The sequence below is a fragment of the Lathyrus oleraceus genome, chromosome 6, assembly GCF_024323335.1.
Source record: "Lathyrus oleraceus cultivar Zhongwan6 chromosome 6, CAAS_Psat_ZW6_1.0, whole genome shotgun sequence".
NCBI lineage: Eukaryota > Viridiplantae > Streptophyta > Magnoliopsida > Fabales > Fabaceae > Lathyrus > Lathyrus oleraceus.
In genome coordinates, this window is record NC_066584.1 from 239,212,698 (window position 1) to 239,284,786 (window position 72,089).

Here is a 72,089-nt window from a genome sequence, read left to right on the forward strand (position 1 = left end):
TACCATGGCCTTAATCATCATTTCCGTATAAGTCCTTAGTAGTTTATCTCAGCAATCAACTCCGGCCTACGCATCCTCTACGTAGGGGACCGATGCAAATAAGTGAATGATCCAGAAAAAATAAATTTAAAAAAATTACATGAAAGCAAAAAGGCAACTCCGGTATAGGTGACCCTCACAAAGTCATTTAAACCAAAGAATTGTAAAAAATTGCTACAAAAAGAAAAAGAAAAAGAAAAAGAAAAGCAATACCCACTGCTAGTTGGTTCAGATGTATCTGGCACTGAACTCGGTAGGGCGAATTACAATCCGATCCCCCACAACTACAGTTGGGTCCAATAAAAGGGTTTACACATGTTTATGTGCCAGAAACCCCAAGCTATGATCATAATCACTAACAGGCCACTCTACTATGAAGCATGTACGGATAACGGGCTTAATGTGATTGCGCCTGAATGAAAAGAACACAAAAGAGATGAAGAGGCAGGCCTAGGTATTGTGGGATAATATGGGTTGGTTAATATAGGAATGAAGTTTATGTCCGTATTCGTGGATTAGTGTCATCATGATACCCTTAGTTCACTCAGTTAGTACCTATCACTGCATCCCGACTTGAACTTAGAATTTTTACCTAAAGCACTCGTTTACATCAGTTTTTCTTTTATGAGCTTTTTAATGTTTTACTTGAGGATAAGCAAAGGTTTAAGTGTGGGAGAGTTTGATCACACTAAAATTTACGTATTTTCGACTCCGATTTCACATGCATTCTAGCTGTTTTATTATCATTTTGTTGTGTTGTTGGTATGTTTTCCTTTGTTTTCAGGTTTTCACTTTAATCGGAGCCCCGATCGAGAAAATGAGCGAAAAAGAGCAAAAAAACCCTAAAATTCAGCATTTTGCTCTTATGGCCTACCCAATGGCGGGCGCCACAGACCAAGCCATGACGTGTCAAATTCAACTTCCATCAACTCCCACGTTTTCCCACTACTTCCACTAAGGCGCCCCATATTGTGATTGTGGCGGGCGCCATGGCCTTGTGGCGGACGCCACAAGAGGAAAAACGGTTCCCTCCTATTTTCAAGTTGAAAGGCATCCAAGTCATTTCCATCTTTTTACTTGCCTATAAATAGAAACGCGAATTCACTTTTACAATCATCCAAACTTAGAGCAGAGGCAAACTCATAAGCAACTTTGTTTCACTTAGGCATATATTCAGTATTTTATAGTGGTAATCTCTTCGCATTGGAGTGTTACCACAATCGTGTAATCAAGTCTGTGATAGAGTCTGTAATCGAGTTTGGAGCACTTTGGAAGGAAGTTAATCCTGTCGCCATTTTCTTTTCCGCATTGCAATTTACTCAGCCCTCCGATTGGAGCAGGTTTTTATTACTCGCCTTTACTTTATTTATTTCCCGCACTCGCTTTTATTTTATTTATTTCCCGCACTCGCTTTTACTTTATTTATTTCTCGCACTCACTTTTACTTTATTTATTTCTCGCACTCGCTTTACTTAATTTATTTCCTCGCACTCGCTTTACTTTTATTTATTTCCTCGCACTCGCTTTAAATTATTTACTTTCCGCACTCGCACTACTTTTATTTACTTTCCGCACTCGCACTACTTTTATTTATTTTAATGCACTTTTACTTTACCATGTCTAGCTAAATTTATAAGGTTAGAATGTAAGGATCATAATTGAACCGATAATCCGTACAATTGTTCGTAGAAACACTTAAGGGCTATTTTAACTTTCAAATTAAGTTTTCCCGCACTTCAATTCCGTTGGGTAAGATCGAAAGCCGTCCAACGTCTTTTTAAACTTAATTGTTTTTAACTATTTCAAAAACAGCGAAAGCGCTTTGTTTAGTTCATTAGGAGATTTTAACATTAGGAAGAAAAGAGATTTTAAAACTATTTTCGGACGCGTTTATAAGTTTAGAGTCTGGTTCGTAAGAACCTCTTTTGGTTAAGAAATCCAGGTTATAATACTTTTCAACTTAGTCAAGATACTATATTTCTTAAAAATAGGTTTACTACTCTAACGCAATGCGCGCCTTTTTATAAGTGACAATAAGAGAGTTTGATTAGGGAGTACAAATCGATTCTGAATACGCGAAAGCGACAGTTCCTGTTAAATTAGTTCTTTTCAAAGTAGGAAACACTGCTCATAAGTAGCTCTACTAGCAAGTACTTGGATTATCAATTAATTACGCGAATTACATTCGACCCTGTCTTTATTAATTAATCTTTATTCAACACTTTACTTTTCATTGCACACTACAAAAACACCTATTTTTGATTGTCTTTGATAAACACCATAACAATAGATAACGATAGATTGACACTTGGTCTCTGTCGATTCGACAATCTTTTATATTACTCTGACGCGTTCGTACCCTTGCGAAAAGCACGCATCAGCCATCATCATTAATGCAATTCCAAAAGTCTTGGAACCTGGATGTATATGTTAGATTAATTGAACATAGGAATGGAAGTAATCATGGAAAATGGGTTAGGTTAAAATTAAAATTTTGAGCTTTATATCCTTTTTTTTAAATCATGAACCAGATCATGTTACAACCTTCAAAAGACCTAACTGAAGCTAGGTTTATTTTGAAAGCATACTATAGGAAGATTGCATTAACGAACTTCAATTATATTCGCTAATAATTTGTTTTGGTATCATACATTCACATTATCTTTCACTCTGAGTGTCTAAACCAATATTGCATTTTGAATAGTGATACATTTGCTGTATATCAATAATATTATTCCAATAATGATTCTGATTTCAAATATTGCATGAGTGTCACATTAAAATTACCACTCTTAAATGAACAATTTTATTTGCAAGTAAGCACTCATTATCAAGGAAGTTCAAATAGTTGAGGAACTTGATCAGTGATCCTATCAGGTGCATATCACAGTCAGAATCCTGTTGTTTAGAGAAAATCAGTTCAAAATTCATCGATTAGGGCAATCCATACCAGGAATTGGTTAACCAAGAGAAAATCTCTTCAAAACTCATACTGGGGCAAGTATTTCAAGTGCATGGTAAATCAGACATTTCAAGAGTCAATCAATTTAGAGAAGGCTACTTCAAGAAATCCCGAAGCAGAGCTTATTAGTCTTTCTCAAAGGGATCATCAGCCTGATACAACTGAAAAGTATGATAAAAGTGTGTCAAAAAATCTTTCGAAGGCGGAGTTGGCATAATTCCCCATGTTGTGGAATCAGAGTTCCAACCTTACCTCACAAAAGGTTTAACCCAATTTATCATAAGCATTTGCATTGCATGCACTAGCATATATCATGCCAGTTTTAATATCATGCATAAGCTCGAAGAGTATTTCGTGCTCATTTTCATTTTCCGAGGTCGTGTTGTCATCAACATCTTACCATGTGGTTAAAGTCCAACCTCATTAGCACCTACAAAAATCATATATTTATTCGTTCAACTTCAATTTGTCTTTGATTATTCCATGTTCTTCCAGATGTGTTTATTGTTCTGTTGTATTTCCATAACTTATCTGATGTTCTTCCAAATATATTTTTTATTTTGATGTTTTTACATAACCTTTTCGAACTTATCTAATATTCTTTCAGATATGTTTGTTGTTTTGATGTTTTCTCGGAACCCTTTTTTATGCTTATCTAGTGTTTTTTTGGATATATTGGTTGTTCTGATGTTTTTCCAGAACCTGTTCCCGTACATTTAATGCTTTTATGTGTGTTTCAGATGTATCTTCATAATCATTTCTTTCCATCCAACTCTTTTTTATATGTCCTCAATATATCATCAAGTTTGGTTAACATCTTTATCATATGCTTTTTTGGATGCCTTCGAGTTTGTTTTCCTTTCATCCAATGCTTTTCTAGATGTCTTTAACGTATTTATGGAATTTAGGCATCCTTTTGAATTCAATGTTTTTTATGAATATCTCTGACATCTTGTCAGAATGGGTTTCCTTTCCAATAAACACTTTTCTGAATGTTTTTGATCTTTCCTTAGAGTTTAGACTCATTTTCCATCAAATTCTTTTTTGGATATTTCTAATGCATTTTCTAGAGTTTATTACATTCAATGCTTTTCTGAAGTCTCTGATGTATCTTCAGTCTGGGTTCCTTTTCCATTCAATGTTTTTCTAGATGTTTCTTATGTATTCTCCAGAGTTGCTACATTCAATGCTTTCTTGAAGGTCTCTGATATATCTTCAAATTATTTCCTTTTCCCCGGTGAAGTCTTTGTTTCTTTTTTGGATATTTTTGATGTATTTTCTAGAGTTGTTACATTCAATTATTTTTTGAATGTCCCTGATGTATCTTCAATTTGGTTTCTTTTCCATCCAATGCTTTCCTAGATTCTTCTGATGTATTGTCTAGAGTATGGTTCCCTTTTGCGTCCAATGCTTTTCTGGATGTCCCTAATATCTTTTCGGGGTTTGTCCCTTGTTATTACAAGGATATTCCTTGATTGTTATGACTAGTCTCCATAATATATCTTATTTTTCCCCAACAAGTCTTTTCATCTTACTTCATTTGATCCTAAGTAAAATTTTCACTATAAGTAGTTTCCATAATTCCCACAGAGTTTATTTCTCATATCATATTCTCAATAAATAAATCAAAGTCCTTAATGCATTCATAACATCTCTTATCATTTCATTTCATCAATGGACAAAATTTGGGTTCTTTGGTATTTAACTATCTCCCACTACGATCCTGTGAAGAATGATTTTCTTCATATTATCTAGTCGAAGATACTTAAATAGGGGCACCTCTCATACCCCAATTTTGTCAAATTTTTTAATTCATCTGATACATATCAATTTGTCAAGTTTTGAATTTTTTTTATCCATATGCATTTCCATCATCAAATAATGTCAACCAAAATTAACATTTCATGTATTGTGAAATTTGACTAAAAATTCATGCATCATAATAAAAGTCAAATGAGAGTCAACATTTCACATATTCTATAATTTGACTAAATTTGTATTTTTATTATGCACTTAAAAAAATCATTATCATTTGATTTATCACCATAATATCCATTTGAATTTTATTAATTATTTTCATGCATCATAAAACAAAAATCAATGTTTCTAAAAGACCCAAAATATCTCTCATATATTACATCATTATTCCATGCAAATATTACATCATAATTCACTATTTAATTAATTAAGTTTTTAGAAGGAAATGACATCATTCTCATCCATTTTTTATAATTTCTAAACTACCTTTTTGAGAGTTAATAAATAAAATCATTCTTATTCGCAAATCTCACAAATAATCACTCACAAGAATAAACCAAAACTTTGCACAAATTTCTCTCTAATTTTTAAGTTATTTTTTTATTTAGGTAGGCTTTTAATGTTTAGTATTTATTAAATTTTCTTTGCATTATTATTCTTACTACACTTAATTAGTATCTTAATCATCACCATTTTGTATGGAAACTCCATTGATTCAGAAGTAAGAGTTTAAAGTGTTCTTGAACCTACATGAGCAAAAATGATTTAATTTTTCATTTTCTTTGTGACTTATTTTTTATTATGAGCTTCCCATGATGTTTGTGATATTGAGTAGATGAATTTTCATTATTCATTTACTTAATTTCATGAAAAATTGAGAAGTTAAGGCCAAAATAAGGATGAATGTTGTTGTTGTTCTTTAAAACAAACTCAGATTAAATCCTGACCATCTGTTTCATTATGCTCCTTCTTTGTTTTTTCCTAGTTTTTTTTGTTTGTTGGTTGGTGGGCTCGGCATCCACTTGGGCTTATATCACCATTTTCTTGTGTTCTTTGCATCATGTTTTACCCATCACCCATTTTTCATTTTATTTATTTTTTGTTTTTGTTTTTCTCTAATGCCTTGTTATTTTATTTTTTGATCTCGTTTTTATTTGTTTGTCATGTAATTGTTAATTTTAATTTCTCATATATTAAAAGACCCAAAATATATTTTTATTTTATTCAATTAAGTAATTAATTACATATCTTTCCTTTTTATTATTTCTTTTATACTTTATTTGTTTTATTTTACTCTTGTATTGATAATGCATCTCCCTCTATTTTTTCTGCCATTTATTCTTACTCGTGTGTTGATAGTTCATCCTCATCCCTTTTATTTTATTTTTTATGTTTTATTTGTTTTATTTTTCGTATTTTCTTTTATTTCATTTAATTGCTCACACATTATATATTGATAGTGTATCTCTCTCCCTTTTATTATTTCCTTTATTGGTTATATTTTCTTTAACTTTGATCAACTCCTGTATTGATAGTGTGTCTCTTTCTCCTTTATTTTTATTGCTTTAGTTTATTTTATTATTTCTTTAGCTAATATATGATTGTTAATACAAGAAAATAAGCGGCGATTAAAAAATCAATTTCTTCAAAACAAAACACTTGATCAATATCAAGTAATTTTCAAAGCATTTTGTGACTCCCTCATCAATTTCAAACAATTTCAAAACAATTTTCATAATTTATTCCGCAACGATAATCAAAATCTTGGTCCAACACCAACTGACCTCTTTCAAAACTCGATTAATACATATCTATGAACATTCAAATCTTTCCTAATTAAGCGTAACGATAATTTTTTTAACAAACATGAAAGAAGAGGAACCCTGGAGTCTCGCATTCCTTGAATCCTCAAATGACCGGTCTCGAGACACAAGTTTTGGGCTCCCGCTTATTCTTTCTTTTGTTTCTAAAACACTTAATATAAACTTGGACAAAAAGGGCCGTTGGAGTATAGAATTCTAGTGGAACCCTTGAAAATTGATTCTCAGGCACACGTTTCATTCTTATTGAGCGCTCGTTGTCCATCAAACACAAATTTTAAATACCTTAAATTTAAAAGGACCATTGGAGTCTAGCATTCCAGTGGAACCCTGAATAATTGGTCCCGAGGCTTAGGACTCGTTCTCACCAAGCAATCCGCATTCGCCTAAAAAATAATCAACACATCAAACCTATTATTTCTCGCCGCCGCGTGATCGAAAACCCTTTTCACAAACAAAAGATGTTTCATCTTGAGATGATGCAAAACAATACTTCGTACACATATGTGTGGGTTGAGATAAATGACATTTTCCCGTTGTTAATTCCTTAGGATTTGCATTAATTTTGTAAAACAAATAATGTAATCATCTCTGTTGTTTTAATATGTTGGGTTGAAGAAGTTCAACATCTGGACCAACATGTCATGTACGATGTCACAACATCATGCCTGTGACATCGCACATGTGTAGAAAACAGAATTAATTAATTCAGTATATATTCTGGGATTAGCAAGGATATCTGGTGAATATCCTAACTCCCATGTGGAGGTCTTAAAGACTCAATCAGAACATATATAGGCTCAAAATAAGGAGATATATATGGAGAGATTCTAGGATTGAAGACCTTGTTTGTAGCAGAAATTTTCTGCTGTATTTGTAACAGCAAAGAACAAGTTTGCTGCGATTTCTGAAGGCCCAAATCCAGTTGGGTGATTAGGTTATAAATAGCACATTGTAACCTAGTTTTTGTAAGCCTCTTAGAATGAAAATTTAGGGGTGTGTGTGAGGTAAACCTCCCAACTTGTGGGAAGGTTACCATATGTTTCTCAGTGGTAAAAGCTGAGAGTATTTGTAACTCAAAGCCTGTAGGCAAGAGTGATTTTGTTCTTGAATGAAGTTGTGAAGCAAGTTCAAGGTGTGTTAACATTACATTGTATTTGTAGTGATAGGAATGGAAACTGGAGGTTTCTATCTAGGAGTTCCTAGGTATAGATTGCATTGGGTAGGGATTAAGTGAAGAGTTGTAAACGGGGGAGTTTAACTCTGAATTAATACTGCTGATAGTGGATCTTCTTCCTGGCTTGGTAGCCCCCAGATGTAGGTCATGTTGGACTGAACTGGGTTAACAATTTCCTGTGTTTGTTTTCCTTCTGCATGTGTTTTGTTACTGTCATAACTCAGCTGGTATTCCAGGCAGCGTATCAAGATGATAACAGACCTGGTATATTGCCTTCTGTTTGAATGTCAATCAGAATGTTGTAACATTCATCAGTGACAGCGTATACTGAATAATAAGCAGGTTAGTTTCAGTTCAGTATTTATTTAAGTCTGTTCCTTGCAAGGATAACAGACCTGGCGAAGGATCATTGTGAAACTGTCAAACTGGATGTTTTGACAGTTGATACTGAAGGCTGATACTGCAGTAGAGACTAGTTGGTCTTTTACAGCACTGCAAACTTAGCATAGTCCGTTTCCAGGAACATAACAGAATCAGCCTACGTTATGGCTGTCGAACTGAATGTTGTGACATTCATTCCCAACAGCATGTGCTAAAGTGTAGGATGATTGGTTTTCTGGTTCAGTATTTTTCTCAGGCTATTCCTCAGGGATTCAACAGCTGAGAGAAAATCCAGGAAACAAACTACTAACCTACAATTAATGAACCTAACAAATAGCCTAGTTGTTAGCAATCTAATAAGTGGAAATTAGATTAACGTGTTCAACCTTAATTCAGGAAATACAAGTAAAAGACAAACACACTGGAACAATGTAACAGATGATGTCCAAAATCAACAGTAAGACATCATGCTGATAATTGTGTAAGAAAACAACAGAAGTGAGTGCTAGGATTGATCTATGTTGAGTAATTCTTCCTGATGCACAGAACCAGGTGTTCATCCATTCTAGGGTGACATAGAATAAGATGTCGTGACATCTGTGAGCGTGTACATATTAGTACAGTGGTTAATAACTGTCTTGCTGTATTAGGTACAATGTTAGATCAGATGTCATGACTTGGAGTAGAACATCTGAATTCTGACTACACCAGAATTTCAAATGGTATCAGAGCAGGCATCCTGTTCTGTTTCTGGATGAGATCCATGGCTGATACTTTCTGGTATCTTGCAAGAAGTTATGTTAGTACTGATGTTGGAACCTGTAGAAGGTTCTGTGGTTTCCCTGAATGGTCCCTTGAAGTAGGTGGATGGACTATTCATGACAGGAACAGTGTGCACCTGCCTCTGGAGATTGGCAATTGGCCTTTGTATGGGACAGCTGTGCAAGTATTGAATCATAGTCAAACTTGGTATGGTCTTGGAGGCTGATCTGATGGAGTGCGTGTTCATTGGTTGAGTTGTATTATGATTTCCGCTGCATAATACCTGGCAAAACTCAAACTCTGATGTAGTTTCCCCTCATGTGGATGAATTGTTGCCGTATTCAAGATCTCATCATAATCTACTAAAGATGTCAAAGATACTTGAGTCTCCTCAAGTCCACTCATCAGGACGTCCTCAATTCAGGATGGTAAGAATCACTTAATCACTGATTCCTTTACTCTCTTGAGTAGTGTATATGAAGACCTTGAAGACTTTCAAGGAAGGTTTATTCCAAGGAGGTGGAACTAATGTTCTATGTGATGTTAGAACATGTTGCTCAACAAGTATGCAACTACTGGTTGAAGAGCAGATGTTTCTAGGTGTCAAACAAAGGGATACTCTTGTTGGAAACCTACTCCTGACCTGGAAGAGGAGACATCTGTGTGTGCGAAGTTGACAAGGGTAGGGTCAACTGTATGTGTGCTCAAGAAGGTCACTTTTAGAAGTCTGATCTCTAGAAGTGGAGCTGGTTGAAATGTGACACTGTGCAATCCCCGTTGTGTGCCTTATCCCTGTAGATTGATCAGGGTTGGATAGTTGGTTTCTGAAGTACTATGGTGTATTGGAAGACAAGTCCCCTGGATGATAGAAGTTAATAATAGGGTAACCTGACTGCTATTCCATTTAAGAGGATTGGGACCATGAATCTTGTTATTCAAACACCACGATCAGAAGTGACAGTTCTTTCAAGGAGTGAGAATATGAAGATTCAGAGGTTGGTTGAGGTAGTATGCTCTGGCAATGCATATCTACTATGAACTAGTGTTGATGTCTTTCACTAGTATTTATGGTCAGCTGAAGTCTGATTGGTGTGATTGGAGTATGTCTAGGTATAACTCATAGAGTTAGGTGCCACTGGTAGGGATGGTGTGTGTCATGTTGAGACATGTCTGTACAATGCATGGATATTGGTGTGAAGTTTCCATGATTGTTAATTTGAGGGGGAGTTTTGGTTAACCTCCTCACATTTGGTCAGCCTAGGGTCTGGTTGGCTGTTGACCTGTGTCACATGGGTTCTGGTGGTTGTGTGATACATTTGCAAGGAAGAATTCATCTCTCTCATTCCTAAGGGTGAATTTAATCTGGGAAGACTTTCAAAATTGTCGAGGTGCTTGCAAGCAGAAGATGTTGACACATGAAGAGTACTTTCAAAGTATTCTTATGGTGGAAGTATCTGAAAGGATAATTGGGAAAGGATTTAAGATCAATGTCTACTTGTGCCAAGTACAAGTGTTTAATTGAATATCCTTGGAGCTCAAGATAACTGATGTTATTAAAGATGTTGGAACATCACTTCTTCAAGACCCTGTGCAGAATCACAGGAAGGATAGTTCATTGGCTTATGATCTATCTCTTTGGTGGCAGCAAAAGCATATGATCTCTGAAAAGGTTTCTTGGCAAGAAACATGTTCAGCCTTGGTATGTACAAGAAGAAGAAGACATCATAGTCTTGATGGTGGTTACTTGGATCAGTTTATTTCTGATCTAGGTAAGGAAGTGCATTAGCTTATGCACACTGTGGAGTCAAGAACAAGTGGCAGCAGTCTTGACATCATGGAAACAGCCTTGCTTTAGGAAGTGGAATCCTTGGTATAGCTGAAGGGTTAGTTTCTAACTGGTCCTTCTGAAGACTCATGCATCAGAGTGTCTGATGTCTTTGGAGAAGAAGCAGGGACTCATCAAGGTGTGAGCTTGGATGACTTAACTGCAAACCTGCAGGATGGAGGTTGTTTACTCAAACTTGGTTCCACAATCAAGTCTATGAGAACATTGAACTCTTGTTCTGTGAAGGGAGGAAGTTCTTTCAAGTGGCAGAAGAAGGAGCTGAATTCAACAGCTAGATGTCAAAACACAATGTTGTGACATTTGGTTCAACATCAGATTCTTAGTTGGTGAAGTGGCACATCAACTTGAGATAGAAGGGTCTACAGGGTTGTAGATTGGATACTTCAAAAAGGGCGTCCTCGTTGCAGTTCTTTGGAGTTGCTGGATAGAAAGGACGGTACATGTTCATGTCTTAGAAAATCTAAGTTTTGTTCAACATGTAGCTTGAAGTTCAAGTCTCACTTGGAAGGTCAGAATATCTTTGGGAGAGGTCTGATAGACGTGGAGAGGTCAAAGAGTGGCATTTGACTTTTTCATATGAGGATTCATGAAGGAGGTAATCAACCAGTGGCATTTGGTCTATCTCAGAAGTGAGTTCGAAGAATCAAGATAATCCACATATGGCAGCTGATTATTCTTGAGGAAAGTCTGAGACAAATTACTTTTGAGCAGAAAAGTAGTAAGTTGAAGACTAAAGGAGGTGTTTTCTATTCATCTCTTGGAGCTTGTGGTAGGAGTTCTGAGCTATCTATGGAAGATTATCTCTTGTAATGGGATGAAATGTATAGGTCCCACTTTATGTATGGGTTCTTCTTAATCAAGCTGGTGACTCAGCAATATCTGAAGACTATCAGATGGTGTTCCGTGTTATATTGTGAAGGATGTCCCAGCTGATGTTAGAACATCTTGTGAAGTGGTCTTCTGTTCTGGTTAGAAGAGAGATTGACACAGAGTGTGAATGTGTTCAGCTAAGAGGGTTGAACAGAGGGTGTGCTCTTGAAGATATGAAGATGCGTCTTATGTTTTCCATTCATCAAGTGGTCTGGATTCTCTTTGAATCAGGAAGTATGTGAAGGTCCAACTTTTGGGTGTTGGATATGCTCATGTGTGACCTCCAAGTTTCAAGAGGAGAGTAGGGTGTCCATGACAGGGGGAGTTCTGTCTTTGAAGCTGCAAGTAATCATCAAGCTTGTGGTCTATGCGTACTTAGATAACTAGGTATGGCACCTTGTCAGTTATCAGGATGTTGTGATGTATGTCAAGGCTGAGTGAGCAGAAGAATGTCTGACCGGATGTCATGACATTGGCCTGGACAATGCTGCTGAATCTTAAAGTCAGTAGGAATTATGAAGGTGATGTGTCTAGTTCTGATAAATTATAATAAGCCTGATGGCTACAGCTGTGTGGTACAGGGGGAGTAACCATCTGCTGAAGTGTGGGAATTTGGCTATAGCAGTGCCAGATGTCAAGTCTCTACTAGAGGTTTGAAAGGGGTCTTGGGAAATGTTGAATACTGGCAGAATGCAGGAACAAGCCGCGTGGAATGTTAAAGCATCGCGTGCAATGTGTCTCACTGCATATATGGAATAGTCTCCATGCACTGGAACTGCTGTTTTGGAAAAGAAACAGTCAAGAGCTATAAAAGGTATTCAAAGATAGTCTGAGATTTTGTTGGTGATTCTCTGACTGTTTCTCAGCAAAAATTAATGAGCCTTGACCAAGCATTTATTCCTACCGTTAATTCCTAAGCACGGGCTGGACTATTTAAAGGATGTAATAGCCCTCTTCTTCTCACAAGAGAAACACTCCATTCCCTCAGAATCATGGGGTATGTTAAGGTTTGGGCAAGCTGCGCCTGGATCTGGTTTTGTGAGGGGTTCCTTTACAAATGTTTAGCTAAAAAGGGGGAGAGAAATATAGTCCTGAGGTTAAGAATGTACCAGAAGCAAGCTAACTGTGGTTGTTGTAGCAAACAGAAGCTGGCGCAGGCACAAAATCCACCAACTGGGTATACCACTTGTGTCTTGTGATCTGAGTTAAGAAGACAGCTGGGTATACCACTTGTGTCTTGTGATCTGAGTTAAGAAGACAGTTGTGCCTTGTGATCTGAGTTACATTGACTATGTATTCAGCATTACATACTCTTCAGGAAGCTCTCCTGTTGAGGGGAAGGGTCCTGGTACAACTGATTCTTGTACCTCTACTTCCTCATGTACACCAACTTTGGTGTTTGTGGTGGTGGAGCCAATGACAGAGATGAAGAGCATTCCCAAATTGGGATGTTTTGTCCAGTGTATTGTTTATTTGTTTTAGCTAAAATTTGCCAAAGGGGGAGATTGTTAATTCCTTAGGATTGGCATTAATTTTGTAAAACAAATAATGTAATCATCTCTGTTGTTTTAATATGTTGGGTTGAAGAAGTTCAACATCTGGACCAACATGTCATGTACGATGTCACAACATCATGCTTGTGACATCGCACATGTGTAGAAAACTGAATTAATTAATTCAGTATATATTCTGGGATTAGCAAGGATATCTGGTGAATATCCTAACTCCCATGTGGAGGTCTTAAAGACTCAATCAGAACATATATAGGCTCAAAATAAGGAGATATATATGGAGAGATTCTAGGATTGAAGACCTTGTTTGTAGCAGAAATTTTCTGTTGTATTTGTAACAGCAAAGAACAAGTTTGCTGCGATTTCTGAAGGCCCAAATCCAGTTGGGTGATTAGGTTATAAATAGCACATTGTAACCTAGTTTTTGTAAGCCTCTTAGAATGAAAATTTAGGGGTGTGTGTGAGGTAAACCTCCCAACTTGTGGGAAGGTTACCATATGTTTCTCAGTGGTAAAAGCTGAGAGTATTTGTAACTCAAAGCCTGTAGGCAAGAGTGATTTTGTTCTTGAATGAAGCTGTGAAGCAAGTTCAAGGTGTGTTAACATTACATTGTATTTATAGTGATAGGAATGGAAACTAGAGGTTTCTATCTAGGAGTTCCTAGGTATAGATTGCATTGGGTAGGGATTAAGTGAAGAGTTGTAAACGGGGGAGTTTAACTCTGAATTAATACTGCTGATAATGGATCTTCTTCCTGGCTTGGTAGCCCCCAGATGTAGGTCATGTTGGACTGAACTGGGTTAACAATTTCCTGTGTTTGTTTTCCTTCTGCATGTGTTTTGTTACTGTCATAACTCAGCTGGTATTCCAGGCAGCGTATCAAGATGATAACAGACCTGGTATATTGCCTTCTGTTTGAATGTCAATCAGAATGTTGTAACATTCATCAGTGACAGCGTATACTGAATAATAAGCAGGTTAGTTTCAGTTCAATATTTATTTAAGTCTGTTCCTTGCAAGGATAACAGACCTGGCGAAGGATCATTGTGAAACTGTCAAACTGGATGTTTTGACAGTTGATACTGAAGGCTGATACTGCAGTAGAGACTAGTTGGTCTTTTACAGCACTGCAAACTTAGCACAGTCCGTTTCCAGGAACATAACAGAATCAGCCTACGTTCTGGCTGTCGAACTGAATGTTGTGACATTCATTCCCAACAGCATGTGCTAAAGTGTAGGATGATTGGTTTTCCTGGTTCAGTATTTTTCTCAGGCTATTCCTCAGGGATTCAACAACTGAGAGAAAATCCAGGAAACCAACTACTAACCTACAATTAATGAACCTAACAAATAGCCTAGTTGTTAGCAATCTAATAAGTGGAAATTAGATTAACGTGTTCAACCTTAATTCAGGAAATACAAGTAAAAGACAAACACACTGGAACAATGTAACAGATGATGTCCAAAATCAACAGTAAGACATCATGCTGATAATTGTGTAAGAAAACAACAAAAGTGAGTGCTAGGATTGATCTCTGTTGAGTAATTCTTCCTGATGCACAGAACCAGGTGTTCATCCATTCTAGGGTGACATAGAATAAGATGTCGTGACATCTGTGAGCGTGTACATATTAGTACAGTGGTTAATAACTGTCTTGCTGTATTAGGTACAATGTTAGATCAGATGTCATGACTTGGAGTAGAACATCTGAATTCTGACTACACCAGAATTTCACCCGTGAATGTTGATATGTAGAAATCCATTCAATGTGATGCAAACTCCCGCTCCTTAAACTGTTTTGGTAAGCAATATTTTTTCATCGATTGTGACAAAATAGATTTTGCTAATATCGACCAACAAACATATATTTTATACCAAGAACTACATAGCTTTGAATTCCTCATCGCACCTAAGGATACGTAGGAGAAAGACTCACAATCTTGTCAAGCACTCTAATAAAAACCCTTTTGTGACCCAATTGTTATTCCTTTTGCACATTTTATCACTCAAATAGAACAATTAACATAAGTTAACATTAAACCATAATTTTAACTAAAAGGTTCATGTAGAGTATAACAGACATGGGGGTGCTAATACCTTTCCCTTGCATAATCGACTCTCGAACCCGAATTTGGTTGGGACGACCATATCCTTATCATCTTTAAAGGTTTATCAATATTTCCCTTTCTTTCTTGGAATGAATAAAGTTCGGTGACAACTCTGTTATCTCTAGTGTGCTAGTACTCGTGGTCATTTTTCGCGCCTCGATAAGACCATATAGGAAAAAAAAGGTTTGAAATTGATTTTTAAAATAAATTTATTTTCGTATACTTAGATGAAAATCAACTTTCCTATGTTTATGATTATAAGTCCGTCAAGGAAATGTGGGACACTCTTGAAATGATCTATGGAGTTTCTCCAAGAATCCAACAAGAGCGAATGAACACATGAGGAAAATTAGATGAATGCTTTTTTCATAAATGCTTTTTAATCTTTTGAAATTTAGAAATAATGTTATAACCTTTGTCACTAAAAATATCTAATAATAAAGAATTGGAATCAGAAATATGATTCAATTCTTAAATAGAGAGATAAGAATGTTTACATTTTTCAGGAAAAATCCAAGAAGGAATAAATTGTCAAGAAATTGAATGAGTTGACTCAAATGTTAAAGAATAAAGGCATGGACTCAAATATAGAATATTATTTAGAAACTTCATCAAAGAACTAATGTGTAGAATGAAAAACAAGTCCAATAATCTTCTTTGAAAGAACAATCTCTGTGGTTGAATGATCTTTTGTAGATTCAACATTAAATGGAGAAACCTCGTCAAAAAGAGAATATGAAGAAGTATCATCCAGTAGAATCCTCGAAATAAGAAAGGAGGAGAAATTCCAAATAAATAGTACATTCATAGATTCAACATCAAAGAGAAATCTCGAAGAATTAACTTCTAGTAAAACCTACAAAGAATCCTCTTCCAACAAATAATATGAAATATGCATGAAAGCTTCTCACGAATTAGATCACTGTGAGGTAATAAAGTTATCATATAAGTAACTACTTAAATTAAGTGCTAAGTTAATATAATAAAATGATAAAATTAAATAGTGCAACCTAGATCTTAAATATCATATTGAATCTTTAGAAAAGGGTAATGAAGCATTAAAATATAAAATTGTTGGTGTAAGACCTAGAGGTCAATACTTTTGGTACTTGTATCGAATTATTTATTAATAATAAAAAGTTTTTTCTTTATTTTGTTTGTTTAATAAAGTCCCTAGAATAGATAGTTCGTTTAATGTATCAAGTGTGACTTAATCATGAGATCTCATTAAACATAAGGACAATATTCTTAAAATATTTGTAGTCGAGCTTTATTGTGAAGTGGGATAACATTAAAGCATTAAGACCATTATGTATATAGACTGATGATCACATCTCATGGATCGTTGATAAGGAGTTATCAAGTCTTAAACATAGGTGTGAATATTATGAGTAATATTTATACTGGATTGACCCGCTATGAGAATACCATATAGAATGTTATGCAAAGTGTCATAAGTTATTCTCATGGTGATAGTGGTGTATACCACCCTTCAACCTGAAACCACTATGGACCCTAGATGTAGAGTCAATTACTTTATTACTGATCAAACATTGTCCATAACTGGATGACCATAAAGATAGTTGATGGGTACTCCACGAAGCATGTCGAGGGACATGAGTGACCTAGATGGAATTTTCCTATCCTGCATAACAGGATAAATGTCTACGGGCCCAATATTGAACTGGACAAGGATGACACGGTATATGCCTTGTGTTCAATATATACATAGGGGAAAAATGGTAAATATACACATAAGGATTTGTCAGATAATATGACATTTTCGTGTCTTGGGTAGCAGTGATGTATTGCTAGACACTGCTCACTATTTATTATATTAAATATGTGATTTAATATAATTGTTAATGTCGTGAAACCATGCATCTGATAGATGTTTATCTTCTATATTTTCTGTATTAATATGATTAAAAGACATAATGAATCATATACTAAATGAGTAATTAAATTTGGTATCATGTGTGTATGATTTCGATGATTGATGTTGACTATGCTTTGGAATCCGACATTAGTATGGTGAAGCAGTGATGCATCGATAGTCCATAGGTTACACAATTGAGATTGATCAAGTTATATATATGATATAAGTAATTCTGATGCAAAATACAGTATATATGATATACTGTTTCTGTTTTGTTCATTCAAACACTTAATGGTTGTTTTCCTTTGAGCGATCAATGGTCATTTGCTTCTCGATCCGACATTAGTATGGTGAAGCAATGACGTATTGATCAATCATACTGAATTGACGATCGAGGTGTGTTTGATAGTATGAAATTGCTCCATTAGGGTTCATGATGGTACAAGGGTTGTGCTGTCAAAGTGTTATGCGATTAGGGTTGTAACTGCACAAGAGTTGTGCTTTAAAGTATCAAGTGTTGATGAGAAAAACGACGTCGATTTCAAATGAATTATTCATTAAAATTTTGCGTCGGGGAACTGCCTCTACAACTCCGCAAGGGGCGCTACCCCCTTGACCCCCGTCCGCTGAACGGTCGTTGACCGGGCAGCGGAACCCCCGAATAACTTTGCGTAGTGTGATCGGTCGCCGAAATTTAATTTGGTTTATTTAATTAACAGAATTTAAATTAATAATAATAATAATGTGTTTATTATTATTGTCTTGTGGTGATCGGTTATGACCTTAGTTTTCCTTTATTTTGTTTTGGGATTTTAAAATACGACATGCATGTCGTGCCTCTCTTTTAATCTCTTAATGTAACTTCTTTTCTCATCTCACTCCCTCGTATGTAAAATGAGTTTATTTTATGTAATGTAATATTATGAAGAAAGAGAAGAATATAATATCAAAGGAGGACAAACTTGAAGATCTTGCTTGAAGAAGCTTAGATCGTTATTAGGTTAGCTTAGGTTCTCTCATTGACTTGGGAGAATAATTGCATAAGGGGCCATAACTGTTTCATTTTGTATGTATGTAAATGCATGTGAATGTATGTTGATGCATGTGAGAGAAAATTTATATGATAAATAAGCCGATGAGATCAGAATAATTGCAAATTCCCTCAAATTAAATACTAAGTTTATGCTTTCCAAGTTTTAGCACTCATCAAGACTAGTATCGAATAATGTAGGTTTCGCCTACACGAAGTGCATATTCTATATTAGTAAGGTGCGATGGGATAATTGTAATATCCAATTGCTAAAACAATGGGTCAAACTTAACTAAACAAATTATAATAAGATTATATATGTTTAGAAGCAAAAGTTGGAAATGATCCATGTGATGGATTGTAATAAGGAGTTATTCACCCAACTAAAATATTCGAGAGTTGTATTAGATACAATTGGAAGCAGTTCCTACCTAAATAACCTAGTTTTGTGTAATCCGCATACGCGGACTTAAAACAAAGTGAAATGTGGATCTCGACCCACTAGAAAATCTTCCAACGGGATTTTCCGTATCAAATGGTGAGGGTCATTTGTTTTGAGTAAAATAGTGGGAGCATATTTAATTAAAGGCCTAATTAAATATTTTATTTATACTTATATTTTCATTATTTTCATGTAGATTACCATGACAGCAAACACCTCTAACAACATTTTGTGATCAATCCTTGATAAGGAAAAATTGTCTAGGACAAATTTTCTGGATTGACATCAAAATCTGAAGATTGTCCTCAAACATGATAGAAAGTTATACGTCTTGGAGAAAATTGTTCCTGAATAGGAACCTCCTAGTTCTGCACCTAAGGCAGAAAAAGATGCTTATAAGAAGCATGTTGATGATGCCAATGAAATTGCTTGCCTCATGCTAACTACCATGAACTCAGAGTTGCAAAAGCAACATGAGAATATGGCAGTGTTCGATATGATCGAACACCTGAAGATGCTCTATCAAGAGCAGGCAAGGCATGAAAGGTTTGAAGTTTCAAAAGCCCCATTTCAAGATAAGTTAGCTGAGGGAACCCTTGTAGGTCCCCATGTGCTCAAGATGATTATGTATATGGAGAACCTTGAGAGGTTGGGTTTTCCCCTCAAAAAGGAACTTGCGACTGATTTGATCTTGCAATCGTTTCCATATAGATTCAGTCAATTTGTCCTTAATTTCAATATGATTGATATGGACAAATCTCTTTCTGAACTGCTAGCCATGTTAAGAACTGTTGAGCAGAATCTGAAGTCAAAAGGGAAGTCCATTCTGATGATCGGAAATGGAAAGAGACAGAACAAAAGACCTACCAAGCATGGTGATAAAGGGAAAGGCAAGGAAGTTGCCAAAGCCAAACCCACTGTTGCTGCTTTGAAGCCTAGTGGAGGCATAGCAAAGGAAGACACCTGCTACCATTGCATTAAGACCAGACACTAGAAGAGAAACTGCCCAGAGTACCTGGAAGATAAGAAGAATGGAATAGAGACTTCAACTTTAGGTATTTTTGTTATTGAAATTGATTTATCTACTTATGCACCATGGGTATTAGATACTGGATGCGGTTCTCACATTTGTACCAATGTGTAGGGGCTAAAAAGGAGTAGAGATATGGCAAAAGATGAAGTTGACCTATAAGTTGACAATGGAGCAAAGGTTGTTGCTTTAGCCGTAGTAACTTATGTATTGACTTTACCTAGTGATTTAATAATTTAGTTAGAGAACTGTTATTATGTACATGCAATTAGCAGGAATATTATTTCCATTTCTTGTTTGGACAAGTTTGGTTTTTCATTTATAATAAAGAACAATTGTTGCTCCATTTATTTGAATGATATATTTTATGCTACTGCATAGATGAACAATGGACTATATATCCTTGATCTTGAAATGCCTATTTATAACATTAGTACTAAAAGGATGAAACCTAATGAGTTAAATCCAACTTACCTTTGGCATTGTCGATTGGGCCACATAAATGAGAAACGCATTTCCAAACTCCATAAAGATGGACTCTTGGACTCTTTTGATTATGAATCATATGATACATGCAGATCTTGTTTAATTGGAAATATGACAAAGTCCCCATTCATAGGAAAAGGTGAAAGAGCTAATGATCTTTTGGCCCTCATACATAATGGTGTATGTGGACCACTGAACATACCATCCAGAGGAGGTTTTCAGTACTGAATCACATTTACTGATGATTTCATTAGATATGGTTATGTGTATTTAATGAAACACAAATCAGAGTCCTTTGAAAAGTTCAAGGAATTCAAGAATGAAGTACAAAACCAACTAGATAAGAATATTAAAACTCTTCGATCAAATCGAGGTGGTGAGTATTTAAGCCTAGAGTTTAATGACCAACTGAAAGAGTGTAGGATCATATCCCAACTTACTCCTCCTGGAACACCCAAATGGAACGGTGTATCTGAGAGAAGAAATAAAACCGTGTTAGACATGGTCCGATCCGTGATGAGTCACGCCGATCTTCCAAACTCCTTTTGGGAACATGCACTATTGACAACAGCTTACACACTTAACTGTGTTTCATCCAAAAAGGTTGAGAAGACACCATATGAGATATGGAGTGGTAAGAAACCACATATGTCTTACATGAAGATTTGGGGTTTCAAAGTTTATGTGAAATGACAAATTTCAACTAAGCTTGAGACCAAATCTGACAAATGCTTATTTGTGGGATATCCTAAAGAAACAAGAGGGTATTACTTCTACAATCCTTCTAAGGCAAAAGTGTTTGCCGCTCGAACTGGAGTTTTCCTAGAAAAGGATTTTATTTCCAAAGGAATCAGTGGGAGGAAAGTATAGCTTGAAGAAATTCAAGAATCAGAAAGCATTGATACACCTATGGAGGAATTAAAGTAGGAAACCCAAGTAGTTGTGGAAGAGCAACCTACTCAAGTAGAACAAGACTAGCGTAGGTCAAGTAGGATACATCACCTATCTGAGAGATATGGATATCTCATAACTGATCAAGGTGATGTATTACTCATGGATCAAGATGAGCATGTGACCTACCAGGAGGCCATAATTGGTCCCGAGTCCGAGAAGTGGCTAGAAGCCATGAAATCTGAAATGGATTCCATGTACACAAACCAGGTTTGGACCTTGGTAGAGCCTCATGTAGGAGTTAACCCTATAGGATGCAAGTGGGTCTTCAAAAAGAAGACTGACATGGATGGTAAGGTACATACCTATAAGGCAAGACTGGTTGCAAAAGGATATAAATAAATTCACGGGGTTGACTATGATGAAATCTTTTCACCAGTTGCAATGCTTAAATCTGTTCGAATTTTACTTGCTATCGTTGCATATCATAATTATAAAATATGGCAGATGGATGTCAAAACTTCTTTCCTTAACGGGAATCTTCTTGAGGATGTGTACATGACACAGCCTGAAGGATTTGACATACTAGAATAAGCCCAAAAGATATGTAAGTTACAAAGATCAATCTATGGATTGAAGCAAGCTTCCAGAAGCTGGAATCTTCGTTTTGATGAAACAATAAAACAATATGGATTCATCAAGAATGAAGATGAGCCTTGTGTCTACAAGAAGGTTAGTGAGAGCATGATCCCCTTCCTGGTATTATATGTAGATGACATATTACTCATTGGAAACGATGTCTATACCCTACAATAAGTAAAGTCTTGGTTGGGGAAATGCTTTTCTATGAAGGCCCTGGGTGAAGCAGCCTATATATTAGGAATCAGGATCTATAGAAATAGATCATAAAAACTGCTTGGCCTAAGTCAGAGTACATACATAGACAAAGTGCTAAGAGGCTTTAATATGCATGACTCCAAGAAAGGATTCATACCTATGCAACATGGCATGCGTCTATAAAAAACACAATCCCCTTCAACTAAGGGAGAAAGGGATCGCATGAATAAGATTCCATATGCATCTACAATAGGATCTATCATGTATGCCATGTTATGTACTCGACCAGATGTCTCGTATGCTTTAAGTGCAACGAGTATGTACCAATCTGATCCCGTTGATGCTCATTGGGTACTTGTCAAGAATATCCTTAGGTATTTGAGAAGGACTAAGGACTCATTCTTGATATATGGGGGTCAGGAAGAGCTTGTTGTAATTGGATACACCAATGCTAGCTTCCAAACAGATAAGGATGACTTTAGATCGCAATCTGGTTATGTGTTTTGCTTAAACGGTGGCGTGTGAGCTGGAAAAGTTGAAAGCAAGATACCATTGTTGATTCTACAATCGAGGCCGAGTATATTGCTGCCTCAAGTGCAGCAAAGGAAGTTGTTTAGATCAAAAAGTTCATTAGTGAACTTGACATAGTGCCTATTATTGTGGATTCCATTGGTCTCTATTGTGATAACAATGGTGCTATCACACAAGCTAAGGAGCCTAGATCTTACCAACGATCCAAACACATACTTAGATGTTATCACCTCATTCGAGAGATAATAGATAGAGGAGATGTGAAAATATGCAGTGTACCTACACTTGACAATATTGTTGACCCACTGACAAAGCCTCTTGCACAACAGAAGCATGAGAGCCATACTAGATCTATGGGCATTAGGGGTATGTCTGGTTGGCCCTAGTGCTAGTGGGAGATTGTTGGTGTAAGCCCTAGAGGCCAATAATTTTGGTACTTGTATCGAATTATTTATTAATAATAAAAGGTTTTTTCTTTATTATGTTTGTTTAATAAAGTCCCTAGAACAGATAGTCCATTTAATGTATCAAATGTGACTTAATCATGAGATCCCATTAAACATAAGGACATTCTTCTTAAAGTATTTGTAGTCAAACTTTGTTGTGAAGTGGGATAACATTAAAGCATTAATACTATTATGTATATAGACTGATGATCACATCTCATGGATCATGGATAAGGAGTTATCAAGTCTTAAACATAGGTATGAATATTAGGAGTAATATTTATACTGGATTAACCCTCTATGAGAATACCATATAGAATGTTATGCAGAGTGTCATAAGTTATTCTCATGGTGATAGTTGTGTATACCACCCTTCGACCTGAAACCACTATGGACCCTAGATGTAGAGTCAAGTGCTTTATTGCTGATCAAACATTATCCGTAACTGGATGACCATAAAGACAGTTGATGGGTACTCCATGAAGCATGTTGAGGGACATGAGTAACCTAGATGGAATTTGCCCATCCTGCATAATAGGATAAATGCCTACGAGCCCAATATTGAACTGGACAAGGATGACACGGTCTATGCCTTGTGTTCAATATAGACATATGGGCAAAAGGGTAATTATACACATAAGTATTATCACAAGAGGATTTGTTAGATCACATGACATTTTCGTGTCTTGGGTAGCAGTGATGTATTGCTAGATACTGCTCACTATTTATTATATTAAATATGTGATTTAATATAATTGCTAATATCGAGAAAACCTATAGGATCACACACAAAAGGACGGATTGATGAGAGATAGAGTAAATAAGGAACACCGTAAGGTACGGTGCACTTAAGTGAATTATAGAACATCGTAAAGTACGGTGTACTTAAGTAGAATACGAAATATGGTAAGGTACCACACTCTTAAGTGATTTTGGCATATCATAAGATATGGGCCACATACACTTAAGTGGGTTTTTTAGCTTGCAACCCACTCAAGTGGTTCTATAAATAGAACCCTTGTGCAACAATATTTGTTCATATGAAATTTCACTTATCTCTCTCTCTCTCTCTCTCTCTCTCACACACACACACACACACACACACACACACACTCACTCAAAGCCTTCATTCATAGCAGCTAGCACTGAGATTGAAGGAATCCGTTTGTATGGACTGAGTAGAGGCGTTGTCACCATTCAACATTCATGATCACTCCTTATATCTACATCAAAGGTTTCAATTGCCACAAGAGGTAACGATTCTATCACTGATCATGCCCATTCGTAAGGATCACTAAAGGAGAAATTTTAAATTCCGCTGCGTTTTGGATCGCTATTCTCCTTCAAAAATGACCAACTCTTGGCTAATATTTGTGAGACTTACGTCTCAATGAAAAAAGAAGTGAAATATTTGCATGAAACCCTAAGTAAATTTACTAAGGGGGAAGAAAAATTTGAATTTATTCATCAAATAAAAGACACTCCTTAAATAAAAGTGGATTAGGGTTTAAATATAATAGATCATATAATAAAAAGTTTAATAGGAAGAAAGTGAATCTTCATGTTAACAAATGCTCTTACTGTAATAGATTTTTCCGCCTAGTGCCATTTTGGTTTGACATATTGATATGCTCTAAAGGTAGTCAACTTATAACCCTCATAGCTACTAACACACTAAGACCCGTGAAAATTTGGGTATCAAAGGTGAAAACTTAGTGCATCTTACAAGGATGATTTGCATCTTTAATGACTATGTATCACATATTAAATAAAGTTGTGCAAAGCAAGAAGTATTCATTTGAGTATACATGTAACATGTGGAAATGTTTGATTGTGTTAATTCTTGTGATCCAAAAATGGTCATTGATGGTGTATACCAATGGTCATGATAAGTCTGTAGTGGATCTATCTATCTCTTGTGTTTAACCAAATCTCGTATCAAACGATTCATAGAGAAGGATGTACAAAATTATTTTGTCGTTCCCTCAAAAAGGGGAGGTTTTATCCAGATTACTTGATATTTAAGGTAATACACTTTGTAGAGGTTGAATAGTCAGAAAACTCTTATTAACCCTATAAGTAAGTCTTTTATTATTTGTTCATCATTTTTAAAATTATTACTAATAATAGAATATATGAGCTTTTAGCACTTTTGAAAAAAGGTGTGCAAACAGAATGAAAATGAGTACAAAAAGTAGTTGTGTCAAAGACAAAATTCAATCAAAGGCCTAAAAGTACCAAGGAGGCTGAAAAAACAAGGAACTAATTGATTAGATAGCCTACGCATTTCAAATTTCAGACAAACTTAGATTTAATCTTCACCTCTAAGTAAATCAAATTAGAGCATTAATGATAAATAAACGAGATCTTCAAAATCATCATGATCTAATCAATTACGGCATAAATCTAATCGCTTAAATGACATATTTTGTTAAGATTTGGTTCTCATAGTTTTTGGGCTAAATCTTCAATAACTTATGAGGTTTTCGCACGCCCAAACAGTCAGAAGGAATGATATAAATAGGTAATGTACTAGTCAAAAAGTATATGTGTGCATGTTACCTCTATAATGGCAGGGACACTCAAAGGCCTTAATATGTTTATAACAATCTAGGGTGGTTAGGGCTTACCCATGGCAGAGGTAAACCTTTGTACGATAGTTTTATGGTGGTTTGAGAGAGCTTGCTCACGTGAGGTGAGAGACTTTGTGTAAAGTGTTGTGCTTGGGTGATATGCATAAGTTATGATATATCTATATCCTGTTAGGAGAGAAGTATACATATGGGCCTTTTGGGCCTAGGGTTTAGGAAATCCTTGGAAATAATCAACGTTCCTCCATGACTAAGGGAGATTATTTACTACTTATATTCCAAGGAGCCGAGGTATAACTCATTCCCACGTAACTTGTAGGAAATAAATATACTATACATATCACTCGCCCCAAGGGACGAGCCTCCACATTCTATGAGCATGTCTCCCAAGCGACGTCATGTTAGGAGGGAACCTTGAAGTCACCCCTGATTGAGACTCTCATAAATATAACATAACATAGTCCCTCAAACACAAGGAATTTTAAAGGATAAAGTGTTTTTAAGGCCTCTCTTATTTGAGAGGTGAGTCCATCAGCTTGGTGCTAGTCCCTTGGTTGAAGGCGTCTTCTTTTAATGGGAGGCGAATCCATCAGCTTTGGACAAATCCTCAGTTGAAAGAAACTAATTTTAATGGGAGGCGAGTCCCTTAACTTAGGGCAAGTCCTTCATTTGAAGGTGAATCCAATTAATGGGAGGAAAGTCTCTTAACTTGGGGAAAGTCCCTCAATTGAGGGAGACTTCTTCTAATGGGAGGTGAGTCTCTCATTTTATTTGAATAAACCTCCTAGTTGAAGGGTGAGTCATTTTCCCTTTCCATACGTCTCCTATGATCATCCCTAATTTTATTTCGACCTCCATTTCATCAAGTATATGGGGGTTATTTTCCCCTTTCCCCCTTTTCCATGGAGGTTCAAAGGGTTCTGAACGTCACGCCCTCCCAGTTGTTATGTAATAATTAGGGTTTCGTTAGGGTTTTTGAAATGGTCTATGAGACCTTGAGATTACTCCAACTATTGGTTTTTTATTTTCTTCTTTTACACTACTAGACATACGAAGGGTAGTCGGGTGTCCTTTGACGGTCTACTAAGGAATGCCCTTTTTGTGTCTCACTCCAACCTCTATAAGAACTAGAGGGACAGGTTTGCCTGTATGAGCGGTAAGGGGGTTCTCTTCGAGTGCTAGGGGATGCTACCCCTATCTTTACCTTAGAATGAATAAGTGATCCCGTGGAGATCACGAGATATGAAAAGAAATACCTTACCCTCACGGAGGCAAGGATTATTTACCTTTTGGAGAATGTTTAAGTTACGGACACACACACAGAGTAATCAAATTGTGGTTGAAGGGTGGCGATTATCTCATCATCTACCTAAGTATGCTTTGGGTACCCTACTTTATTTTGTGGGTATTTTTAGAAAGTATATGTGGCCCCTGTTCAATGTTTTTCATATCAGATGACGATGATTACTAATGAGGAGAGGAGAAGAAGATGAAAGTGAATTCATGATGCTCGTGAGGTGAATGATGGGCCCCAAAGTCACCTAGAAGTCTTTACCAACAAGGGACGAAAGAGGAAAAATGATGATCTAGCTCCTGACTTGCTCAATGTGAAGGCCCAAAGGATGGAATATGGTTCTTCACAAGCTACTGGTAACACCTCACCTGCTGTAGGAGGATTGAGTGTTCAGAAGTCGTCTAAAGGCGAGGCTCCCCCACCTCCTTCTACTCTGTGAAGTGACGTTGGTTTCGATAATTTCCGATTTATGGACTCTCATCTCCCTTTCTCTGAGGAGTTCCCCAATGACTATGAAGCTCTCTAGTTTAAATCGACTTATGCAAACATAAGCATGAAGAACAAACTTTTGCCTAAGACGCTGATGTTGAAGGATGTTCACTGGGAGAGGCAAAATCAGATGTAGAAGAAGATGAAGGAGAAATCCCATAAGTATGTGGGTGGTTATAATGAAAGCTAAAGTTTGTTGAAGGCATTGTAAAAGACAAGGCGACCTAGGAAAACAAGCTTGTGGATATGAAGGCCAAAGCTACAAAGATCACCACTAAGGAGAAATACTTGTGGGAGTCCCTGGACACTGCCCTCATTTTCCAAAAGGAGTTGGAGGGGGAGGTGTCAGAGCTTACTAATGAAGTGGTGTCAACTTATGATGTCTACTTTGAACCGGCCAAAGAGTAGATTTCTTCCTCTATCCCTAGTTGGATCTGAGCAAAATGGACTTCCTTAAAGTTGTATGCGACGACCAACTAGTGAATAAAGAGGCGACAATATTTCTAGTGCCTAAAGATTCTACTCCCACCAAGGATACTCAAGACGATGGTGAGGTGTTTGAAGGAATTGAATATGGGCCCCCCAGCAGGAGGACACCGTCAGAGGGGGACCATTCAAGAGGGGAGTTGATTGCTTGGGTTTTCTTTGTAATGTTTTTTGGCCTTCAGTGTACTTTTGTTATGTTTCTTTGCCACTTCAGCGACTTTTTTGTAATCGTCAAGATTGTGGCACCGAATTTGGGTGTCTTTTCATATCAATCACCTTTACTTTTATTTTCTTCCATAACCATTCCTACATTATTGTTTTTTCTGGTATTTGATTGGGGACATTTGTTAATATCACACTCTTACAAAGTATAACTCATGCATATCGCTTCCTTCCAAGGGGAATAATAAGGATCACATACAATAGTTCATCGATTTGATTGATTCTAATGGTGACAAGGATCCCACATAGGGAAACTTAACATTTGGATTGTTTCTTAGAGCGACAATGATTTGACTTAGGGGTCCAACACTTTGATTACCTCATAGGGCGACAAGGATCCCACTTAGGGATCCAGAACTTCGATTTCCTCATAGGATGGCACAAATCCTATTTATGGATCCAATACTATGATTGCCTCATAGGGCGACACAAATCCATTTATGGATCCAACATTTTGATCACCTCATAGGGAGGAAACATGCCTTTAAGCCTATAAGGATAAATAGAAAGAAGAAGTGAACATGAAGCATAGTATATTAAAGAAAATTAAACAGAGTAATCTGGTTTGTTCGTAATGATAAGTTTTTTAATAGTTTGTTAACAAATGTGTAAAAGGTGGATGAAAAGAGTATTTTTTGCATGGAATTTGTTTCTTACTAATTTCCCTTTGGAGTTAATCTCCTTTTCTGATTGGCTTCAGAATCCTATTTTGTGTGTGAACCAATAGCGGACCAAGAATTATGGTCTGACTCCCTAGTGTTTGGTGGTTCGTTGTTGCATCCTTTAGATTCAATCTTATGTGAGTGGATTTGGTGTCTGAGCTTTAGCTTAGTCACTATGAGGTGTTGTCTTGCTACGTGAGGGGTTATGGGGCTTTCTTATTTTTCCTGTTATGTTTTTTTTCCAGTGTTTTGGTAGTTGTCTATAATTGTTCCTTAATTTCTTCTTTGTTTGATTTCAATTGTTTTTGTTGTTTATTGTTTTTTGGCCAACACTTCTTATTTCTTCTAAATTTTTATGTTTCCTGTTACAGGCTTTCATCCTTCTTTAATTGATTATATATATATATATATATATATATATATATATATATATATATATATATATATATATATATATATATATATATATATATATATATATATATATATATATATATATATATTATTTTAAAGAAAGTTAAACAAAAATAAAATATATTTTCATGCGTGAACTCAAATGACACCACAATTCAATTAATCAAATTAGAATATAAAATATATAAAAAAATATAAAAACAAGTTATTGTTTTTTTTGAAAATAATAATTTATTATTTATAGTTTGATTATCATGTACTATAAATAGAAAAAATATTTTATTGCCATTGTATCACAAACAACAATTTATGAGTAAAATTTTAAAAATATTTATGATAAAAAGTATACATAGTAATTGTGGGACAACTAGATCACTAGTTCATTGGTCAAATCATAGAGTCATCTATCGAACCACTGAGTTACCGACTAAACTGAATTAAACACGATGACTCAGTTGAATAAACCATTCTCTATAACAAAATTATATAGTTATTAAACCAATCGAACCAGATGACTCGGTCTCTTAAAAGAATCACGACACCTACATGTTTTCAAAATTTCAAAATATCATAATTTTACAAATTTATTCTTCAAATTCAAATTCTAAACATAGTCATGACACACAATAAAATAGTACAAAATCTAAATTCAAATAAATTTTGAATAAAGTCTAATTGCAACATATACAAATAACAAAATAATTGCGGTGTCTAATAAATTTCATTACAAGGAGGGGGATTTGTTAAATAAGTTTTGAATAAAGTCTACTTATATGTTAATTTTATTTGTTTTTAAAAAATTATCAAAACAATATCGTTTTGTCTAGAAAGAAACAAACATTTATCTAGTTGATTTTTCAAAACCGTCGATTCGTTGGTGTTTACTAGTTTTGGTTGGTTCTCATTGGTTCGATAGCTTATCCGATCCAATCGATTCGACTGGCCAAAAGGCTTTTTCATAAACTTGTTTTTTCCTATCATTTGAATAACTTTTTAAAGCAGTTTGTAAAAATGCATTTTAGCTATTCAAACTTGGTTTTAAGCTCACACTTAGTGTTCCATATTGAACTTTGTGCTTTCTATTATGTTGACATGTTTGTTGTTGGATTTTCATGTAATTGAATTTATTAACATCTATGGTATTAACTCTTGGAGTCAGGGTCTCTACTTCAACTCCATTGAAATACTTTTCAACTTAAAAAACTCTAATTTCTCAAACTTTTTCTTTCTTAATTCAAAGTTGAAGGGGTTCATTTCTGTTGCTGATAGAGGGATGACTTGAATCAACAAAAGTCTCTTTCTTATTGTTCAAGTATGAAGATAAAGAATTATCACAAAAGTTATTGTTGTTGTCATGTGAGGTGAAAGTAATTGCTGAGACAACCATGGTTAAAATGATTTTACAAAGGGAAATCAAGTACAAAGAAAGGTGGTAAAGCCAAAGATACTCTTAATTCAGATATTAGTTTTAATGTGCAATCATAAATATTTATCAAAGGCTGAATATATATAAAATTAGGTGCAAGTATTTAACAAATAATGCAACGACATAGATGGTTAAGGCGTGACCTTTTCGTGAAGAGGGCATCAATTTAAATCCCGCCAAGTGTATTTTTTTGTTAATTAACCATTCATTCTTTGACACGTGACAGCAATAATAATTCAATAAATATTATTTAATTTATTAATTATTAATTATTAAATAATATTATTTAGTTAATTTTTTTTATTTTAAAAATGTAGCATGACAGATATTTTATGGTGTGATGAAACATATACAATGTCATATAAATCCACGTCATAAAATGAAATGCCAACAAGACAAATTTGAAGGAAAGCCAAGAAAATAAAAAAAAAGTTTGAATAAAGGGACTTAAAAAGTTGGTTTTTTTAAAGGCGGACTAAAAGACTAACAAAATTAAAACATAATATCAAAAATGGATTTAAGCTTAAAAATAAGAAGTGAACCGAGAAAGTTAAGCTAAACTAACTAGGTATTTGGTTTGTTCGGAATGATAATTTTTTTAACGGTTTATCAACAAATGTGAAAGAGATGAAGGAAAAAAGTACATTTTTTGGCATGTACCTTGTTTCTCAATAATTTCTCTTTGAACTATATGACCTTGTTTCTCAATAATATGTGTCTGAACTAATATCGGATCCAGAATCATGGTCTAACTCATTGATGCTGAATGGTTCGTTATTGCATCTTTTAGATTCTGTATGATGTGAGTGGATTTGGTGTTTGACTGAGCTCTACCTCAATCATTGTAGGATGTTGTGTAACACCTTAGACTACTTTCAGGATTATCGACTGATCCCAAAAACCAACACGAGTCTTTTCAGAATGTTTTATCCTCACTCACACACTTTTTGAGAAACTTCCCAGAAGGTCACCCATCCAAATACTACTCTAAGTCAAACCTCATTAATTATGAAGTTCTTATTTGTTAGGCCACCGAAAAGAAAATATATCTTGTTGGTATATGTAGTATCAATAAATCCTTATAAGCCTTTATTCAACCACGTCGTATCATCCTTGCACGACCTCATGATCCCTCTCATTCCAATGTGAATTCGACGACCACTCTCCATCCTCTTCGGCCTTGGTTGTTACATGACCACCAACTTCCTTTTGGTTCGTCCCCGAACCATATCGTACTGGGAGATAACTGGCTATGATACCATTTGTAACGCTCCAGACTGCTTTCAAGATTATCGACTGACCCCACAAACCAACACATGTCTTTTTAGCATCCTTTATGCTCATTTATATGCTTTCCGGAAAATTTCCCAGAAAGTCACCCATCCAAATACTACTCCAAGTGAAATCTCTTTTAACTAAGAAGTTCTTATTTTTCAGGCTACCAAAAAGAAGATGCATCTTGTTGGTATAGGTAGTACCAATCAATCTTTATAAGCTTTCCTTCAATCATGTAGTCTCATTCCCGCACAACCTCAAGATGAATTCGGCGACCACTCTCCGCCCTTTTTGGTCTCGGGTGTTACATGTCATCTTGCAGCGTGAGGGGTTATATAGCTTTCTTATTTTCATTGTTATGTTTTTTTCTTGTGTTTTGGTAATTGTATGTAGTTGTTTTTTGTGTATCTTATTGCAGAATTTCATCCTTATTTAATTATATATGATTTAATCATTAATTTTTTTAAAGAAAGTTAGACAAAAATAAAGTATATTTTCACATGTGAAATCAAATTAGGGATGTGCAAAAATATAGTTAAGCAAACTATATTACTAAACTAAATTAAATTGCATCATGCATAAACTGAACCACTTAAATAGTTAATAAACTGAACCATTTAATTTAAATAATTCTAATTTATTTTAAAGTTGATTCAGAACCGGTTTCATTTTATAAACTAATTTAATTGATTTTTTTTTAAATAACAACTATTTAAAAAAAAAACCTCAAATAACCACATTTTCAAAACATATACCAAACTAACCACTTTTCAAACAAATTTGTTTTTGTCTCCTAGAGGATGTGCCATTGCTTGTGGTGCATGCACTTATTTTTTTTGCCTTAGGCATCAATGCTTATGGCGCATGCTCATGTGTGATGCTAATGACAGTGACACATGAATGTAACTTTAGGAGCATGCGTGGCCTGTGGTTCTTACGTAGTTTTATTTATTTATAATTATTTTAACAAAAATATAATAATAATAAAATGTTTAATAAAAAATTAAATTATAATATTATTCCATCAAATAGAATTACACAACGACTAGAGGAAAATTCAATGACACGCTCTATCGTAACGCCCACCAGTTCCACACCCCATCGCATTCACCTGCCTTCGAGGTCTCCCACGATTTCTCTGGGGTGTTTGGGGTCTCCTAGTATTCACCCGAGCCAAAGATGGTTGGTGAGAGTGTCCTGGATATTAGTTTTATCTAACAAAGTTTCGATCAAATCTTCCTAACCGTAATCGAGTTTGATGCCCATGTTGTCGTAGTCAAGTCGTGTTGGTTGGGGTACGTGTTGGCGGGATGGTTGGTTGAATTAAGACATTGAATCATTTTAGAAACAAAGTAATGGTTCTTGTGGTGTTTAAAAAGGCATGCATTGGTTGAGTGCTTTGTCGATGTGATGTTTGAGTGCTTTGTTGGTGTGATGTTTAGGTGTACATTGGTTGAGTGCTATAGTAGGATAAGGTGGAATCACATGCCTCATCAAGGCTACAGTAAGATGTGGTGATAACATATGGTTGTTGGTGATATGGGTCATACTCTTGGTTTTGTGTTTGGGTGTACGACATGAATTGGTTGCGGGGTTATGTGTATATGGATTCAAAATCATGTTTAGTTAGTTGTTAGGTGTATCTGATATGGTAATGTTGTGGGGTTGGTTGTTGGGTTCGGGTGGGTTGACAATGTTGTTGGGTTTGGTAATGTTGTAGGGTTAGTTGTTGGGCGGGGGTTGGTTGTTAGGCGTATGATGATGAAACTCATAGGCGTGGGTCGATTAAATACCTCGGACCAGACACAAACTGTGTCGTTGTAACCGATCTATACCAATTCATATAATTTTGAGTTAATCTAACATCCTGCATAATAAGTTCGTTTATGGTTTGTTGATGTTAGTGCTTTCATTGATGACACACCTCCCTAGCGACCTCTCTCCAATCAGAATAATTTCATTGAGCATTAACTCTTAGTTGATGCTATTGTCCCAAACATGTTGGCGGTCCGAAATTTGTTGTTGCATGCCAAACTGCAGTTTGACATGATCACTCTAGTGCATCTCCACAGTAGTGAACCTAATGGTTGTTGTTTTTGCAGTCCAAACTTCAACATCCTCGAGGTTAATCTCATGGTCGTCCTCTAGATAAACTATAGAGGAAAACTACATTATTAAAAGATTTGTAAGTTGATAATATTAAAAATAAATTAACGAGATGATAAGTTATTTAGTTGTAATACATCGTCTGGTCCAAGGTGATTTATAAGATTTCGATAGACCGTTATAACGTATTTGAGACATTTGTTGTAGTTCGTTTCTACAACGTACCACCTAAACTGAAAAGAGTTAAAATACATTATTTCCTATTACTTTTAGCATAAAATAAGTAATTAGGGATAATAAGATAAATTTATTTTATCGCGTAGGGGAATGTGGAGCTATTCTCGTTGACGGAGGACATTACTTTATCTATATAAAAAAGTTAAAAATAAAAAAAAATAAAAAAAATATTATTATTTTTTGAAAATAATAATTTATTATTAATACTTTAATTATTATGTACTATAAATAGGAAAAAGATTATAGTCACTACAAAACAAACAACAATTTATGATTTTTTTAAAAAAATTATTCATGATAAAAAAGTAAGTAATTAGTAATTGTGGGAGAGTTGTATAAATTATATTTTACCTTTTTTTTAAAAAATAGTTTATTATTTATATTAAAACAAAGTAATGTAAACGACAGTATGCGGGTAAAGCCTTACGTCTTTGTTCAAACGACGACAGAAGAGGGAAGAATCAATCGAGGGTTTCATTTCTCCTCCTCCTCCTCCTCACAATTACCCTATGAATCAATCATCCACACTCTGAAAATCCCAAATTTCTCACTCGTAAGTTCCCTCTCTTGTTCCCCATTTTCAGTTTTTGTATCCATTCGTATATTTTGTTTCCTTTTCTTCTATCAAGCTTGAATGTTTTTGCTTTTTATCTTCTCATCTTCCATATTTGTTTGAAAATTTATTAAATTTTTGGATGGTTTTTATACAGGAAGATGATTTTCTTGGTTACTGAATGTCTTTGAAACTTAAAATGAATTTATTCAGGCACTGTAGCTAGGATTTGAAAATTTAGTCTTCTGCCTCGTGTTGATTCAATAATTTACTGAGAATTTTTTTGCATGATTTTTACTGAGTGTTTACAGGCTTTGTAGGATGGATTCAAACTCACAGTCTCCGCCGTGTGGCGATTCTGACACCAAAAATGTATTTCGCAAGCCTTCTGGGGAGGCAGCTAATAGGAATTATCGGCGCCGATCACCTATTGATGGGTCATCATCACCTGATGGTTTGAATGTTTTAAACTCTTGGACTTCTTATTTTTATGGAGCTACAATGATTGTGACGAATGACTATAATGTTTAGGTTCTTGTGTAACGTTTAGGTTCTTGTATATTGTTTCGTATTATTGATTGATAATATGAACTGCATCATATTGTTCATGCATGATACTTCTTATGCTGAACAGTGGATGGGTATTGGTGTTTCATGCCTGTTGTTTATACTCACTCAATGGAGTTCTTAAGAAGTCGAAGAGTATGTATTTTCTGAAGATGCCCCCATATTCATATTTTGATATCAGCCCCTTATGCTTTTGTGAGAAAACTTGTATTTATTTATTTTGTGTGTGCTTGCACTGTGTCATATGATGGATGTATAGCTTTGTATAAGGTAGTGGAACAATCTAAAAAGGTTCAAGGCTGTGAGCAAAGAGAGAGCTGAAGATTATGTTATTCTTTAGGAATTAAAGATGATAAGGATGTATCTTTAGGCTTGCTAAAAAGCAATAGAAAGATAAGATTGAACAAATTGAAGTGCGTTGAGGATGAAGAAAAAGTCTTTGTCAAAGCTTGGGATATTAAGATGATATTGAGAAAAGGGTAACAAGTTACTCTCAAAAGCTATTCAAGAAAAAGGCACAAGCTTTATGGAACTTTTTAAGAGGCCAAAGAAGTTACATAAGCACTAAGAATTAACTGATAATTTACATAAAAAATAGTAAAGTCAGGAAAGAGAATAAAGCCAGGTTTATTGCAAAATGTAATTATAAGTGAAATCAGGAAATGAAAACAAAAATGTTTTCACAAACTTTGATTAAGCTTGTCACCACTTTCTTTTGTTATGGTGCGTGCGGTCTGTGTTCCAAAATTTGATGCTATCCTTTTAATGTATGGTAATAACTACTAATAAGCATATCTATTTAGGAATTGCACCCATGTAATCATATGTGATGTTTGTGCCTGGAGAGATATTATTCATGCCAGGATATTATGGCATTGTCTAATCCTTGATGTCAACCCCACTTACTGAGAAAAAGGCTGTTTTCATTCTCTAAGCTCAGTTAAAGTTAATTAGTTCACTGTTCATAAAAAGTTAATTGGTTTATTTGCTTTTATAGGTCAAGTGTCATTCATTACATTTTATACCATTGCTTATTGTTTGTTAAGCAATTGCCTTCTGGGCATGTGCTATTATCAGTAGCCTTGTGTTGCAATCTGCCAATAATTACTTTGTTCAGGAATTTGTATATCGTCGCTTGAACAAATTTTATCTGAGCTATTCTATATATGGAGTAGGGATTGGATGAAGAGATCTATACTCTTCATTATATGCAGGTAGTCCCAGGAGAGAACACAGCTCAAGTCCATATCCATCAAGGGAAGATTCTATGAGAGTCTCTCACCATCATTCAAGGAAGCTTGACGGAAGGGAACAAGACCGAAAATACGGCAGAAATCAGTATGGAAGAAGCAGTGATTCTCTTAGACATTCTGACAGACAGTCATTCCGGAGCTCCTATGGTAACTCAAGACATGACAAGTATGCAGACGAGGATAGAAAACATGAGACGTTATCATCTCGTTATGCACGTGAGTCAAGGGGAGATCATATCAGAGAAGAGAGTGATAGCAGATCAAAAGACTATGGGCGTAGTATGGATAAGTATTCACGTGAAAAATATGAAAGGTCTGATTATAGAAACGAGGAGAAAGATATGGAAACGTTTTTGCAGCATCAGAAATATAAAGATTTGTGTTCTCCATTTGACAGGTCTGGATCTGGCAAGAGGTGTGCGGAATATGATGAGGTGGAGAAGGAGAGGCGTACGAGGGACGGGGATGGTCGAGATGAAAGAAAGGATTCTCAAAGAAGTTCCGGAGAACACAAAAGTGACCGTGCTGTTTCCTATTCAGAATCTAGGAGCCAAAATGATGACATTGAGATTAGTAAGAACAAGAACCAAAACTCTAGAAAGGTAGGTGGGGTGTTTGGTATTGAAGATAAAGAATCTTTTGGAAAGAAACCGAAGTTGTTTGGTGCTGAGGATGACAATTCTGGAAAAGATGGTATTGTCTTTGTATTTTTTTTTGAAGTTAAGCCGGACACAATTGTTCCTCTCAAATTTATTATTGTATTAAGTTGTTTTGGTGCTAAAGCAGATGAAAGGAAGACTTCAAGGTCAAAGCTTTCTCATGAGAGCAAGCCATATGTAGGGGCTGCTAAGACCAGTGGTTTTGATAGTGGCAATGATCTAGATGCTGCAAAAGTGGCAGCCATGAGAGCTGCTGAATTAGGTATACACTGCATTTTCTGAAAAGCCTTTTATTGGGATGCAGGCTTATGTTTTGTTTGTCATTGGTCGGATTCTGATTGTTTGAAGGTTCACGATTACAACTTTTAACCATTTGCAAAATGTGGGTCATTGTGGATTGGGTGTATACCACGGGCATGTCTATTACTTTCAATTTAAGAGACACATGTCTGCTACTCATTTCTTTTATTTTCAACAGAAATGAATTTTTCTACTAACTTGTATTACCGATTCTTTAACTTTTGATTCTAATACTTGTAGACTTGTAGATCTCATATGTGTTTTATTTATTTGGAAATTTTGATGCATAACAGTTAACAAGAACTTAGTAGGGCCTAATTGCTTGACTACGGACCAAAAGAAGAAACTGTTGTGGGGCAGCAAGAAGAGTACACCCACTGAAGAGGTATCTTTGATAATTTGTTTCATTTTCCCCTTTATTGTCCAAGTTCTTACTGAACTCTTTTATATAACATTAGGTGACTTCATGCTCAATGAGTTACTGAGTCAGGTTATATAGTGTCCCTTTTCTCCCCATTTATATTGGATTCTTCGTTGACAGCTGTATTGTAGCAATATGGCCTCTTCTAAATTTTGGAGATGCTTGTCATTACAACCTCTTCACAACTTGCATTTTTTAAGGCGACAAAAAGGTTGTTTTGTTTTTTGTTTAACATCAACAGAACTTCCTCAGCTCGGCAAGTCATGAAGGCATCCAACCTTTTAAACTTTGTCCCCTGTCATAAAACTCACACTCTAGTGAATTTGGAGTACTCACTTTATAGGGTATAGTAAGACACGCACGTTATATCAGCTGTTGATATGTGTTAAAGATTGAGATAACTTTATCTTCTATAAAGTGAATGGCACACTTTAAAGGAGATAGATCCCACTCTAGGAATCTCGTTGGGGTCTTTCGTGCTTGATCAGAAACTTACCGTCTGATCTGCAGTTGCCCGACTACATTGACTTGATTAGTTAACCGACTTATCTATTTCCTTTGTACAAATATGATACACATTCTGTCGAAGTTGCATGTGGTAATAGAATAAGGAGAGGGGTAAATAGTAAGTGCCTAGGCCTACAGTTCTGGATAACCTCAAGTTCTGGATAACCTCTGCCCCAGGTTTCTGGATTTATTATCGTGCCATTTTTCTTGCTTCTTGCCATGAGTAATCATATATGTAAACATTTATTTTGCTTTTTGCCATGGGTAATCATATATGTGAACATTTGTTTTGCTTTTCCTACAACCTGCTACCATGCGCTTGCTGCTCTGTAATGCATTTTCCAAATGACGCAGTCTGGCCACCGCTGGGATATGGCAATGTTTGATCGCGAGCGACAGGAAAAGTTCAACAAACTCATGGTAAGTTTTGATTGAGTCGATTGCTATATTCTGACCCAACAATAACATGAGATTGTTTCGTTGTTCCTGAATGACTGACATAATCTGTTAGTGTTTCTTCACCTACTAACACATTTTGAGTCTGAGGTTGTACTCGTGCCTATGGCAAATTGTAGGGTGTGAAAGGAGAAGCCAAAGTGGAGCAGAGCTCCGACAATCAAAATGTCAACGACGAACTCCGTGCTGAGAAGCAGAAGGAACTCCAGCTGGATCTTGAGAAACAGTACACTGCGGGTCTCCGGCGAAGAGATGGCCGTACAGTTGGATTAGGTCTTTAAACGTCCACAAGCGGAATTTTGCATCTTTTGACCTTGGCAGTTATTTTGAGTATACCAAATATTCACTAGTGTTATTCACTGGATTAGGTCTTTAAACATTTAAACTTATCATGTGTTTGTTACATGTTTGGGAGTTTATCATGTGTATGATCTCATACTTTGAGGAGCTTATCACAGTCGTATAATTTGAATGTGACGGTTTGATGCTAGAATATATAATGGAGCTGGGAGAGGTGTGAGGAAACATAGACAGTGATAAGCTTTAAATTAGAAGTTTTGAAGTAATGTTATTTGATACTTGCTTGATATGCGGATAAGCATAAGATTAGTGATTATGGCATTACATAATATGTTAAATGGCGCAGTAAAGCAAAGGAATCATAATTGTATTTTTGATCTGAAAAATTTAAGCTGGCCACTGAGAATTGTCTGAGACTATAAGAGTGTTAATTAGGGTAGTCTGAAGCATCTGAAACCCCCATATCAATAATTGATGAAAGAAAAGAACGGGGGAGGCGTCTGTTTCAAGCAATGTTTTAAAAACCGGACTGAACCGTCCGGTTCAACCGGTTGGACCGGAAATCGGAGATGAATCTGGTTGGGTCAACCTTTCAAAACCGCTAGTGGGTCAAAATCGGAGTAAAATCAGAAAAATCGGATTGAACCGTCCAAAACCGTTCGAATCAGAGAGTCGGAGCCGGTTTTTAAAAACCGTTTGGTTCAAAAAAATGCATCAAATTGATATTTTTTTAATTTTTTTTTAATATGTCAATATCAAAATTTAATCTACCTTCTCAATTACAAAAAAATCCGTATTTTTTTATAACCATAAATTTCTAGTTTTGTCATTCCATTATAGTTTTCCTTTCAACCATATTCCATCATTATGCCGTTCCTTTCAAACATAGTCACGATATCCAATTCAATATTATTTTTTGTTGTCAATTAAGATTTATTTGTTGTAATTCAACTCAAATTCATTTTTTAAAATAAATTATTTTGTATTATATTATTTATTTTTTGTATTTTATCTTATTTGATTTAGATATTCTTAATTTTTTGAATATTATTTTAATTATTATATTCTATTATTTTAATTTTGATTTGAATTAATTTAACTTAGTTTATTGTAATTCTTTAATTTGGTCCAATTATTCTTAAATGAATATTGAAATGAAGTGTAGAACTATGTTATGTTATTATATGTATTATCGATATTATTATATTAAATTTGTAATGAATTTTTGAAATAATTATTTTATTAAGTTGTGAAAATATGAATATGTGTGATATATTTATGAAATTTAATTTTATATTATTAGTTTATTTAATAAACGGTTCGACCGTAGGTTTAATCGGTTGAATCAATTAAATCTTAAAGCGTAAATTTCACCGATTCAATCTCCATTTATTTTCCTAGCTGTTCCTCCAAACCTTATAGTTGTATTGTTATCTTAAAGAACACTTCACTAACATTTAAGTTACAAAAGTCTATGCATACAAGCATTATGCCACTCTTTTTATTCACATGTATACATTAGAGACCCATTTAGCATAACTTGTTCTAGTGAATCTTGTTTCAATAAATTTTCGATTTCTTGTTTAATCTTTGACACAATCCTATTAGTTTGCTTCATAGGCTTTCATCATTCTTTCAAAGGTAGTCAATGCTTTAACAAGCTGAAAGTTTAATCTATACTCCTTTCTTAATAGAGCTCTAATGAGAATAGTTCCTCCCTTTTTTGGCTTCCAAAAGAAAAGAGAAGGAATTATTCAAGGCACTCTAAGATTTACTACCACACTTTCATAAATAATCAAAAATATTTCTAGAATCCGAAAGTGCATTTCATTTCTAGAATGTTTTTGAAATACATTTTCAAAATCAATTATAATTGGGTTTTGTTTGCTTAGCCCATTTCATTCACACACTTATGTAAATGTGGCTTAATTTACTATTCTTGTAATTACTTGCGCCAAAGTTGATGATTTTCCCTTGCAGTGATAAGCTTGCTGACATGATTTTGGAGCATTTGCTAGCCGCTGGTTTCTGTCTCTTTTTGGTCGACAGATTCTTACAAGTGAAGGGGTGAGTGTGGTTAAACTTTTTTTTTACAATACATGGTAGGTAAGTATTGTGATGGATTTGATTTTGCTTAAATATTTGGACATAACTTAATTGAAGATTGCTTTGAGAAAAAAGAGAAATGAAAGCAGTGGAATCACACTGTCCAGTGACTCATTTTCAAGCTGTTACCGTTTGAAGATGGTGGTTGAAGGAGTAATGACATTTCAATAGGTTCTGGAAATACATTTTCGAAGACTTTCGAAATAAATTTATTCATAAAATTATGATATAGTTAAAAAATGAATGAATTATGTGTCCATGAGATGCATTTGAAGATGCATTTTAGAAATATGATGGTCAATTTTAGATTTTTATAAGGTGTTTTTCCACCTATTAGGATGAGATTAATAATTCAAAAAAAAAACCTTTGAACTCTATTTGAATGTTCGGTGGGGCGTTAAATTTGAACGTATTTGATTTTGGAGAAGTTACTACATGTAGCTTTTGACTGAATAGTACAAATTTTCTTATCAGATTGTCATTGTTTTGAGGTTTTATTTTGTCACCTTCACAATTTGACCTGACACCCCTACATGTTTAGAATCACTTTAGCTAGAGCATACAACAAAGTATATAATGGAAAATCTTAACATAAAGTTGTGCTCCTTGATAAAATACACTATTTCATCAAGTATTGTAATTCTTTACACTAAGTATTGTAACTCTTTATCAAGTATTACAACTATTTAAATTAAAAAATAATGAATTGGAGTAACGACCACTGCCATGTGGTTGTCTTACGCGTCATGAGTGTCACATACAAGCCACCACTAATGCCTCTACGCCCATGTCCACGCTCTCAATCTCAGAGTCGAAGTCCTAGCGAGATGGAGTGTGAAGGTGACAAGTGGCATAAAGACACCATCTTCTCTTTAGTTTCTTAATGAGTTAATAAGTTCAACTATATATATAAGGAGCATGAAAGTGACTTAAACTTTCAATGTGGAATTCTTTCCTACACATTGAATGTTCACTTACTCACTTGCAAGATGTCATGTTATGATTGGAATATAACAATGATTATGTATTTAATTAATCTCTTCATTAATTAATAATTATAACAATCATCCACTTGTTATAATAATGACAAGATCGATTTTAGAAAAAGAAACAAAAAATACTAATATAATTAAGTATCTTTCGATTTGAACTTAACCTTAGTAAAGACAACACAAAATTTAATCAAAATTTCAGATAACAAAACTTTGAACCTGTTATTCCTTGTGATTAGATTGGTGTTATCTTAAACACATTCTTTACTGGTTCTTCGCTTACATATCTCGCCTATCACTATTTATAATCATGTGTTTTTTCTGTTTCGTGAATTTATCGTGAGAGAAATTCCAACTCTCACTTTGAGATGACACCATCTCGAAATTCACATAGGTGAAGTTTATATTGTATCTACTTTACTTGAAATACATATTCTCAATATTGAACTTCATTAAGAGTTTGAAAAACTCAACCCTCCAAATATAATAGTCAACATTATTACATAATGTTGCATAAACATACAAATTAACAGTTTGTTGTTACCTATTGAATATAAGGTTGGTTAATATTTTCTTAATGTTAGGTTAGGTTTCTACTGATGTTGGAACTCTTACTCAAGGATTTTCAATCTCATACCTCTCAAGGTAGTCATTACTAAATCTATGACTAGTGGTTTAGTAAATGGATCAACTAAATTATAGTTTGAATGTATATATATGAGTGGAATGATTTCATCCTTAATCAATTTTCTCACGAAGGAATGTCTAAGACCCATGTTCTTAGACTTTACTTTATATACTTTTTTGTATGCTTTAGCTAAAGTGGTTTATATTACAATGTATCAACACCTTTGAAACATTATATTTAGCCAATGGAACTTCCAACAAAAGGTCACTCAACCATTCCGCTTCTTGACCAGCGGAAGCAAGAGCCACAAATTTCGATTCTATGGTTGAGAAAGTGATACACGATTATTTCTTGCTCTTCTAAGAAATTGCACTCCTAACTAGTATAATATCCACCAAATTGTAGATTTATGATTTCCAACATGTGATATCCAACACGCATTGATATATACTTCTAATATGGCAGAAAACCAACCATAATGTAGGCCAAGATTTTTGGTTTTCAAAAGATATCCGAAAATCCCTGTGATGGCCTACCATAAAGAAACTAATGCAAATAATACTCTAATTATCATTATCATTGCTACCGGTGCATATGTGTCAAAAGTACTTGACTACTAATCAACATCTTTCTTTTGCCTAAAACCCTTGGTAAATAATACTCTAAATAACACCTTTATTTTGCCTAAAATCCTTAGACTAATATAGTCTTATAAGTGTTTAGTGTACCATAACTATGATACTTATTTCTAAACATCCACTTGCATCAATGGATCTTTATCCTTTAGGTAGACCAATAAAAGTGTGATTTGACATTATTGAATTCATAATGTCTTTGATAGAATCCTTCCAAAAAGAGGCGTCCCTTGAAGATACTGCTTCCTTATAAGTATTAGGATCATCTGACACTTGAAGAATAAAAGGAATATTACGAACAAAATTCTCACTATTTCCTTCTACTAGATAAAAATAAAAAAAGTTGAGAATCAATTTTTTTTGGTCCTAAATCCTTAGCCTTTCAGACTCTCTTGCTTATCCTAAGATTGGATTGCGTTTCAACAACCTGTGAAGAACTTTTGGGTTGTGTTTCAACAATCCGTGAAAAACTTTCAGGTTGTGTTTCAACAATCATTTTCGATTTAACACATATTTCACATTTGTCAAAATTATTAACATCACATGAAATAAAACTTGGTTTTATTAATCTTTTCATAGTGCTAATACTAATATGAGTTAATATACTATGTCATAAAGAAACAAATTCAATCATATATGCAGAAATACAAATTTTATTAATAATGTTGTCAATTGTACAAAGCATAACCATTTCCTCAGCGTAATAACCATTTCCCACAAATATCATCACGGGTCAAAATTAACTTTCCTGGTTCATACATAGATTTAATAACCAATTTTCCCAAAAGATTCGACTAGCAAGGTTCCTATTCATATCGTGAACATGAAGTACATTAATAAGAGTAACTTTCTTCCCAAAAATGAAGTTGAGTTCAACGATTCTCATTCCAACGACCCTCAAATGTGTTTCATTTCCCATTTGAACCTCTTGTCCATCGTTGAATTCAAAATAGGGTTTGAATTCTGTTTTGTCATAGGAAACACGAACAGTAGAACATGTATCATACCACCATCCTAGTACCCTGCCTTTGATTGCCAAATTTTTTCTCACAATAACAATTATGTTATCATCTACTTGAACATAATTTGCCTCATTTTGAGACTTCTTATTCTTTAAATCTCGAGCATAATGACTGTGTTTGCCACACACATAACACCAGCCTTTAGGACTCTTTGATCCTCTAGAATTCTTGAACTTATTTTGATACTTCTTAGGACCAAGATAATTCTTCTTACCATCTTGTTTCTTCTTATCTTTTGTGCTCACCTCATTGACCTTAGAGTATCCGGTAGCCTTAAATTTCTATCTATATTTAGATTCCTCCTCGATAAAAAAATGTTTCCGCATTTTCTCTAGTGAAAATTCCTCGGAATTGCGAATCAACTTCTTCCTATTGTTTTTCCAGGAAGATGGAAATTTTGCAATAATTCAACCAACTTGAAAAGCTTCAGAAATATCGACCTTTACGACCCTCAGTTTATTTACCAAAAGTTATAACTCATGCACAAGTATACGCTTTGAATCAAACATTTTAAAATCGAAATACTTTAAAATCAGAAACTTTTTAATACCTTTTTCCTTAACATGAAATTTGAACTCAAGTGCCTTCAAAATTTCCCTTGCCGACTTTGTTGTATGTGTAGATATTATAGAGACGCTCTAATAGTGTGTTTATAATACGTCCACGGTACAACAGTTCATACTCCTTTCGTTTCTTGCGTCCTTCCTTAAGTTCCTCAGAATCATTGTCTTGCGGTTCTAGAATCAGTGCCAATTAAGGATCCAAGACATATAGGATCTTCAAGGCAGTCAAGAGCAAAATCATCTTGCCTTGCGAGTGAGTGAAGTTTGTCCCATCGAAATAGTCCAACTTCACATGGTTTTGGTTCATCACTTTGATACTTAAAACTGAAGTCTCGGTTGCCATTATTTGAGATACTATTAAAATGTTAGAAATTGGTTCTAAATTAAATGGATAAAGGCAAGAGTCCTGCTTATGAGCACTTTATTATACTATTTAAAGCACTCTCTAAATTGTCTTAGAGTCTACACACAAAAATACTCAAGATAATTGAGCCTATTTTGAGTTTGCACAAGACACATGAAAACTCGAATGTAAGGAAGAAAGAAATATGGATTTAAGCAATGAAGATGAGAGTTTGAATTGCATTTTTTTTCTAAATCCGAAAAACTCTATTATAGACTAAATGGTGTAGTTTCACAATGCGAGTAGTCTGGTGTGGTTCTAGAGATGCATATTTGGATTCTTTCTTATGTGATTATGGAGATGCATCTCCAAATCAATTTATGTCAAAGAAGTATGTTCTTGTAAGGAATGCATGGAGTGTACATGAAGTAGTTTTAGATGTGCATCTTCGGAATTAATTTTAGAAAAAATATAGGGTGAAACTCAGTTGGGGCGTGTTTCAATGAGGCAAAGGGTGCGTTCGAAGATGCATATTTTAAATCAAATGGGTATTTTCGGATTTTCATAGGGTGTTTTCCACCTCTTAGGGTGGGATTAACAATTCTCTATCATAATCTCAAAGGGTTACTCTTTCCACCCTTATGTGTTCTCCCCCACCATCATAAAAAGAATCCAATGCCACCAACGTTCGGAGATCCATCTCCGAACGCATATTTTTCACACACAACGGAGACGAAAATGGTGAGAACCCATTATTCTGTTAAAATTTGGTTTGGGGACGCATCTTCGTATGCACTAAAGGTTACTTTGGATATGCATCTTCGAAACCCCTCTTAGTTCATTATTCTATGAGCTTTTCGGAGATGCATCTCCGTAATATGCTATGTTATTTCAAACCAGAAACAAATAGAAATAATGGCAGAATGGAAAAAATATAAATTAACATAAAAATAAACATTCACTACGCCAAATAAGGGAAAAGAGGGCGCTTATTTTGGCCTATAACAGCGCTTTTAAGCGCCCTCTAATCTGGCGCTGGCAGAGGTAAAGACAGCGCTTTGTTCTCCTGGAGAAAGCGCTGTCTAAAGTGGCCACATTATAGTGCGCTTTAAGAAAAAAACGCCCTCTGGAGTGGTCCATACAGGGACACCTTAGAGGGCGCTTTCTGGTAAAAGCGCCCTCTAAAGTTGTCAGTGTAAAGTGTTTAGAGGACGCTTTCAGGAAAAAGCGCCCTCTAAAGTTGTCATTGTAAAGTGTTTAGAGGGCGCTTTCAGGAAAAAACGCCCTCTAAAGTTGTCAATGTAAAGTGTTTAGAGGACGCTTTCAGGAAAAAGCGCCCTCTAAAGTTGTCATTGTAAAGTGTTTAGTGTAACACCCTTCTAAATTACCCCAAATATTTAATTAAAACAACAAATATATACATCAGAGTAAAGGTGCAATTAAGGGTGTCACACAAACACTTCACACCATTCACCATAATAACTGTCATGCTCTTTTATTAATTCAAAACATAAAGCATTTGCACGATACGCAGCGGATAGAAATCAAATCAATCATGCAAAACATGTAACACATTACATGTAAAATTATTCAACAAGGTAAAACATCCCGTCCCGATGTTACATCTATCAGAGCATGACCCACTAAGGAGACTACACTAGACTCCAAGCACTAGCTTCTACTCAATCACTGCTCGTTACCTGAAAAATAGTTGTAAGGGTGAGTTCCTCAATCGATATAAAAAGCATTATAAAATATCATGTAATGCTAAGTAAATAACACATTAATCACCCTAATCATATCACACATTCAGTAACGGCACATCAACTCAAATATCATACTCAATACCAACACAATTCATACTCATACTCAATGCCAACACAAACACACGTATAATATTGGAATACATCCATTCATATTATACGCCATACATACATTATGCAATGAGACTCCATGCATGCGGTACCGACTATTCGTGAACATATAGTTCAACTTCACCGACCAAATCCAGGTACGGCTACCAAGCTCACTAGTCCCACTCATTTGAGACCTAGTGACTCACATCACTAATTCCTCACCATGGGAATTAGCTACCACCCCAAGGGCCATGCTATGCACGCTAATCACCTAGCATGCAAACATCAACAACAGTCCAAAATGACTAACATCACTAATTCCTCACCATGGGAATTAGCTACCACCATAAAGGCCACATTATGCTATGCCAAATCACCTAGCATGCAACATCAACAACAATCCACAATGGACATATGCTCACACTCTAAGCCATAAAACAGTCCATCCACAATTACATACATAATATATACATTCACAACATTATGCATATTTTCACACATCATCAGCATATTTATCACATAATCATATCATGTCATGCCAAATAATTCAATCACAGTATTAGCACACTCTACTAATACCTATCCTACTCAAAACAACGGGAAATAATCCCTACTATATCACACACCGATATAGGCCAATCACCAATTATGTTCACAACATTAAAATATCAATTTTTCCAATTTCCAACAGTGTTAACCGGTTAACGCCCTGGGTTAACCGGTTAACGCAACACAGAACACGCTTTCTGGCAAAACTCAACAGTGTTAACCGGTTAACGCCCTGGGTTAACCGGTTAACGCAAACAGAACAGCAATTTTCACAAATCACAACAGTGTTAACCGGTTAACGCCTTGGGTTAACCGGTTAACGCAAACAAAACAGCAATACTTCACAATTCCTAACAGTGTTAACCGGTTAACACCCTGGGTTAACCGGTTAACGCAAGACAGAAAGCTGTTCCTGCGCTAACACGAAGCAGAATGCAGAATTCTCCGCATTTTCCGCCGTTGGAGGACTTCCGGACCTCCGATTTCAATTCCGTAAAAAGCTATACTTTCGGGAAATCAAGACTCATCCAATTACAGAGTCAATTACAGCTTTAACACAGTTTATTCATCACAATTTTTCAGCACTCATCATCCCAATTAGGGTCAATTCAACGGTTTATCACTACCCATTACATGTTAACCCATAATACCCATTAAACGACGATAAACCCCCTTACCTGAGTTAATCCGGCGAATCTTTAAGCTTCAAGCTTTTCTCTTCTCCAACCTTCTTCCTCTTGCTCTGTCTCTTTGCCCTTTTCCTCTTTTCAGCCGCTTCTCAGCTTTTCACGTGAAACCCTTTCTTTACCAAATGGGACTCTTTTTCTTATTTCCAACTTATATATATTTTCCAATAATTATTATTCCAATAATTATAATAATAATAATCCAATAATTCCAATTATTTAATTAAATTAATAAATATAATATTAACTTAAATTAAATAATTATCTTATTTTTATCGGGGTGTTACATTTAGAGGGCGCTTTCAGGAAAAAGCGCCCTCTAAAGTTGTCAATGTAAAGTGTTTAGAGGGCGCTTTCAGGAAAAAGCGCCCTCTAAAGTTGTCAATGTAAAGTGTTTCGAGGGCGCTTTCTGGACAAAGCGCTCTCTAAAGTGTTAGTTATTTTAAAAAAATTTGTTTGAAAAAAAGTGGATATATATTTAATTGGTAACCTGTTCGCATGCTGCAAAAGTGTAAAATTCATATTGATTTCATCCTTTAATCCAATGTTATACACCATTAATCCATTGATATATACAACATGAATCCATTTATATACAACATTAATCCTCCATATATACAACATTAATATATGATTCTTTGATCAACAATATACAACAACATATTCTCAAAGTACTACAATTAAGAGAATAAAACATAGCAACCAACACCCAGTGACCACTGTATCCAAAAGCTGTCTAGTAGTTCTAACCAATACTAAACAAAAACGCCCATCCACCCATGGTGGCAAACATGTTCTGTATATCCAAAAGCTGTCTAGTAGTTCTATTGCACATCCATACAAAATAAGGCTCAACCAAAACAACAGATGGCAGCATAAGTAGTCCCCTGCAAAAAGAACACGTCCAAATGCAAATAACACAGAACTGTCAAAAGGCGATTGAGCAACAAATAGTAAACAATGGCATAAAGTTAAATGACATAGCTAATATTACCTGAATTCCTGCATCGCTGTTAAGGTAAAAATCAAATTCCCTAGGGTGACAAATGCCGGTGTCTACCACGGTTCCTTTGACAATTTAGAACAACAAAATCAGCAAAAAGTGATAAATTCAAATGATAACATATACCAGCTGCGTTGAGAAATATATTTAAAAAACCTGGCATAATTTTTCCACCTCTATCGGTCTCTTTGGGGTTGATAGGAAAGAGACGGGTGTGATGTCTCTTTTGGACCACTACAAAAGTAACTTTAGGTAGATACCCATCCTCTATTGAGACACAAGCCTGTATCTCCGACCATATTTTTTCTTTGCCAACCTTCAAGTCCGGACTTCTCCAATTATCACATGTAATCGGAATATGTTGTTGTCATACGGTGAACTGACTTGGGGTGTTTTGCTTTTTATCGCAATGTCGCGGATAGCAAGATTCGCCACCGACTTTTCTTTTATCCAATAAGGAAAGGTGGAAAAGAACAGGAAAGACCTCAATAGATTTTGGGTTCGGGAGGTACATTATACAAAGGGAAGGTGTTAGCACCCTTTGTATCCATGATTATCCATGGGCTCTTAATTGCTGGATCACTTATATTTTTGTCTGAAAAGTGTTCGTGAATTGTTTAAAAAATGTTTCGAAAAGAGAGTTTAACTTTGTAATGATTCTCGTATGAATGTATACAAAGTATTTATCTCGTTTGATTTTGAAAACGGTTTAGAAAAATGTAACTTGGTAATGATTCTAGTATGAATGTATACCAAGTGGTGATTTTCTAGGACTTGCAAAGTGTGAGGGGTGGAAAATGTTTTAGGTTATGATCCAGTAATTGAGAGTTATACCTTCCTAAGGTCGTTATGAACGTTTCCTATCCTTATGAGGGTAAAACTGTCCTTACTATTAAGAAGTAAGTAATTTTACCCTTTGGATGTTTAAGGGTCATCGTAGGGTCATCGATAGGTCATTGAAGGCAACAGTTGTAAGGATACCTTAGCATTCGAAGGGACGATCATCATTTAACCGTAGGCTACACCGAAGGGTCATCGAGGGACGAAATCATATATTCGAAGGCAACATCCGAGGGACTATGGTTTATTTTATGATGATTTAATCGAAGGGCCATTGCTAAGTGTATCCCCATATTCGCGGGACATGACCGTGGTACCGTAATATCGTAAGGCAAAAGAGAGGTCCAAGATCACATATTTAAGGCCGTATTTTACAATCGATTAGGTAATTAGGATGAATCTCCATATTAAAATTAATACATTAAAATTAATACATTAAAATTAATACATTAAAATTAATACATTAAAATTAATTAGGTAATTTAGGGTGAAACTCCACAAGGGTATCCCACAAATAAAGTGGAAGACCTAGACATCAATCTTTTCCTGGGAAAGGTGAACCTTTACAAAATTCAGCAAACGGGTTAGAGTACCAAGTCAGGATGCAATCAAGGATTGCACCGCAAAAGAAACCAGAACAGCAGTAGGGTCAGATAAACAATGCATGGCTATGATAAAAACATGACAGGTTAGCAAAGGACAGAACAGAAAAATCAGCGGCTGTCCCGGTCGCCGCTGCCTCGCCTAGCGAAGGCTTAGCGAATACTCGCTGCATGCTCGCTTAGCGATGTGCTAGCGAGCGGCTGCGGATTCTGGTTTTGATAACAGCATAATGTCAGCAAGCTTCACACCTTATAGCATCCATTACAGAGATTATGTGGTTAGACCTTCAGATGTTCATGCATACTTAAATTCATATGTAAAACTTAAGATAGTTTCATAAATTCAATCATGATACCATATGCAAATTAAGAACATAAGATAGTAATAGCAATGCCAACCTGTTTGTAATTGAACTGTAACCTTGAATTGGCCGATCGGATCGAATTGAGCGGAAGTGACCTTGCTGCCGCCGGCTTTCCTTCAGGGTTTCCTTTAGGGTTACTCGGAATTCCCAGGGTTAGCCTCCAGGGTTTCTGTGCCAGGGTTCTCCTTTCGTCCTCTTTCGTTTTCCTTTTCATTACTGAAGTGCTGGTATTTATAATGCTCTTTTTTTGTGACCTAATGGGCTCAGATTGAAGCCCAGAATTTTCTGTTATCTGTCAGCTTCGCTAGGCGAGCGTGTAGCGAACGTTCGCTAGGCGAAGGATTTGCTCGCCTAGCGAGCAGGCCAGTTTGGGCCATTTTCTGGATTGGGCCACTCGTGAGCTGGGCCTTTGTTCCTTTAAGATCAGTGTCATAAAAATGAGTCGGAGTGCCCTGAAAAATGTCTTAAAATATTAATGGGCAAATTTTGGGGTATGACAGCTGCCCCTGTTCAATATTCTTGAACCGAGAGAGTCAGAATGGTATGTACGCCATTCGTGGTCTGGAGGTGGAAGATTATTGAACACTTAGAACGCCCCAAAAATTTGCACTTGTCAATTAGTTAGTCTTGATGGAGATGGGCTTAAAGATGCCATCTAGGAAGTTTGATGATGAGAGCTTCAGAATGCGTCGTACGTTAGAAGATATCTGAAGTCATGGGTGTCACTGGGTCATACGCCAGACCGTATAGTGAGTCATTCATTAGGCCGTCGACTCCACTGGGGAGTTAGAATGGGTCATACGCCGCTGGGGATAACAGATCAGAATGAATCATACGCTAGATCGTATCTGAGTTGCAGAATGGGCCGTCTGTTAGGCTGTATCTGACGAAAAGTAGTCGTACGCTAGACTACACCTCGGGATGTACCGTACGCTAGGTAGTATCTGAGGAATGAAGATCCGAATGGGTCGTACGCTAGACCGTATCGGACTTGTTGGGGGAGTAATATGTTGTGCCGAATCAAAATGAGATAAGAATCCGAATGAGTCATACACTACTGGGGATAAAGGATCAGAATGGATCGTACGCTAGATCGTATCTGAGTTGCAGAACGAGCCGTCCGTTAGGCTGCATCTGATAATAAAGGGGTAGTCATACACCAGACTACACTTCAGAATGTACCGTACGCTAGGTAGCATCCGAGGCCTTGAAGGTCCAAATGGGTCGTATGCTGGACCGTATTGGAGTTGTTGAAGGTCGGAATGGATCGTACGTTAGATCGCATCTGAGTTGAAAGAGTCATATGTTGAGCTGAATCAGAATGAGTCGTACGCTAGGCTATATCTGATAGTATTTGTATATGTTGTATTTGCAATAAATGTCTGGGATGGGCTTATAGATGCCATCGTTAGGAGGATGTCAGAATGAATGTTGACATGGAGTATATCTGAAAGATGTAGTTGAATCCTGAACGTAATTGATGAGGATGTCCGTCTGAATGGACTTTTGTTTTGACTGTATCAGGGGAATAATTAACCTAAAAAATAAAGTTAGCTTCATGCCATGTCATGATGCATGAGATGTTTTATGCTTTCGAAAATAACTGCGAACGATGTATGCATGCGTATGCTGTGAAATGATGTAATGAATGAATTATGCATCTGAAAAGTTCTTCCAGAGGACTCTACTGGGGAAAACAAATCTCAATCTTCTGGTTGGGAGATACTAGTATCGATGACCCTTTCTTAGCCGGAGATGCTTGATTTCTGTCTGATGGTAGAAATGTTCAACAGAAGCCTGGCTGGGGGTGGAAGAGATGACCCATTTGTCTAGTAATGCCACTCTCTTCTGGGAATGACTGGCTTTGCTGGGGGATAGGATTAGCAACGGATTCATTGGAAAGCATGGTTAGACCTTTTCCTCGATCCTGAAGTCTTGTAGTGATTGCTATTTCTATTTTAGGCATGCAATTTTTTTTGTAAACCTTGATCATATTCAAATGCATAAATCAATTCAAATTAAATCAATGGACGTTTACGCAAACAAAACAGAAAAGTAAAAACGAAATCATCTTTTTGGAAACAAAATTATATTGATTTGAAAGAGGGCCTATAAACAGGCAATTTGTGTACAAGGAGACGGAAATCCTAGTAAGAGGAAATTGTCAGGCAAACAAAGAGAAAGCTATGCAGAAAAAGTCCTATCGATTCTAATTCCACTACTGTCATTATGTCTTCAAGCATATCATCTCCTGCTGTCGGATATAAGTGATTGGCTTGTTCAGTCCCTTGAACTTGGTTGAAGCTGACAGAGAACGGGACATAGTCATACGCTTTAATCCCTAATTTTGCCTGGACCGCCTTTTCAGGTTTTCAGTCCACCAGGATCCCCTTTTTTGCCCAAGCCGCCTTTTCAGGTTTTCGACTTGCCGGGTGTACGTTTTTATATGTTTATCCCTAATTTTTGCCCGAACCCTTTTGGTTCGCCGGGATGCCCTTACTTTTGCCTAGGTACGTCGACCTAGCGGGTCTCTTTTATGCGTAGTATTTTTTAACTATGTTTGCGTTCACGGGATGTGGGAAGTCTTCGCCGTCCATTGTAGCTAGTATCATGGCTCCACCAGAGAATACCTTCTTAACTACAAACGGCCCTTCGTACGTGGGAATCCATTTGCCTCTGGGATCACCTTGTGGTAGAGTGATGCGCTTTACCACCAAGTCGCCAATTTGATACACCTGTCTCTTGACTCTTTTGTTAAATGCCTGGGTCATGCGCTTCTGATATATCTGTCCATGACAAACAGCCGCAAGTCTCTTCTCATCAATCAAGTTTATCTGATCGAGTCGAGTCTGAATCCATTCCTCTTCATCTAAGCCCGCCTCTTTCATGATTCTTAGAGAGGGAATCTGAACTTCCACTGGTAAAACGACTTCCATTCCGTAGACTAAAGAGAAAGGAGTTGCTCCTATCGAAGTGCGTACTGAAGTGCGATAACCGTGAAGAGCAAAAGGTAACATCTCATGCCAGTCTTTGTACGTCACCGTCATCTTTTGTATGATCTTCTTGATATTCTTATTAGCAGCCTCCACGGCACCGTTCATCTTTGGCCGATACGGAGAAGAGTTATGGTGTTTTATTTTGAACTGCGTGCAGAGTTCAGTAATCATCTTGTTGTTCAAATTAGTACCATTGTCAGTAATAATTCTTTCAGGGATGCCATATCGACAAATGAGGTTATTCTTGATGAATCGTGCCACCACATTCTTGGTGACAGAAGCGAATGAGGCGGCCTCTACCCACTTTGTAAAGTAATCAATAGCAACAAGGATAAAACGATGCCCGTTAGAAGCAGTAGGTTTAATCTCTCCAATCATATCAATGCCCCACATTGCAAAGGGCCAAGGTGCTGTCAACACGTTCAATGGAGCAGGAGGCACATGTACTTTATCCGCATATATCTGGCACTTGTGACAGGTTCTGGAGTGATGATGGCAATCAGCTTCCATGGTAGACCAATAATACCCTGATCTCAGAATCTTCTTGGCCATCGTATGCCCACTAGAATGAGTCCCAAAAATACCGTCGTGCATATCTCCCATAATCTTTTCTGCTTCCTTTTTATCCACACAGCGAAGCAAAGTCGAATCGTGGTTACGTTTGTATAATACTCCATTACTCAAAAAGAATTTAGCAGAGAACTTCCTCAGGAACTTTCTATCATTGATAGATGCCCCCTCAGGGTACTCCTGAGTTTCTAAATATCTTTTTACTTCGTGGAACCAAGGTTTCTCTTCCACTTCATCAGTATTAAGCTCATAACAATGTGCTGGTTCATCCAATCGCTCAATGGTGATCATGGGAGCTTCATTGTCCCATCTGACTCTGAACATAGATGACATGGTAGCCAAGGCGTCTGCCAACTGATTCTCTTCTCGTGGGATATGTTCGAATGTAATCTCTCCAAAGTATGGGATTAGTGACAACACCTTCTCTCGATAAGGGATGAGATTCGGATGTTTAGTGTCCCATTCTCCTTTGATCTGACTGATTACTAATGCTGAGTCTCCGTACACACTCAAAAACTTGATCCTTAGGTCTATGGCAGCTCTGAGTCCCAAAATACATGCTTCATACTCAGCCATATTATTGGTACAATCAAAACATAGTCTAGCAGTGAAAGGCGTATGGCAACCCCTGGGAGAAATAATTACGACACCAACACCGTTGCCCAACGCATTAGAAGATCCATCAAAAACCATAGTCCATCGGGATCCCGGTGCGGGTCCTTCATCCGGTCCATGTTCTTCATGATTGGTAACAAACATGACATCTTCATCTGGAGACTCAAAATTCATAGATTGGTAATCATCCACCGCTTGATGAGCCAAATGATCAGCTAGCACGCTTCCTTTGATTGCTTTCTGAGTAGTATACTGTATGTCATACTCTGTTAAGATCATCTGCCATCTTGCTATTCTTCCGGAGAGAGCGGGTTTCTCAAATATGTATTTGATAGGATCCATCTTAGAAATCAGTAAAGTGGTGTGATTCAACATATACTGTCTCAGTCGGCGAGCAGCCCAGGCCAAAGCACAACAAGTTTTCTCGAGCAGTGAGTATCTTGTTTCACAGTCGGTAAACTTTTTGCTAAGGTAGTATATGGCATGCTCTTTTCGACCAGACTCGTCATGTTGTCCCAACACGCACCCCATTGAATTTTCTAACACGGTTAAATACATGATTAGAGGTCTTCCTTCAACTGGTGGCATCAGAATTGGAGGTTCTTGAAGATACTTCTTGATTTTGTCAAAAGCTTCTTGACATTCATCATTCCATCTCATCTCTTGATTTTTCCTCAGTAGTTTGAAGAGGGGTTTGCAGGTGGCGGTCAAATGGGAGATAAATCGGGCAATATAATTCAAACGTCCCAAGAAACCTCTGACCTCTTTATCTGTACGGGGAACTGGCATTTCTTGAATAGCCCTCACCTTAGCCGGGTCCACCTCAATCCCTTTACCACTGACAATAAAGCCCAAGAGTTTGCCGGATCTTACTCCAAAGGTGCATTTGTTCGGGTTCAACCTCAACTTGTATTTCTTCAACCTCTCGAACAGTTTGTATAAATGATCGAGATGCTCTCCTCAGTATGAGATCTGGCTATCATGTCATCCACATATACTTCTATTTCATGATGGATCATATCATGGAACAAAACCACCATAGCACGCTGGTACGTTGCCCCTGCATTCTTTAAACCAAATGGCATTACTTTATAACAGAACGTGCCCCATTGCGTCACAAACGTAGTTTTCTCCATGTCCTCAGGCGCCATCTTAATCTGGTTGTAACCTGAGAATCCATCCATGAATGAGAACACCTTGTGTTGAGCGGTGTTATCTACCAGAACATCAATGTGCGGGAGTGGAAAGTCATCCTTGGGACTCGCTTTATTCAGGTCTCGGTAATCTACACACATTCGCACCTTACCATCCTTCTTTGGCACTGGTACCACATTGGCAACCCATTGAGGATAAGAAGTAACAGCCAGAAAACCTGCATCAAATTGTTTCATCACCTCGACTTTGATTTTCTCAGACATTTCAGGACGCATGCGACGAACCTTTTGCTTAACAGGACGACATTCTTCCCTCGTTGGCAGTCGATGCACTACTATATCGGTATCCAGTCCTGGCATGTCGTCATAAGACCAAGCAAAAATCTCTACATAGTCATGTAACATCTGAATCAACCTTCTTTTGACACTGTTTTCCAAGCCTGCTCCTATTTTGACTTCTTTCTTGTCTACTTCGGTACCCAGATTTACAATCTCAACTGACTCCTCGTGCGGCTGTATAGTCCTCTCTTCCTGCAGTAACAGTCTGGCAAGTTCTCCAGGTACTTCACAATCTTCCACACTTCCATCCTCGGCTTGGTAGATCGGATTTTCAAAGTCATAATGAACAGTAGTAGAACTATTATCAACAGGATCCAGAGTGGGTATGGATCTGCAATTCGTTACGTGAGTGTGTGTAAGAAAACATAGCTTGTTTGGAAGATGACAGAAAAGACAAAGAGCGCAATATTTGAATGCAAAAAGTCCATTGATTTATTGAATATGAATATGCTTATGAAAATGACAAAACCCTTAACAAATTAGCTATTGTGCCCCGGGCATAGACACAACGCTTGGAGAAGTTCAATTGTAAAAAAAACAAAAATTTGCAACACCAAAATAGACAATAACAATTACTCCTGACTAAAGGAAATCAGGATAGTGTCTTCAGCCTTCCAATTATTGAGTCCGTTGCCAATTGTTGGGAAAATCCAGCTATCCAGGTCGCAATCGCTGTCAGCGTCTTCTACAGCATTAATTTGACTCTTGGCTACCTTCTCAGAGCTAAACCCCAGGCCAAATTTGTCAGACTTGTACGGTACGTCGATCAGTTGACCCCAGCCAGTACAGCCACCATCTTCAACCACAGCTTGAGCGTCCTTCAGGGAAATCATAGCAGGAGGAGTCCGAATAACCTTGGGCACACCGGATGTTGGCTTAAGGGCAGGATTGGTCGGAGGAACTACTTCAAATGACTGACAAGGAGTCTCAATGAATTCACCATCCATCTCGACGTATCTGAAGGCATGCACACTACTGACAATGTACTCTTCTTCTCCACACACGGTGACAATTTTGCCCTTTGTGGGATACCTCAGCTTTTGATGGAGAGACGAAGCTACAGCACCTGACCCATGAATCCAAGGGCGTCCCAGTAAGCAGGAATAGGCAGGACGAATGTTCATTACATGGAAGGTAGTATTGAAGACTTGAGGTCCTATCTTGATAGGGAGGACTACTTCGCCATGGACAACACTCTTCGCACCATCGTAAGCACGTACCACAATGTCACTAGGTTTCAGTTCGATGCTTTTACAGTCCAGCTTATCCAGCACAGCTGTTGGCAGCACATTCAAGGAAGAGCCATTATCGATCAACACATGAGACAAAGTGATTCCCCTACACTCAATGGAGATATGCAGGGCTTTATTGTGATTCTTTCCCGCTGGTGTCAGGTCAGCATCGGAAAAGCCTAGGCCATTGTCAACAGCCAAGTGAGCAACATAATGTTCGAACTGATCGACAGATGTCTCCTGAGGTACATGAGCGGTCTTCAAGAATTTTATCAATGCATTGGCATGAGGTTCAGAGGATAACAACAAGGATAACATCGAGATCTTAGACGGGGTATGCCCCAACTGTTCTACAACATCAAAATCACTCTTGCGAATGATTTTCAGCACTTCTTCCATTTCTTGTTTGGCAACATCTTCGGGAGTAACTTCGACCGTGTCTCTGACTGAGAAGGATTGACTGGTTCCTTTCCTCGAGTTTCAAGGACAGGAGGTGAGATTTCTGGAGAGAAGATCCTTCCACTTCGAGTAATTTTACTAGTCCCAACGATGCCATTAGGATTAGTAGCATTGTCAATTTGCTTTACGCCATGGACGTAAACATCACCGCCATAATTCCACGGAATAGCTTTGCTTGAGGAATACGGGATCGGGCCAGGTGCAGTAATGATTAGGGGAGCTACCCTGGGCTCAACAGTAATCTTCACAGGCGCCCTAGTAGCGGTAATCTTCATTGGAACTTTGGACCTAGCAATCACAGATATTTCTTCAATAGGGTTTTCCGCCTTAGGAATCTTTTCGAAGAGAACTGTACGATCATCCATCAGCCGTTGAATACCATTCTTCAATTCCCAACAATCATCTGGTTGGGATATACAGAGATTGCAATCTTCAGCACAACCTGGAAATAAACCAGCTTGCAATAAATTCCTCTTTATGATCGGGAGAGGAGATGTTAAGTCCGCCACATTGGAAACGTGATCGTCGTCATCCACGGCATTAACCGTCTTGTCATGATTAGGCATAGGAGCAGTGATGACATTAGGGTCTCCGGAGGCTCAAACTCAATTTCTCCAGCTTCGATCATATCCTGAATCTTATTCTTCAATGACCAGCAATCGTTTGTATCATGCCCGGGGCTATCGGAGTGATATGCACACCTGGCATTAGGGTTATAACGAGAAGAAGTAGTGTTGGGATTCGTAGGAGGATCTCTGAGGGTGATCAAATTTGCCTTTAGCATTCCCTGCAGTGCCTGTGCCAAGGTCATATTGATCCTGGTAAACTGCCTTCTTGGCCTGTCTTGTTTGGGCTGGAAGTTTTGAGATGGTGGTGCTGCAATCGTAACTGCTCCGATGTCATGGTCACGGTTTTTCTTGTTACGACCCTTTTGACCGTACACAGCATTTGATTCATTCCTCCCCTGATAGGACCTTTTGGTGCTAGCAGAGGCAGCCGCCTGTATCTTTCCACTTCGGATGCCGCTTTCAACACGTTCACCTGTCAATATAAGTTCAGTGAAACCTGATGAAGAACTTCCCAGTAGATGGCTGTAGAATGGGCCGGTCAGTGTGCCCATGAACATATCCACCAATTCTCTGTCAGTCATAGGGGGTTTGACTCTGCCAGCCAAATCTCTCCACTTTTGAGCATATTCTTTAAAGCTTTCTTTAGATCCCATAGTCATATTCTGCAGCTGTAGCCGGGTAGGTGCTAGTTCAGAGTTATACTGGTACTGTTTATAGAAAGCTGTTGCTAAATCAGTCCAGGTGCGGATGTCAGAGCTCTCGAGCTGATAATACCATTCCAACTGTGTGCCAGACAGGCTCTCTTGGAAGAAATGGATCCATAGCTTCCTGTCAGTGGTATGCGGCTGAATCTTTCTCACATAAGCTCTCAGATGCATCTGAGGACAGGACGCACCATCGTACTTAGTGAAAGTGGGGATTTTGAATTTGCGAGGAATGGTCACATCGGAGACCAGACCCAAACTTTCGAAATCCAGACCGGGCGCCTTCTGACCCTCCATAGCTAGCATACGTTCTTCCAGCAACTTGTACTTATCATCTCTTGGAGAGTACTGTTCATTTTCATAATCTTCATCGTCGTCCTCAGGGTTGAAGAGATCGACATTCTCCTCTTCTGAATCATTCTCTGTCTCCTCTTCTGGACCATTCGGGATCCCAAACTTGACTCCCGCGGCCTGTCCTTTACGCCTTCTTCCCGGGTTAATGAAACTCACAGCTTTCTTGTCTTTCTTCTTTTCGAGCAAAAGAGCCTTCAGTTCCTCCTGCCCCTTGGATAAGCTTAGCATCATCTCCTTGAATTGAGCATTCTGAGTCTGGAGATCTTTGACAGTTTGTTCGAGATCCATTTTTCTGTTTAGAAGGAAGACCGTGAGAACATTGAACTTGTAGAATACCTGTTATGCAGTGTTATGTTATGCTATGCAATGTATGAAATGTTTTCAAGGACTTTTGGAATTTAACTTTGCGTAAATCACCAACAAGAGAGAAATGTTTATTGCTAATTTCTTTGACCAATGTTCATTACAAAAGGAATAATAATAAAAATACAATGAAAGCTCAAGTCTCCCAGGGGCGGCTTCTTTTTGGGCGAAGATACGCATTGAGTCTTCGTTCCTCATTAAGCTGACTGGTAAGTTCTAACACTTTCTTCCTTTCTGCGACGAACTGAGTCTCGAAAGTATCCCTTTCTTCTCTCAACTGGATCCAGGATCTCTTTAGTTCCTCAACATTGGTAGGCATATCTGGATAAGGAATGATCTGAGGAGCGCCTCCTTCAGCTTCAGGTTCGACAATCTGAGGTCCGATTGCAAGATATGGCATGACAAGTTCACGAGCTCTGGCGCGTACCCATCTGAGATAAGGTTCCATAGGAATAGAATTTTTCTGTCCTAACGTACCTCTCTTCACCATGCCCCAAGCTCGTACAAATCTTTGACGGAGGCCTTGGGAATCGTTGTCATAGTCGAACACAATGCCTTCGATGATCATTTCATGTGGACCATCTCTTCGAGCACAACCAAACTGTCGCAAAGCTAAAGCAGGATTATAAGTAATACCTCCTCTTATTCCTAGGAGTGGTACATTAGGGAACTCGCCACAACGGTCAATGATGGTAACATTTTCCTTGAACTGAGGACACCAACAGATGTCTGGGTGGGAGAGCGACATTATCCTTTGAGACCATTTCAAATTCTGCTCGTTCTTCAAGACCGATTGAGGAAGGTGCGAAATAAACCACCTAGACAACAAAGGTATGCAGCACATGAGAGTCCCTTGCTTCTTCATGGTACGAATGTGGAGGGAATGCAAAATGTCTCCCAGCAAGGTAGGTACAGGGTTATGAGTGAGAAATATCTTAATAGCATTCATGTCTATGAATTGGTCTGGATTAGGGAATAACACCAAGCCATAGATTAGCAATGCCAGGATGTCTTCGAAAGCACGGACATTCATAACTTTTAAGAATTCTCGGGCCTTATTTGTCAGGAATTTGGCAAGTAAACCCTTAACTCCACTCCTTGTTACCCAATTAGCTTCAATGTCGGACTTCGTCATGTGTAAAGCTGCGGCAACTTCTTCAGACTTCGGAACCTTTTCTAAACCACTGAAAGGTATTTGATCAAGGATAGGTATCCCAAGCAGTCTGGAGAATTCTTCCAGTGTAGGTACCAACTGATAATCGAGGAATGTGAAGCAATGATGTTTAGGATCGAAGAACTGGAACAGAACTCTCATCATATCTTCCTTGAAACCAGTAGTAACCAAATTGAGGAGGGAACCATGTCTCTCGATGAACTGAGCCCGATCAGGAAGTTCTGACACTAAATCCTTGAGTTGAGGAGAGATTGCTACAAGATTAATCCGGATGGTCTTCCTGGGAGCCATAGCTTTACAAAACAGAGCAAAGTTAAATCCCTAAGTCCTTGAAATGGTTAGTACAATGTTATGATGTCATGATGTTATGATGTTAAGATGTTATGATGTTATGAGGTTAAATAAATAACAAGCACAAGCAAGTCACACAACCATCATTCCTAGGTTTTAAGGCTTGCATGAGTTCCATAGGTAAGTACCCTCCCCACTGAAGTTTAGTTGGTTCAACCTGTCCTAGAATAGTAACCGGGTTCTAGAAGGATCTCAAATCACCGACCTTCCTTTAAGTCCACTTCAGTGCAACACCAAGTGGTTGACCGAAGCTTCCCTAAAGTCCAATCTCAAAGAGTGTAGTATCGAGTCTCAACCAACCCCAGTCGGAACCGAAGTCAGTTATCTCACTACTTTCTAATGGCCAGGATGAGTCAATTAGGGTTCTAAAGGTCTGGTTAATGCTTTAATGACACCACGCAGAAGCCAAATTTTTCCTCAAGTGAACATGAGGAACATCAGGACATCCAAAGTGTCACATTAACCGTAGCCATCATTTTAACCATTCCAGTATACGCCGGATAGTCGCGATGATCTATTGCTACTTACCTAAGGTACACTAGATCCGGGTGTAGGATCTTTCGCTCAAGAATACCCAAGCAATCCCTTAAAAGTAAATCAGACAATTTTAAATAAGTGATCTTGTTTTTTTTAAGGTAACCTCTCTTTTTAAAGTATCCCCAGCAGAGTCGCCAGTTCTGTCATACGGTGAACTGACTTGGGGTGTTTTGCTTTTTATCGCAATGTCGCGGATAGCAAGAGTCGCCACCGACTTTTCTTTTATCCAATAAGGAAAGGTGGAAAAGAACAGGAAAGACCTCAATAGATTTTGGGTTCGGGAGGTACATTATACAAAGGGAAGGTGTTAGCACCCTTTGTATCCATGATTATCCATGGGCTCTTAATTGCTGGATCACTTATATTTTTGTCTGAAAAGTGTTCGTGAATTGTTTAAAAAATGTTTCGAAAAGAGAGTTTAACTTTTTAATGATTCTCGTATGAATGTATACAAAGTATTTATCTCGTTTGATTTTGAAAACGGTTTAGAAAAATGTAACTTGGTAATGATTCTAGTATGAATGTATACCAAGTGGTGATTTTCTAGGACTTGCAAAGTGTGAGGGGTGGAAAATGTTTTAGGTTATGATCCAGTAATTGAGAGTTATACCTTCCTAAGGTCGTTATGAACGTTTCCTATCCTTATGAGGGTAAAACTGTCCTTACTATTGAGAAGTAAGTAATTTTACCCTTTGGATGTTTAAGGGTCATCGTAGGGTCATCGATAGGTCATTGAAGGCAACAGTTGTAAGGATACCTTAGCATTCGAAGGGACGATCATCATTTAACCGTAGGCTACACCGAAGGGTCATCGAGGGACGAAATCATATATTCGAAGGCAACATCCGAGGGACTATGGTTTATTTTATGATGATTTAATCGAAGGGCCATTGCTAAGTGTATCCCCACATTCGCGGGACATGACCGTGGTACCGTAATATCGTAAGGCAAAAGAGAGGTCCACGATCACATATTTAGAGGCCGTATTTTACAATCGATTAGGTAATTAGGATGAATCTCCACATTAAAATTAATACATTAAAATTAATACATTAAAATTAATACATTAAAATTAATACATTAAAATTAATTAGGTAATTTAGGGTGAAACTCCACAAGGGTATCCCACAAATAAAGTGGAAGACCTAGACAGCAATCTTTTCCTGGGAAAGGTGAACCTTTACAAAATTCAGCAAACGGGTTAGAGTTCCAAGTCAGGATGCAATCAAGGATTGCACCGCAAAAGAAACCAGAACAGCAGTAGGGTCAGATAAACAATGCATGGCTATGATAAAAACATGACAGGTTAGCAAAGGACAGAACAGAAAAATCAGCGGCTGTCCCGGTCGCCGCTGCCTCGCGCCTAGCGAAGGCTTAGCGAATACTCGCTGCATGCTCGCTTAGCGATGTGCTAGCGAGCGGCTGCGGATTCTGGTTTTGATAACAGCATAATGTCAGCAAGCTTCACACCTTATAGCATCCATTACAGAGATTATGTGGTTAGACCTTCAGATGTTCATGCATACTTAAATTCATATGTAAAACTTAAGATAGTTTCATAAATTCAATCATGATACCATATGCAAATTAAGAACATAAGATAGTAATAGCAATGCCAACCTGTTTGTAATCGAACTGTAACCTTGAATTGGCCGATCGGATCGAATTGAGCGGAAGTGACCTTGCTGCCGCCGGCTTTCCTTCAGGGTTTCCTTTAGGGTTACTCGGAATTCCCAGGGTTAGCCTCCAGGGTTTCTGTGCCAGGGTTCTCCTTTCGTCCTCTTTCATTTTCCTTTTCATTACTGAAGTGCTGGTATTTATAATGCTCTTTTTTTGTGACCTAATGGGCTCAGATTGAAGCCCAGAATTTTCTGTTATCTGTCAGCTTCGCTAGGCGAGCGTGTAGCGAACGTTCGCTAGGCGAAGGATTTGATCGCCTAGCGAGCAGGCCAGTTTGGGCCATTTTCTGGATTGGGCCACTCGTGAGCTGGGCCTTTGTTCCTTTAAGATCAGTGTCATAAAAATGAGTCGGAGTGCCCTGAAAAATGTCTTAAAATATTAATGGGCAAATTTTGGGGTATGACAGTTGTCGAACAAGGAAACCAATGTAACTTGCCAACATTGAACCCTTATCTTTTGAAGATAGAATTGATATATGTTTAGATGGACATGTTCCATTGTCGTAGAGGGATACTTTCAAATATCCAGCATCATCATCTACGCGAACGAGGCTTGACGATAATAGAGCATCTCCATCTAAACAAATATCAATTGATACTTTCGAGCATCCCTTGCCCCTTGCACGAATGATTGACTTCATAATAGCCATTTTACCTGTAAAAAAGAAAACAATTAAAATCAGATGACAAATGTAAAAACAATTAAAATCATAAAAGTCATTTTACTTGTAATAAAGAAAACAATTAAAATCATTTGACCTGTACCTTTTTCACTAAGTTCTCTTTCTTTTCTTGTTTGGAATATGTTCTACATGTCTCTTAACAACACGGACGGTTGGATTGATCCAAATACCCTCATTATGATCATTTCTAATATATGAATCATTTGATATATTATTCTCATCTTGATCATTTCTGGTAAACGATTCAATCTCAACATCAATATCATCACCTTGATCTCCAGTGTTTTCATCAATTACTTTGTTGGAAAAAAGAACTATAGACCATTTCGTACTTTTCGGATCATTGACATAGAACACTTGTCTAGCTTGAGAGGCTAGAATAAAAGACTCATCTTTGTATCCCACCCTATTAAGATCCACTTGCAAAAATCCTGACTTATCCATTCGAATACCGTTATTATTTTCAACCCACTTGCAACCAAATATAGGAATCTGAAACTTCTCATAATCAAACACCCAAATGCGCTCGATAACACAAAAATACGACAGATTTGCAAATTTGGGGTTTAAGTCCTTCACACTTGATATGTGCATTGCTTCAGCTACCACGGTGACACCACTATTCTGCATAGTACTTTTATCATCTTGTTCTTTGGTATAAAATGTGTATCCATTAATCGCGTATGCGCTATAAGAAAAAACATGGAAACTTGGACCATATGCTAAGCATCTCAACCTTTCTGTTATTGAAGCGGGATCTGAATAATACTTTGAATAAATATGATCCTTAAACCAAGGTATAAAACATCGATTGTGCTCTCGTACTATCCAATTTTCATTTCTATTGGGATTTAAACCTCGGAGAACATCCTTGTGAATTTCAACATACGGCTCAACCTCATTCTCATTGTGCAGAACATACAAATGCACTTGATCCCGTTCGACCCTTGATACTGCCACGATTTTATTTCCAATTAGATTTTTTCCTTCTTTCTTTTCGACAAGCTGAGACTTGGGGAGTCCGATTGACTGAACATTAGACAAATATTCAGTACAAAACTCAATCGCTTCTTCAACAATGTATCTTTCAACCATACAACCTTCTGGTCGACTTCGGTTCTTCACGTACCCTTTTAATATTTTCATATAACGTTCAACAGGGTACATCCATCTCATATAAGCTGGTCCACACAATTGTGTCTCTTTCACAAGATGAACAACTAGATGTACCATTATGTCAAAAAATGATGGAGGAAAAAACATTTCAAGCTCACACAAAGTAATAACGATTTCTTTTTGCAACATTGGTAAGATCGCAGGATTGATCACCTTACTGCAAATTGACTTGAAGAAAGAACACAACTTAGTTATAGAGCTTCTTACTTTTTCTGGAAGAATAGAACGTATACCTATTGGGAGAAAATGTTCCATTATAACATGGCAATCATGGGTCTTTAAACTCTTTAACTTGAGGTCTTTCATAGACACAAGTCTTCTAATATCTGAAGAGTACCCTTCTGGAACTTTAACTTCACTTAGAAACTTACACAATGTTTTTTTCTCCTTTCTAGATAGAGTATAAGCAGCAGGCGGTAGATATGTTCGTTTTCCTTTCTTCAAGGGTCCTAATTCAGTTCTTATTCCCATCGCTATCAAGTCCTTTCTTGCCTTAAGGCCATCCTTAGACTTTCCTTGTATATTGAGTAACGTGCCAATAACACTTTCAAATACATTTTTTTCAATATGCATAACATCAAGAAAATGTCTCACATACAAGGACTTCCAATACGGCAATTCAAAAAAAACTGACCTCTTCTTCCACCCACTTTTGACAAGTGTGTGGGCAAAAGGCTTGCCAAACTGAGTATCCAAATCTTTCACCTTTTCAAAAATTTGATCACCCGTCAATATAGGTGGAGCTCTGCCTTGTTCTGTCTCTCCATTGAACCCCTTTCTCCATCCACGGTAGTGATGATTTGAATTTAAGAATCTCCGATGACCGAGAAAGACATTCTTCTGACCAAACTCCAAGCGCTTCCAATCTGTTTTATCTTCACAAATAGGACACGCACATTGACCTTTTATGCTATACCCTGATAGATTTCCGTATGCTGGAAAATCATTAATTGTGCCAAACAACATCGCCCTCAAGTTGAAACTTTCTTTCCTATATCCATCATAAACCTCCACACCGGTCTCCCACAAAATCTTTAAATCTTCGATTAAGGGCTTCAAGTACACGTCTATGTCATTCCCTGGTTGTTTAGGTCCAGAAATCAACATAGACAACATCATGTACTTACCCTTCATACATAGCCATGGAGGTAGGTTATAAATCATAATAATCACAGGCCATGTACTGTGTGAGATACTCTGGATACCGTGTGGGTTCATTCCATCAGTAGATAATGCCAAGCGAAGGTTTCTTGATTCTTCTCCAAATTCAGGATAATCATTATCAATTTTCAACCACTGTGGTGAATCTGCCGGATGTCGATACTTTCCATCTATAATTCTTTCATCTGCATGCCAGGTCAAGTGTCTTGAATCGGTTTCACTACGAAACATGCGTCTAAATCTCGGAATAACAGGAAAATACCACAAGACCTTTGCTGGAGACAACTTGTTCTTATATCGCGAGACACCGCATTTAGGACACTCATTTAACGATGCATACTCATTTCGAAACAAAACGCAATCGTTTGGACATGCATGTATCTTATCATAGCTCATGCCAATAGAGCACAACATCTTTTTGGTCTCATATGTTCGATTGGGAAGAACATTATCCTCAGGAAGCATATCTTTCAAAAGGGCTAATAACTCTGTGAAACTTTTATCCGACCACCCATTGCCCGCCTTTAAGTTGTACAACTTTAATACCGCAGACAATCTTATGAATTTAGTGCAACCATCATACAAAGGTTTCTCTGCATCACTTACCAACCTCTCAAACATTTCGGGACAATCCTTAAGATCTCCTTCAAGTGCTTCTGCAATCTCTTCAACTCGATCACAATCGTATGTATCTGCACCACTATAGTTTGAGGCATAGGTCGTACTATCCCCCGGTTCAACATTCTCGTTACTTTTCTCACCATGCAAATTCCAACATGTATAACTTCGATTAATTCCATGCCTCATTAGATGCGATGTCAACTGAACTGCGTCAACCCGTTTCCCATAACAACAACCCAAGCAAGGACATATCATTCTACTGGGGTCTTCGGCGTGCGCAACGACAAACTTAACGAATTCTAATACCCCATTCTCGTACTCTCTCGATAATCGATTGGAAGACATCCATGTATTATCCATTACTAATTAGAATAAACAAAAAACAATTTCAGAAGAGTTCAAACACATTCGGACCTAGGTTTCTAATGATACTGGTGTTGACACAAAATCAGATATTCATAGGGCTTGAAATTGCCTAATAAACCCAAACAAACGTAGGGCTTGAAATTTAACGCATGCGCTATCAAATTTAAAATGACTATGAATATTGAAACTTTACAGGTTGAAACAAACGTAGCATAGACAACAATAACATAAAACTGAAATGGGGCAAAGCTAAAACAAAGCAAGAAATAGGGCAAAGCTAAAACGAAACAAACGTACCTTTGGTGCCAGAAGGAGGAAACGTCGTAGATCTAACAGAGGTGGAAGGAGAACGCCTTAGAACCCTAACGTGAAAAAGAACGAAAATAACAGAGAGTGAAATAACAAAACGCGCAGTATGTTATAATTTTAATGTTTACTAAAGGGGACCTTAGAGGGCGCTTGTGGAAAAAAAGCGCCCTCTAAGGTGCGCTGTCTATTGCTCCTTATTTTTTCGCTTCACTTTAGACAGCGCTTTTGTAATAAAGCGCCCTCTAAAGTGCGCTATTGTACATGGACTTAGAGAGCGCTTTCTTAGAAGCGCCCTCTAAGGGTATCCTTAGAGGGCGCTTTCATAAACGCGCCCTCTATTGTTGTCCCTCCATTTCCTCATTATTTTTTCGCTTCACTTTAGAGGGCGCTTTGTTACACAAGCGCTCTCTAAAGTGCGCTGTTGTACATGGACTTAGAGAGCGCTTTTTTAAAAGCGCCCTCTAAGGGTACCCTTAGAGGGCGCTTTCATAAACGCGCCCTCTATTGGTGTCCCTCCATTTCCTCATTATTTTTTTGCTTCACTTTAGAGGGCGCTTTGTTTCAAAAGCGCCCTCTAAAGTGCGCTGTCTATTCCTCCTTATTTTTCTCTTCACTTTAGAGTGCGCTTCTTTAAGAAAGCGCCCTCTAAGGTGCGCTGTCTATTCCAGTTTTTGGCGTAGTGATTACATAAATTTAATATTACATGTCATTAAAAATACATGGTTCATGATGTTGCTGAAGGAGAATTGCGGTCCAAAACGCAGCGGAAATAAAATTTTCTCCTTTAGAGATCCTTACGAATGGTCATGATCAGTGATAGAATATTTACCTCTTGTGACGATTGAAACCTTTGGTGCAGATCTCTTGTGACGATCAAAACCTTTGATGCAGATCCACTAAGCGATCACGAACGTTAAACGATGCCAACGTCTCTACTCAGTCCACACGAACGGGTTCCTTCAATCTCAGTGCTAGCTGGTACGAATGAAGGCTTTGAGTGAGAGAGAGGAGAGAGAGAGAGAGAGAGAGAGAGAGAGAGAGAGAGGAGAAACGAAAATAATGCAACCGCAATGAATGCTTCTGCACAAGGGTTCTATTTATAGAACCACTTGTATGGGCTTCAAGCTAAAAGCCCACTCAAGTGTATTTTGGCCCATATCTTATAATATGCCCAAAATCACTTAAGCCCATGGTACCTTACCATATTTCGTATTCTACTCAAGTACACCGTACCTTACGATGTTCTATAATTCACTTAAGGGCACCGTACCTTACGGTATTCCTTAGTTACTCTATCTCTCATCAATCCGTCCTTTGTGTGTGACCCTGTAGGTTTTTCGTGACGTTGACAATTATAAATTATCACGCATTTAACATAATAAACAGTGAGCGGTATCTAGCAACACATCACTACTACCCAAGACACGAAAATGTCAAGTGATCTGACAATTCCTTATGTGATAATAATTATGTGTATAATTACCCTTTTGCCCTTATGTCTATATTGAACACAAGGCATAGACCGTGTCATCCTTGTCCAGTTCAATATTGGGCCCATAGACATTTATCCTGTTATGCAGGATGGGAAAATTCCATCTAGGTCACTCATGTCCCTCAGCATGCTTCGTGGAGTATCCATCAACTGTCTTTATTGTTATCCAGTTACGGACAACGTTGGATCAGCAATAAAGCACTCGACTCTACATCTAGGATCCATAGTGGTTTCAGGTCGAAGAGTGGAATACACTATTATCACCATGAGAATAACTTATGACACTTTGCATAACTTTCTATATATATTATTCTCATAGCGGGTCAATCCGGTATAAATATTACTCATAATATTCATACCTATGTTTAAGACTTGATAACTCTTTATCCATGATCCATGAGATGTGATCATCAGTCTACAAACATAATAGTCTTAATGCTTTAATGTTATCCCACTTCACACTAAAGCTCGACTACGGATACTTTAGGAATAATGTCCTTATGTTTAATGTGTTCTCATGATTAAGTCACACTTAATACATTAAACGGACTATCTATTCCAGGGACTTTATTAATCAACCATAATAAAGAGAATTCCTTTTATTATTAATAAATAATTCGATACAAGTACCAAAAGTATTGGCCTCTAGGGCTTACACCAACAGTTGCAACATCTTTATAATATCTTCAGTTGATATTTGAATCATCGCATCTACTTCAATCAGACCCTTTATTGAGTAACGATAAAATATACTCCATATAACCTTCAAATCATCATCAGTCTTTAGTTCAAGCATGGTGAACCATATCTTCCCTTCGCTGTCAATCGAGGGTGAACGGTACTCGATCTTGATAACTCTCTTATTTTTTGGATATCGCAGGAGGGTATTCAGTTTGAATTTCAGATCGATGAAAAGTATGTCTTATGAGACCCTAAACTAAATTGGTGGATTTGCGCCATTGAAATACACAAATGCAAGGCGGAGATATGTATTCATTATGGTTTTTGTAAAAAAAATTGAATGAGAGATCGTATTTATAAAAGTTGTAAAGCAATAAAGACCTTACAAACCCTCTCATATTTGCAGGAAAGACTTCAAAGATACATATCTGGATCTGCTTTTAAAAAAAAATTTATCCGAAGATGCACGTCCGTATAGTCCTCTGTTTTGTTTTTTAAATAATTACAAGGCGTGTTCGGAGATGCATCTCCGGATCCACAAAAAAATTAACCAATTGATTATGTAGAGAGAAATTTCAAACACAACAATTATTCAAAAAACACCATCCAATTTTATAATATTATGTAGTGCGTTACATATAAAACACGTGTTAAATTATTATATTATAACTAAAATGCATCAAAACGTATGTCACTACCTAAATCTATTGGTGGATCATTCTCCGACCTTTCCTTATTTGCTTCTCTTTCAATATCGATTAACTTGTTTAACTCTTCAATCCTTTCTAAAAAGGGTTCTGACCAAGTTTCAGCATCTTATGTGAAACGTGCAGTCCACTCTAGTGATGTCTTTGGTATAGGACATCCCGATTTTAAATAAACCTGAACAAAATATTGTTTTTTTAATATCCAACCAATGCATATGATGCGTTCAAATAGATTTTGAGGTGGCTTAATCCTATGTGGAAAGAATGTTTTCGAGAAACCATATTGTGTTAAAGCAATATACATCCTATCATAAGCAGTTGATATAAGGTGCCCTATTTTCAAGAAACACATCCATTTTTCAAACAGAGTCGGACCCGTAATACAAAGAACTAGAGCATTGAGAATTGCATCATAAGTTGCTTTGTTCCTATATAGATTTGTGTATGATTCCATATGTGTCTTCATCTCTTGTATAAGATGACGACGGACAAATTGATAGTCGTCCTCTCCCTTACCGAGCAAACCCGAAACAACTCGAAAATCATAACTGTCGTCACCTTTGACATTTATAATCCACTCAA

The 72,089-nt window shown here is 37.0% G+C and overlaps 1 protein-coding gene across 4 annotated transcripts; it reads left to right on the top strand.

Moving 5' to 3' along the window:
- The first annotated feature begins 34,405 nt into the window (after positions 1-34,405).
- LOC127092779 (uncharacterized) lies at positions 34,406-39,312 on the top strand. Of its 4 annotated transcripts, none has more exons than XM_051031674.1 (8): positions 34,406-34,562; positions 34,874-35,016; positions 36,344-36,695; positions 36,780-37,075; positions 37,166-37,303; positions 37,635-37,726; positions 38,624-38,689; positions 38,845-39,312. In XM_051031674.1, the coding sequence occupies exons 2-8, from the start codon at positions 34,884-34,886 to the stop codon at positions 39,004-39,006; spliced, it is 1,239 nt and encodes a 412-aa protein (XP_050887631.1). In that variant the 5' UTR covers positions 34,406-34,562; positions 34,874-34,883; the 3' UTR covers positions 39,007-39,312. The 4 variants fall into 4 exon arrangements, with proteins under 4 accessions (XP_050887631.1, XP_050887632.1, XP_050887629.1 ...); XM_051031675.1 differs by having other exon boundaries at positions 37,169-37,303; XM_051031672.1 differs by having other exon boundaries at positions 36,344-37,075.
- The last annotated feature ends 32,777 nt before the right edge of the window (positions 39,313-72,089 follow it).

Bases quoted from the DNA above. Each gene is read 5' to 3' on its own strand.
- LOC127092779 (XM_051031672.1), top strand. From the start codon at position 34,884: ATGGATTCAAACTCACAGTCTCCGCCGTGTGGCGATTCTGACACCAAA. The intron at 37,304-37,634 runs GTATACACTGCA...GATGCATAACAG, and splicing joins CATGAGAGCTGCTGAATTAG to TTAACAAGAACTTAGTAGGG. The intron at 38,690-38,844 runs GTAAGTTTTGAT...GGCAAATTGTAG, and splicing joins AAAAGTTCAACAAACTCATG to GGTGTGAAAGGAGAAGCCAA.